This window comes from Neopelma chrysocephalum, unplaced genomic scaffold (assembly GCF_003984885.1).
Source record: "Neopelma chrysocephalum unplaced genomic scaffold, ASM398488v2 Primary Assembly neopelma1_79, whole genome shotgun sequence".
Classification (NCBI taxonomy): Eukaryota; Metazoa; Chordata; class Aves; order Passeriformes; family Pipridae; genus Neopelma; species Neopelma chrysocephalum.
In genome coordinates this window covers 4,959,506-5,031,594 of record NW_020897740.1, presented here as the reverse complement: position 1 = coordinate 5,031,594, position 72,089 = coordinate 4,959,506, and the positions used below count along the sequence as shown (strand labels likewise).

General features: G+C 40.1%; 1 protein-coding gene across 1 annotated transcript; it reads right to left on the bottom strand.

Annotated features, from left to right (window-relative positions):
• Nucleotides 1–23,969: 23,969 nt before the first annotated feature.
• Nucleotides 23,970–64,779, bottom strand: ANKRD50 (ankyrin repeat domain 50). Its single transcript, XM_027689997.1, has 5 exons — nt 64,705–64,779; nt 62,705–63,959; nt 41,205–41,434; nt 29,261–32,808; nt 23,970–26,952 (listed from the first exon to the last, which is right to left on the bottom strand). Exons 2-4 carry the CDS (start codon nt 63,181–63,183, stop codon nt 29,264–29,266), a joined length of 4,254 nt encoding a protein of 1,417 aa, XP_027545798.1. The 5' UTR covers nt 63,184–63,959; nt 64,705–64,779; the 3' UTR covers nt 23,970–26,952; nt 29,261–29,263.
• Between the last annotated feature and the right edge of the window lie 7,310 nt (nt 64,780–72,089).

The window sequence follows — 72,089 nt, the reverse complement described above, 5'->3', positions numbered from 1 at the left end:
TGGTTGAGTTGTTTGTATTTTATTGGCCCTGAGCCGCCCTTACCTGTCTCTTGAGTGAGATGCTGCCCTGGAGGTTAAGTGAAGGATTTGTAATGGCAGTGAGTGAGGCCCTGTGACTGCCCATGGATGGTGCAACCTCCCTGCCACTCACCATCCTAGCTTCTCCATCTGAAAATATGTGGATAGTCTTTGACTTCTTTCTCAGGCACATTTCAATCCACTGCCAAGAAGTTACCTTTAAGTCCTATGAACTATTGTTTTTTAATGACTCTCAAGATAATCTGGGGCCCTGCCTTCTTTTTGATTTTTTTTTAGAGATTCCCCTTTCCTTGAAGCATGTAACCTTCCAGCTGCCTTAAGCTATTTGGTTTATTTCTGTTCCTTCCTGAATCTGCCAGCACAGCTCCAAAGTACTCTGGTACACCCAGCTCTGAGGCAGCTGCCAAGTGGTATATCATAAAAATTAACATAAATAAAAATCCCCCAACATACCAAAACAAAAAAACCACTTTAGACCTCCTTTAGGATCCAATCGAACCTTGGAAACAGAGTTCAGTATCTCATCCGATTTTCTGCTTTAGGCGAAAAACTGCAGGGACTTCTGTGATGAAGTGATCAGGACTGATGCTAGAGTAAAACTAAGAATTTTCATGTGATAAATTGTATTTAGTTTCTCCTCTGTATATGCATGTAGGAGGTTATTTACAGCTCTCAAGGCACACTGTTGGCTGCATTATATTTTGAGATTGCTCAGTCCAGACACTCTGTTGCTGTTACCCCTGTCCTCTATAACTTCTGATAAAGGCAAAGATGACATAAATTCACACATGCTCAGTGATTAAACCGTCTGCTTATGTTTCTCAGTGTGCATTTTTGCCCTTTAATACAAAAAGAATATGCTAAGGTTTCCAAACCCAGCTATTTAATGATACTTGTTATCAGATGAAAACATTTAATGTGAGCCCATATCCTTTCATAAATAAGAGAGTTTCTCACTTTCTAAAATTTCTCACCTTGTGACCTCAGAAAACACTTGAGTTTCTCTGACAGGAACTCTAAGTCATAACAGCATATTTCCACAGCATAACACAGCTCTTACTACCGGACTCTCTCAATATTTCCTGGCTAGTAGGGATTAAGAAGCAGTGAAACAAAACTGTTTTTACAGGTTTGGTTGTCTGGCACTCTCGCTATTTGCTTAAGCTGGCAATTTATGAGAAAGCAGTCTCTCTCTCTCTTGCACCATCTCAAACAGTGTTTCTCCCACCATCCCACACTCTGAAAAATATGTGCATTTTTAGGGCAAGAGAATAGCACTCATTTAAACCCTAAAGACAAGTTAACATGTACATCATAATGTAACTGCAATAAACCTAAGCCCTTTTTCCTGAGGGACCTCCTTTAAGCCCCTCTGGCTGTTGGAAATACATCAATGATCACGAGGAAGAATGTCACCCTTCCCTAGTTTTCCCATCCTTGAAGGTGCAGAAGCCTTGCTCTACTTCAGGAAGACATCACCGCTTAAGGAAGCAAACACTAACATCTTGTGAGCTCTCACCAAAGCGAGTTGCGGGTGAAAAGCATGAACAGAGGGGCATGAAAGCTCTCAAGGACTTTCCATCCTGCTCTGAGTTCTGAAGGGGCTGGTTGGTTTTATATTTGTTTTGTTTCTGCAGGAACAGACTGCAATATCCATGGAGATGACATTAGAATGCCGGGAAACCCTTACAAAGATGACCGTTGTGTCTTGCTTCGAAAAAAACAGATGTTTATTAAAAAGCCAGACAAATTACTTATGTGTCACTGACTGAGGATAGCACAGCAGTCCTGTAATGTTTAAAAAGTAATAATAATGAAAAATGGTCACTCATCACTATTGAGTGATAACTGGGATCCTTACCAAAACACTCATTTTTATTGCAGTCTAAGCAGCGGGGAGGTGGTTGGCATCTCCATGGCTCAAGACTCCTATTTATTTCCAGTATTTAGATCCGTAGGTCAAATGGGTTATTTGGAAGGGCCTGAAATTGATACAGGCTACTTTATAGTTCTGACATTTCTATTTCTCCAATGGATTGCATTAAAGGTTATTGACCTCTCTAGGGCTGAGTAAGCCCATAGAGAATGTGCTCTGGGAGACTTTGGCATTAAAAGCTGTAGCATTTCTTCACTTTAATAACATTTATCAGACAATTCCAATTGCTGATTGCTTTTGGAGGTTCATACAGAGGGAGAAAGGGATTTACATTTACAACTCAATTCCCAGCATGCTTTACAATATAGGCAATGTCTCTATTATTTATTACGTGCCCTTCATTCTCCTCCTGCACTCTATTAGATTGATGCTATTTGATCAATCACAGATTTGCAGTCCAACTCCATAAATTTCAAGCACTCTGGCTTTGTCCAAATGTCACAGAGGAGCTGAGAGTGCTCTCTGGACCATGAAGAATCAGTTTTTAAGCCATAGTCTGGTGTGATGATGTGTTTAGTAAACAAGACTAAACAGGAACACACCAGAAAACTCAGTCGCATGATTTCATGGGCTGCAAGAACTTGGCTTCATGAATAATTTCTTGTGGATGAAGTGCATGTATATGGTCTGGAGGACAGATGGGAAGAGCATGTACAGAAGTAGCCTTCTCCCTGACAATTAGAGAGTAGAGGGAGTAGGTAGGGAGCCCTCCTGTCACAACATCCTATGGGAGGAGTGTGCCTCATCAGAGATATTATAGCACTTACAAAAGACTTTAACCTTCATAAATTTGAACTGAAGTGAATGGATTCCCAACAGTGTGTTGGCTGTTAATTCCAGATGTCTTCTCTGAATGTCTCCCATGTTTCATATAGATATATTCATGATGATGCTGTTCCACCTGTAAATTATCTGGAATTGGATACTCCCATTGAGTAAGTTAATACTCTGTTTTAACTAAAACAAAGGTATACCAATCTCAAAGTGTTCTTGAGATGTTCCTAAGAAGTGGGTGGACTGCTCCATAAATTCTGCCCTGGACACAGCAATTAGGAAGATCAGTAAACTAAGTGTGGCTTTTCACAGGCAGTGGAGTTTATACTTGTGTACCTTATTCTCATGCCTCAATGATTTGAATTTGGTTAGAAACCCCAATAAACAAGAATGCAACAAATATTGCTTTATACTTGGGAGGAACAAATCAGTGGTTACTGAAAGATAAATACATCCAGATGTGTTTATCAGTTGTTCATTCGAGTATTCAAGCATAAATAACTAACTTGCTTTAAGTTACATTTCTGATTTTTGCCAGGAATCCCCTTGGCAAACTAAGGAAGTTTAACAGTTTTGGAATGGTCACAGGAGATTGCATTTGCTCATGTTGAATGCCCAAATGGATACACAAATATTTTGCTTTGGTATTCTTATCAGTCAGCATCTAAAACCAGGAGAAAACCCTGCTGAACATCTACAAGAGTATGTAGAAAACGAGGTGGGCCTCTGAACAAAGGTACTTTGGCATTCGCTGTATGATGAGTTGAAAGCACAAGGTGGTCCATGCGTCTGCACATGGGATTCAATGGGATTGATTCCAACCCACTCACCCTTTTCTGGTAACAGATTCTTCATTTCCTATAAAGAAATGACTAACAACTGCATTATCAACAGAATTTCACAAAACAAGGTGTTAAAATTTCTGGTTTACTACATTTGTATGGGTTAAAATGACTTTCATGAGATATTCACATCACAACTAATCTCTCTCTTTTACACCTTTTATAGAGCAGAACAGCTCCACCAGGATAAATCAGCAGTGTGGAGTACCAGAATGGGACATATTTCTTGGAAAATGGGCTCATGTGCAACAACCAAGGAGAAATTTTACCAGGACCTGTCACAAGCCTAGTGAGCAACCTGCTGAACAGGCTATACCTCCCTTCTATAATATTGATATGGATGCTGAGAAAAACCATCTTTGTTGCAGTGATTAACTGTGGGAAGGAGTCACAGCTGTAATTTCATTGTGGGGGTTAAATGTACCTCTGTAGCCCAGAATTAGGTTTCCAACTGTCTTTGAAAGGTGGACTGCAGGCAAAAACTTCACTCTTGGCCTTTCTTGATACTGCTTAAGATACTCCTGGTTCACTGCTTAGTCTTGTCTCAGTTTACTTCTTGGGTATTCAAATCTTCCATATGTAGGCCTTACATAGGAACCGACCTACACCAGGAGTGGGGAGCTCTGTGTGTTCCTGCTGCAAGTTGTGTTGCATCCCTGAGCCTGACTTACAGACCATGTGACTTTAATGACTCCTCTTTTGTGTGGGCTGAACCAGTTTCGGTCAAAGTTTCTTGGTAAAACAACTGGTTCCAGTAACACAAATGCTGTGTGAATCTGGGCTCCCAGTGTGGCTGCTCAAAGCTCCTCTGTTTTATTTGAGTCACTAAGCTCCCGATATTCTTCGTGGGCATCAAGGCACTATTCCTGTAACATGTGCTGTTTTCCTTTGGGAAAAACTCAGCATGAGCTCCCTCAGAAATCAATAGAAACTTTTCAAGTAGGATGGACAACACCTACTCAGCTAATCTTCAGTTAATCTCTACTCAGGGAACAGAACTGCTACCCCTCCTTGTCTCTGTTTTCCCTGAATTAAACACATCAGATTCACTCCTAAGCTCCTTCATCAGCTTTAGAATATGGATGAAAACCAAAACATAAATTTTTAAACCTCATTGTAGATTCACATAAATGTGCAAAAGCTTAGCCATAGAAAATCTTGCTGTGATAAAAGTGAATTTCAATCCCCCTTGTTATTTTGTGTGATTTAAAGTGTAGGAAAATATGCTCAAAGAATCTCCTTCTTATAAAGGAAGAGCACTTATTTATCTAAGTCCTCACATATGTCTCATACGTAAAATGAAATTGCGTGAGTCTTAACGGAGAATTACACCTACAAACCCTACATTTAAAAGAGAGTTTAAGGTGTTTAAATTGAAATTTGCTATAAATCTCAGTGGGAGTGATTTTGAACCCAAATCTAAAAAACCTAACCATACTAACATAAATTTATTTAATTTCTAAAATCCATGATTTGGTAAGGAGGTGCATGATAATGTCACTGGAGGAGGGAAATGAAGTTGATTGGGTTCAGCAACCCCTCACTTCAGTGATATGTTCTGATTCCTTTTCAGTTTGTCCTTGACACCAAATATTCAACATCTGCAAATGTTTCTTTGTGTGTGTGTGTAACTACAGCCTAATATTTATATAAATATACAATCTTATGATATTTTTAAAAATAAAATATGCCCTTAAAAATAAAATTTTCAAGTTACGGAAAGCTTCAAACCCATTGACATGCACTTTCCATTTTAGCAATCTTATCTGTGCATTTTAGCTTAATTCAGAACAACTTTTCAATCCCCCAAATGATGCAAAGATGATTTTTCAGACTGTTCCCTGGCCTTTAAGTTTGCTAAATGTTGCACAGTGCTCTTATAACTGCTATGTGCAACACGATGCCAGCGAAAACAATAGCTGTATTTATGAAATACATTAATTGTAGTTTCCAGCTCACAATCCAGAGACTTCATGGCTGGAATCTAAATTATGTGCCAGCATGCACTCAGTTGTTATTAATCCACAGTTGGAAATGTGAGCCAGTTTTTAGTATGATATATTCTTCTTTGTGAACTGGTGAACTACTTTTGTGAATAGAAATTATCCCAATAATTTACCAATTCACTGATTTCCTTTGGCAAATGAGCACTGTTAAATTGTTTAGTCTTAGAGCTTATCAAGGTTACTTCAGGTAAGTTTTTAGCAGAACAAGTGCATACTGGTCTCACAATTACTTTCTATTTTCCCTTCTTTCTCTGATAATTAATCTCTCAGCGATGTGTTGTCTTCCAGAATTTCCTGACACTTACTAGAAAACGATTCTCAGCCTGTCTTGCAGGCGACAACATTTCATTCACTCGCACGCAGATCGCGCTGGTTGTCTTTCTTCAAAGATGATGACTATAAAAGCTATACTGTTCAGTGAGCCATCGCTGCTGCAGTGAATGACAGTTTTCTGGCATGAGCCAGCACTATTCAGAAAGCCACACTTGCTCACTTAAAGTGGTGCTGAGTGAGCTCCACAACACGCATTGGGCAAAGAGATCTTACAGGAATGACAGGATGATTATGGAGCCCCATCTCCAAGCAATCCTTCATCAGCTCAACATCTTGAAGAAATACCATAGAAGAATTTAAAAGTACAAAACTCGAGCCCAGGACCATGATGTAGAAGGCTTTTGAGCTGTTCCAAGACCCCAGACCCTTCCTCTTTGGGAACCATCAAAATTAAGTGGTCCCTTCCAACTCCATAATAATACACAACCTAGTGAATGTGAGCATGATGATTTCTCAGGTCTGCAGAACCGTTTCAGTAGTAGCATCAACATACTTTGGTTCCACCAGAAGACCATCATTATACTCTTCACTGGAAGGAGAACTGTCTAAGAAAAAGCCACTGAATGCTGCCACCTCCCAGATCTCCCACAGCTGTGGTTCACATCAAGAAAACCAAAATCCCTGAGCATTGCTAATGACTGCTTTCTTTTTCCATCTCCTTATCATTATGGTAGAAGTCTCTGTAAGAAAGCCCCAAGCTTGGTGAATGGCAAACTTAATTGGATATGCCTGGCTCAATATTTCTATTTTTGATAGTCTAATTAGAGTGGGCAAAAGACAAACCACTTTTATATTCAGATGGCTTTACAGACTTCAGTGTTTTTCTTTTATTTATCAAAATCATATGTGTCTATTTTAAGCTCTTCATCCTAAAATATTCTGTCCTGGAATCTGACAGAAGCTTCCTGAAGAAAATACAGAAATGGTAATTTGAGAATTTAGGTCATTTATAATCAACAATTCAAAGCAAGACACGGGAGACAGCTGAAACAATAGGAAAAGTACTGAGGAGAAGGGCAGGAAATGGCATTCCTGCTCAGATTTCAGTGGAGCAACACAATGATACTTCTACAATCAAGATGGGTGTTCATAAAAAAGTTGTTGTGCAGGAAATTTAGCACCTCCATTTCCCTGAACCACAATACACATCCAACATTCTCTTCTGCCAGATTTTTCTGTGCATAAAGAGAGAAACAGATAATTCTTGCTGCAACTTTCCCTGATCTGGGGCAGAAAGATGCCACTTCAATATGCTAATGAAATCATCCCATTAAATGCAAACTAACTGCAGACCACAAGCAGATTCTGTATTGCAATTTCTCGAGGATTTTTTCAGCCTATTGTGATTAGTGAATTTACAATGCTCTCTACTCCTTCAGTTTCTGGATATTTGCCATTTTTTGTTGGGCAGGGCAGAAATGCACAGGTAACATATTTTGTTTATTTCTCTCAACTGGGCTATAACTTTAACAGTGAGGGGGTGTATTATGAAAATAGGAATTTGACCCTGAAATTAATTAGTCATGGGACATCATGTGTAAATTTTAAAATTGTTTATCCCAAAAAAGAAAAGTTAAAGAGCCTAAGTGTGTTTTTTTAAGGAGTCATGTCTCCTACAGAGCAACAAAGATGCCGACAGGCCCTGGAGTTTCTCTTTTTACATTGGATAATTACATTTAAAACTCAAATACTTGAAAAAAAAAAAGGCATTCAACTTTTTTACAAGACCATCTGAAGCCATTTGTAGCTCTGACCAGACCCCTGCCAGCTGCTATCAGGGCAGCACTACTACCTTTATGGCACTGGTGACAGATGAGCGGGGAGGGAAGGGGACACAGCCAGCTCATCGAGGGCACACAGCCAGCCCTGGCATCCCCTGCTCAGAAGCTCACACACTTTCCCGAGGCTGGCAGCAAGCAAACACCCAAGTGCCCTGCATGTTTGCCCCCCTTGCCAGTGGCACAGGGCCAGGTTGAGTGGCAGAGAGAAGGTTTGGAGCCACCTGCAGAGGAGTTGTTACAGCCACCTCCATGGGAAGTGCCGCTGAAGGGGAACAGCACGGAGCCTTTCAGCCCCAAGGGCCAGCCCGCTCTGTATTTTGCCTGAAACACCAACAGCAAAGACTGGATGTTTCCTTTTTATCTCATGTACATGTGGTACCTCCAGCTGCTGCAGGAGGAACAAAGGATGAGGCAGGGGGACAGATCTGGGGCTGGGCTTTTGTCTTCCTTTGTTAAACTAATTCATACTTATATACAATTGACACCACTTCAGATCTGATTTTAAGTTATTTGCCTATAGAGTGAGTTAATTTAATAGATAATTAATGTGAGAGATCATAGATTCATTAATTTTTTACTTTGTGAAGCCCTTGGTTTCTGAAAAGCATTTTTGTAATTGACTGTTGATTCTCCAAAAATAAAAATAATAATAAAAGTCTTGGTCGTGTTTAATGAGCCCAAAACTATTTTACACCAACAAAAGCATAAATTTGAGACATTGGTAACAAAAAATACTATCCTTGTCTGCTTCATAATGCTTAGTTTTCCTTTAAGATATCTTGGGTGCAATTCTGTATCATCACACCCAGAGCGAGCCTGGAAAAGGAACAGGAATTTTTAAATGGCTGTAATAAAATATGATAGTATTCCTGGATTGGAAATATTAGACAGATGGAAGGAATCCTACTAATGCCCAACAATGCATCAAGCAATGTAATTACATGCTGTAGCTAGGATCCAGTTACTAATGCTTTGCAAGGCACAAAGGTATATGGAATCAACTATTTTTACAGCTGTCATAAAACTGCATTCCTGGTAATATTCCTCTACCTTTCTTAAGATGCTCATTGTATTACAATAAGAAAAAATTCTAGTTTCTAGCAAAGAAGAAATAGAAATTACAGCAGGACAAAACTGGTTTAAAACCCAAAGTAGAACAGAGAACATTGTATGGTATTTACAGAAATCCCTTGACCTAACCAACTTAGAAACAAGTTCCTTGAAGTTTAGGGTTAATACAGGCCCATCTTAAAAGCTAGAGGAAGGGTTTTTTTCCTAGTAAATCAGCATAATGCCAGCAGAAATCCCACATTTCTCACCATAATGCACAGAGTTGCCAGGCCGGTGCATCCCTGAGTTTGGAGGAGGGTTTGAGTTTTCCACTTCTTTCTCAATTTCTTTTCTTACTGTGTACTGCATAGACCTAAACCCATGGATATATGCACATATCTGAGTGTAAAACTCTGTATCTGTACTGTTTGCACAGATATAATTGGCATTTTCCAAGGAGGCTGTACAGTGCCAAGTGTTGTACTCCACTGGGCCGAGGATGGAGCTTCTGCAATCAAAGACCACAGGGGTCCTGCCAACACATGGCAATCCCAAACCATTCAGACAGACAATATTTGTCAGGAATAATACTTGATGCACACAGCCAGGAAAACTGGAACCAGATTCAGGGCTCATGTGCTGGAAAAAATAACTGTGATTGTGGAAAAAATACTCTTATAGCCAACATCGTTGACTCCAGATTACAGATATGGATTTGCTGTGCACAAAACCCCAGTGCTGGGATTGCTCATTTATGGAAGTGAGCTGTGTAGCTGGCATTTTAACTAGTTTTACCTCCATAATCTTACTACAGCTGCACTTGCTTTGCAAAGTGTATTGAATTATAATTGCTCCAGTTTTTCCATCTTTTTATGTATCACATATATCTAAATAACTTATAAAGAATATTTTCTCCTCCAGTTCTCTTTTGCTTATCATTTAATTTCAGTAATTCACTTAACAAAAGATCTGCTTCAGATACGAGGAAGCCAGGGAAGAGATTAGAAGCTAAAGGCACCGTACTCTTTATTGCACATGATAGCATTACTTTCTGGAAGATTTCACATTCTTACTTTAATAGTTTTTCCATTAAGCTCAATCTTGCTACAGCTAAGTTATAAACAGATACTTGCCAGAGTCACAGTTACTGCATATCTGAGGTATATAATGATTCCTTATATAAATTTAACAAATCATTATATACCATATATATTATTAGCTTTTCAAAATTATTACAGCCTTCCCACAATGCTCTTCTAATTCCATTCATAGGGATATAAACAATGCTGTCTAATGACTATAGCTAAAGAGGTCATGGAATTTGCTCAGGTAGTTTTTCCTGGCCATGCTAAAGGAAAACTCAAGTTCAGAGGTGAACAAGAGTCATTCCTACCTTTATTATTTTAAATGTATTCACATTGGCTTTGTCTGCCATCTTATCTACACAACAGTTTTCCCGATTCATGTTTGGCCTACCTGGCTTGCTAAAGCTCTTGCTTTGAGCAAGTTAGAAGATAAAATGGATGTGATTGTCTTAGTACTGAGAAGAATAGTCTGAATCCTACAGGTTCCTCCTGGCACTGAACCCCAGCAATATTCTATTTAATCATTTTCTAATCAAATCTATTCAGCATTTGTTCCCTTTTAAGAGAAGGGAAGATATCAGCTAATTGTATGTTTCAAACCAGGATGGGAGTGATTAGATAATTGCATATTTTCAACAGCAGAATCTTCTAGAGGACTTTTTTCTGTGGGGGTACTTTATCTGTTGTCCCTTTCTTTTCAGAGATTTTGCTTACAAGAAATATATCCTTGGGCTTTTTTTTTTACCAGGATGACTGAATATTGCCATTGGAAAGTTGTATTCTACAGATCTCAAGGAGAAATTAAATATAAACAGAAACACTAGGAAAATATTATAGCAGGAGATCCCATATGATGATAAAGCAGTAGCACTTTTGCATATACAGTACAAAGCACACCCTGCACTAATGCAAACACCAAACACAGCAATTTCTATGATCCTTCAGGCATATTCATCACAGAGATTTTTGGCCCTAGAATTAGCTTGGAGAGTAACAAAAATCAGAGGTTTTAAGTCAATTTCATTTGCTGAGATTAAAGCAAAAAGATGAAATGAACAGCAAACATTGCCAAAATTGAAGTTTGGATATCAACATTGTCATTCTTGCAAACTTTTCCAGCGCTATAAATCTTCCATATTATGCTCAAGGATTTTTTTTTCAGCGGCTTGATGAAAGGTTAGTAGCACTTTACAGATCTTATAAGTTGTGCAAAATGATTGCCAGCCTTGGGAATTCTCCTGTCTTTAAATGACATTTAAAACCTATGAAATTTAATTAAAAATACATATATCATAATTGCTGTGCCTAATTTTCTTCGGCACTTTGCTACCCAATCTAAACCACCCCATTTTCTCTTTTTCCCGCACAATGGCTCTCAGCTGCCTGGCACAAACTATTATGCCTATGTCAAAAGAAGTTGGTGCAATGTTAAAGCTTTTTTCCTCTGCTAAACCAAGTCACAGGCAATTTAGCACAATACACGTGGGAGTTCATAATCCCTGACACAGTGCTCTGTAACCATTAAGCCACTGACCAAAAGTCTCTTCAGGGATATTCAGCTTGTATAATCCTGAAGATAGTTGAAGCTTTAAGGCTTTAAACTTGTTTCCTAGCAGGCCAGAAAACCCTCTTGAAGCGTATTCATGAATGTTTTATTTTTTCATCTGGTACTTATAACGATGTAGATCACATTCCCTGCCCATGGCACAGGGGTTGGAACTAGAGGATCTTTAAGGTCCCTTCAAACCCAAACCATTCTATGATTCTATTTTAGAACCCTCCAAATAAAAATATTTTCAGAAAAAAACATGTGTTTTTGCATGAGTATGTATCTCCATTACACGGATGAGCTTGTTTTGGAGAAAACATGGTATATTATCTCTCCATTCAAGGGATACTGTATGCACAGTAGCAGCAATAGAGATTGTAATGTTGTTGAGCAGCATAGATAAAATAAAACTGAAAATCTTGCCTGGATATCAGTTTCCACACCATAAATCTCACATCTTTCCTTTTTCTCCACCCAGAAACCATCCTAATAACAACAACTGTAACCTCTTTTATTAGATTGCTGTGAAATCTCTTGCTCTGTGTCAGAATAACTGATAATCCTCACTGATGCAACAAACCAATGAATGCAAAGTAGATGGAGATATCAAGCTGATATCCTTTCCTTTGCATAGACTCAGAACTTGGCCATCGGTTCTTACCTTGGCAACTGGACAGGAAGCTTTCAGTGGCAGCCCCTCCTCTAACTTTCCTCTCTGTAAAACAAGAGGCACTGACCTCAGCTGTGGTTTATGTGGAAATCCACTGATGCAATTACTGCTGCTCCCAGAATCTCTTGAAAGCTGAAAGTACTTTGTAATTTAGCTCATTTTTAAAGTAATACTTTTCAAATAAGAGAATATTTCCTTTCTGTTTTTAAACAGCTCATTTAAATCAATATTTTATCAATATTATTTTCCTTTAGCTTAAATTGTCAGAAGTATTGTCCGTCTTTCCTAGCAAATCTTGAAGTGGTAAAGACATTGGTTAAGTATTACAAACTAACTAATTAGACCTTCAATTATCATTAAAATTGTTTTTTAAACAGCTATCTACTGAGATGAGAATGCTTTGATCCTGCAGAAGAGCTTGAAGTATCACACTGTTCAAAACACAATATCAGGTTACTCTTACATTAAATGTCTCTATTTATATATAAACTATTTCTATCTAAACATTACAAGGGAGCTTGTAATATCACATGCAATTATTTAAGAAATAATCAAAAGACTTTTTCTCTTTCAAACTGAAATTTGAGCCCAGCTATAATCAAAACACTTCCCAACTTTGTTTTTGTTACATCATCAAAACTTGAGAAGAGATAATCTATAGAATACCTGGAAATATTTAATATATTTGAAAGGAACAGTATTTTCTCAAGGAAAAAAGCTCCACATGTCCTCTAGACAACTTAAGAAGGAGGAGGTCCCCTGGTCTTTAAAAAGATTCCACTGATGGTTGATTGCTTTTTTAAAAAAATACCAAAACCCAACTGGCTGCCTTAATTACAAGCTGCAGCAGCGTCTCCTCAAATTAAAGGTTATTGTCAAACACTCTCTGTAAGACAATGCTAAACCAAAAAGAAAGATATAAAAATACATCCTGGGGTTTATGCAGTAGAGAGCTGGAGGCAATAGGCCTTGGTTTATGCTGAATTAGAAAAAAAAGGGCATAATTCTTATTAACACTCATTGTGTCTGAATGGAGCCAGTAATTGCCCAGGGGTCTTTATAATTAGCTTTAACACTTTCTTTAATAAAAAAAGGATGCAGAAGGATGTGAACTATCATTTTCTGTAGGTCTTAAGCACTCAAGGAGCCTCTGAATACCTTATGCTAGGAAGAAACACACTTTTGTGTCCTTAACTAAAATGGCAATAATAATTATAGTAGTAGTAATAATAATAATAAATAATAATAACAAGAATAATATCATTACCAACCAGGTTTGCTTTGGTAGTAAAATTTGTGCCTCTCTGTCAGAAAGCTGGTGGTGAGGTATGAAGAAGCACCAAGCAGGGAGGTAGAGACATGCCTTGTCACTGCTGGGGAAAACAGGAGGACAGCCTCTCCACCACAGAGAGAACATGCAGAGGACAGGAGGACAAAGGTAAAACGGGATTAAAGAGATAGAAGAGAGGGGGAGCATTCCCTATACCCTTCTTCCTTCTTATTGCAGTTGTGCTGTGTGCCAAAAATAACTTTTCATCCGTCTTGAGAGACCCCCACGAAGTAGCACAACCATCCAGCTGAGACTCAGATGCCTTTGCCTGCAGCACTAGATGTATTTTTAAGGACTCCCATCACACCCAGATCTGGTGTGACTCTGCTTAACTTGTGAAATCTGATCACAGCATTAGGTGATATGACTTAAGGCAGAATTGTGGCTCCAAGTAAGAGACAAAAACGATTGTAGTGCTGTAAATAAGTTCTTTTGTGCAACATGACTTCCAGTCAGATTAAAGCTACCTTGGATTCCAAACTTGTATGATCTTCTACCAGTTATGTTAACTGTTTGGAAGCTGGTTTTGGTGGAGTCTTTAGGACAAAAGAATGTAACTTCTGAATCATGGAGAGTGAGATCACACTCTTGTTACTTGATCTTCTGCAGTCAGCTCCAAACAGATTACTGTGACTAAAATAAACATAATTATCCATTCTTATGGAGGAACAAAGGCATTATTTCTATCATGGTAAGTCAGCAGAGTTCACGATAACATTTTCCTAGAAACAGAGATTACCTTTCTTTTCCTCACCTCTGATTTTAAATGGTGGTTCTAACTGAATCAATCTAAAGTTAACTTCAATGAAGCTACTCCAGGTGTATGGTGCTGTAAAGGAAATTTGTTATACTTGAGGATTATAATACGCATGGGTTTTCTGGGCAATCTGAGATGAGGCGTTCACAGAATGCTTTGGGTTGGAAGGGATGAAACCCCTGGCAATGAGCAGGGACATCTTCAATTAGATCAGGTTGCTCAGGGCCCCACCTAGCCTGGCCTCGCGTGTTTCCAGGGAGGAGGCATCCACCACCTCTCTAGGCAACCTGTGCCAGTTTCATCATTCTCATCTTAAAAAACTTCTTCCTTACATATATATAACCTCCCCACGTTCCTTTGTCCCTGGACAAAGCATGAATCATTATACTCTCTGCCTCTTGGACACTCCAGGGTCCAAGCTTATGCATTTTTATGACCATGAACCTGACTCCCCTCAGTTTGACCAAGTAGGATAGGAAAGGCTCAAAAAACATGAACTAATATATTCTGGGAAAGTAAACATGCTTCAGTTTGCTTATTCTGAGCAGAAGCTCTGAAACTTTACACCTGAGCAGATAAGATGCCCGTGCTTGGACTTTAGATCTATAGGGTGCTTGGAAGGATTAAATCAAGGGAAAAATATGCAGGAGGAGGAAATGAGTTTCCTCCCCCACACTCTTTGGTGCCGTCTCACTTGCTTCTGAAGCCTCACCACTGCTCCCCACAAAGCCAAGTCGTGCCTGTGCCTCTTTCCATCTCCGTAATGGACGGCAGCCAGAGGAAATCCAGAGAGCAGAGCAACGAGAGACTGGAATATGCCTGTTCATACTTCCGAGTGATTTGATCAAATAAAACAAGCTAAAGGAGGCAAAATCCCACACTGTGGAAAACCTGGCACATGGCAGATTTAAGAAGTCTGGATGGCAAAAAGACAGGAAAATTAAAGTCAGGTAAAGGCTAAACTTTTGATGTTTGAAGACTTTGGACTCAACATCTGAAAGCTACCCTGACCCAGAAAGCTAAAGGGGAGGAAACTGCATCAAATCAGCTAAAAAATGCTGACTGCTCATCTTAAGCCCTATATTTTTATGCCTGCCTTTTAGTTCTGTAAGTTTTACTTTAAAAAATGGAAGTAACAAAATTACAAAAGAAAATGCTTCGATGATTTCAAACTTTGCAGAAAATTAAAACTGGAGCTGTCTCTGAATCTTCTTTCCATTTAACAGCTTCAATTTAGATGAATTGCCACTATTTTCTTATATATATAGTAATATACATTATAATATATATATATTATATCTTGGCTTGTCCCAAATGGCTCATCAGAGCAGTAAAAAAGAAGTGTTTCCTAGTGTGGAGGTAAAGATAGAGGGAAGAAAACATCACAGAGGTTTGCAGTGAGCTTGGTCCTGCATTTGGCAGTCAGGTCTGCAAAAGGGAGGATGGATGTGTCCTGCAGAGCGTGCCAGTGACTGCACTAGATGCTCACAGAGCTAATGGGGAACATGTTCAGAAACCAGCTTGTACCACAACAAAGAAATGAATCACAATTTGTTGGCACAAGCCTGAAGACAATTTCTCTGGGTCTGTAATGACTGCAGTTATATCAGGCTCTGAGTCTCATCAGCATCTATAGTGACAAAAATACTGTACTAGAAACATCATTTCACGGGGCCAAACTTCAATTAGATATAAGATCCATGCAAAGAGAGAATATAAGTAGATATATTAGTATATGTTAAAGCAGCAGTAATTTGCCAGCCATGTGATTAAGAAAGTTGCAAAGCCAGTGGAAGCAAAACAACCTTAAAATGGGATGGGAAGAAGACTGTTATCATGCCTTGGGAATGGGATATAGCACAAATTCAGCACAGTGCCACAGCTAGGGACTAGCTCGTGATAACAGAGCATATTTAATCTCTTAAACATAAGCATCTTTTATTCTCCTTAAACCCAGCTTGAGCACCGGATGGGTCCAAGAGCAGGAAAGGATAGTGGCAAGAGAGCCTGCAGTCAGTTTTTCATTTGTCCCTTAGGATGAAAGAGGAATATGTGAGTCATTTTCTGGTACAATGGAAAAGCCCAAATCCCACTGCATCTGGTTAATGCCAAGGACTGACCAAAGAGTATTCCATTGTGATTTGTCACAGATTAAATCTGATCTTGAAGTATTTTTTCATAGGTTTTGAACTCAGCAATAAAATACTATTCTTTCACTGGAATTTCAGTTACAGAACTCCTATATTAATGCCTAGTAATAAAGCAGTTCCATCAATAAGTGATAAATGAATGACATTCATTCTGCACCTCTACACTGAACAATGTAATACTGAAGGACAGTGACAGAGTCATTCGTATAGGCTTAACTTTATTGTTTTCTGTGTCTTTTCAGGCTCATATTTTGAGTCTTTTTACAGTAATCTTTCATAAGCTGCAATTGCAGCAATAAAAACAGATAGGGAAAACATTTGGGAGTTATGCCTGCATTTTTCCACATCATATTGCATTGTTCTTTCTGAGATGCTGCAGTCTGGTGGGAGGAAAGGGGCTCAGGGTTTGCTTCTTTTGTTTTATTTATTTAATTTTTAAAAGCAATATGGACATTCTTTCTATGTGAAGTAATTTTCCTTTTTAGTCAGCCTGCTCCACGTTTATAAAGATCTGTCACCCACTGCCAGCCAAGGCAGTAACAGTTTGTGAAGCAGTATTCCATCATGCTCTGTTTGGATTACCTTAAGGTAAACTAATTCTCACTTCGTCCAAAAAGGTATTTGGGGATTAAAGTGGTTGTGGACAATGAGCAGATATGTTTTTTTCTAGTTTCTCCTAAACAACCTAATGCTAGAGGGGAAGTTCTGCCAAGAAGCTACCTCAGATAGAAAGTGGAGACAGGCACTGTGCTAATCATAGCACACACCTCCTGGTGGAAACTCATTTTGCTTCTGAGCCACAAAAACGTGGGTGACACTGAGAAAAAAAAAAAAGACACACTGCAAAGCCTACAGGAGATGGAGGTAGCAGGTCTTCATGTCAGGTCACCAGGGTCTGAGAGGGGCTCACCAGTGATGGGGCCACTGCAGGCCCCCTGTCCTGCTCCACCACCCCCAGATCAACACAGCCAGGACTGCCAGCTCCCACTTGGTCACATAAACCGGGCTGGCAGGAGCAGAGCTGGCACAAATGGGACAGGGCGTGTTGGCCCAGGCACTGAGCTGCACCAACAGGTCTCCACTGCTTCAAAGGACAGCTTGGGATCATCGCCCAGAGGCACCTCCAACAGCGGGCAGGCTGGGTCTCTGTTTCCAGGAGAGGGAGTGCAAGGCAGTGGAACACAGAGAAACAAGCGGGGCCCTGTGGGCTTGCTAGCCTGGCCCACCCTGCTGCTGCCTTCCTACCTGCCCCACAGCACTTGTGGGAGCTTCTCAGCTGTGGCACAGAGACCTGCAAAAGACAGCACAGAGGCACCCAAACAGCTTTGCACAGCAGCCATGCTGAGCTGGAGTGGAAGGGCCCTGGGGATGGGCCGAGACACCCTGGGTCTTTCCACTTGGTCCTGTCTCTGACAACGCTGTGTGAGCTCAGGAGCAGCCCTGGCCTCAGCTGTCTCCTCCTCCCTGCTCAGTGTCTGCATTAATTCGCCCTGTAGGAGCCAGCACAGGTCAGGAAAAGCCAGGGTTGCCCTGGGGCTAATAAACTTGCTGGCCCGTATGTGGATGTTTGCATATGGCATTCCCACGCACATCCCGCAGTACTAATGTTTGAGGGAGTGTACCTGGAGACTCCCTTATTAATCTTAACTAACAGAGAATGAACTGTGTCATAAGCTGGCTGCATTTCATATTTAGAAAGAGATTCAAGCTCTTTGAATAGCCCTGAAATTATTCCCAGGGAGCCAACCCTGCCTGCAGCCATCAGTCTGGGGGTGGGTTGGGAGTTACCTCCGGGAAGGCTACTTTGCTCCAGCATTGGATGCAGTGACCACACTGCAGTCCCAGCAGTGCTACACAAAACAAGCTATTGCTGGTCTTAATTGCACAACAGACTTAGGCAAACCATCTCCAAAACAGAAGAAATGCACTTAAATCTTAAATAGCCTTATGTAATTTCAGACTAATGAATGCACGGATTAAAGTCCTCCTCTGAAGGGAGTGGTCAAACAGTGCTAGCCTGCTTTCTACCCAAAGGCTATGGCAGCACCCTGATATCCAAACAATGCCCTCAGACCAGCCCTTCCCAAGCAGGGCATAGCCTAGACTATATTAGAAGGAAGATGAACACATCCTGTCACTAACTTAGTCTTCAACTCAGACCTTCCTTTGCGGGACCTCTTGTGCTATATCCATCCCGAGTCAAGGTTCAAGGACAATTTTTCTAGCGTGGCTTTTGCTATGCCACCCTCCTCTGACATGTTAAAAATGAGCCACTCATGTTTTTTTGAAGGCTTTGATTCCCACTCTCATCTCTCACCTGTTATGAAAGGGCAGCTCTCACTCTGGCCAGTCTCACTGCTGCTGCCTGCTGTGGAGCCGGGTGTTCAAACAAGGTATTCCACACTTCTCCCTGGGCAGCAACAAACACACACGTACAGATCAAGCCTTTCTTCCACATCCATCCTCTGTTTGTCCATCTCCATGCTCAGCATCACCTCACCACCTAATTAGGACACTTAAATGAGAACAGAGATTTGAGAGTGGTTTTGCCATGTGAGGCACAGCGCCCACAACTTGGAGGTCCTGCCAGAGTGGGAATGCTGAAGGAGCCAAGGAATACTTTGACCATGGTGTTATCTAAGTTGTGGAAATCTGTTTTATTTCTAAAGGAGTAGATTAAGAGTGTGGGGAATATCAAGTTTAAAGCAGCCTGACACTGTTTGGCAACTTCTAGTCACTGTCCATGTGATCTGCGAAAATCCCAGAGTTAAATGAAAACAGATTGAAAAGACAAACACAGTCATTATTTCTACAGGGTAAATGCTTGATCTTGGGAATACGGCTTGGCAAACTGGGAGCTTAGGAAGTGCAGGAGGGAGCACATCTGCTAGATTAATTTTCCTTTTCACCCAGTTCCTGCCGTATTGAATGGTGGCACTGCCGAGAAGCACAATGGAAATATCCTCTTGCACCTGCGTTCCCCTTTGTGCCCACTTTTAATTTGGAAAACACTCATTTTTGAGAGCATGCATTCCTTATTACCAGCACCTGATGGCTTTGAATACTAACCAGAGAGACAGTGAATCAATATTCAAGTTTGTTCATGTCGTTAATAAGGAAAAAAGAACTCTGATGCTCTTGGGACTGTCTTGTCTCTATGCAAAAAGACCTACCAACTCTCCTACACAGATCTGGGGCAGAGCAATGTTTTTTCTTGTTTGTTGCAAAACAGGTTTTCAGCAGATGTGAGGAAGTTCTTTTGTCTCAAATAATATCTTTACTTTCTGCATTGTATAATGCTAATACCAAGTGCTCCACATTTATTGCAGACCAAATTTTTTTGACATTTGGAGCTCTGGTATAAATCTACTTAGGGCTTAAAACTTATGTTCAGTGGCTGATTGTCCAGTGGTCTTATCCTTCAAGAAAAAATATTAAATACTATTTATAAATTACAGTGTGGTTTTTCCATCTCAGCCATTTGTTCCTGGCTGATTTAGTTAATATTGATGAACATAGAAAATATTGATGATAAAGACACTGTCTCTGGGTTTGGAAATCCCTGAACCACAAACAGTTGGAGAGCATTCAGAGGAAAATTCACTGAATAAATAGGATACTTTTCTATTCACATCTGATATTGGTCATTGCTAATGACAGATTACTGCCTGGATGAATTTCTGATGTGGCTGAAATGGCTGTTCTTAAATCCAACATCCCATCTTGGCAAAGGGGAAAAACTTACCCTTCACAGAAACAGGCTTCATGTAAATGAGCCAGCAGTGTGAGCCAAAAAGCACTTTAATATCAATTTAAGCACAGATTTTGCTACCTTTCCTCAGGTAAAGGGAACCACACTCTTCAAGTACTGCCATGGAAATTGATGTACCTGCTCAAGCAGGGAGTCTCGACCCCATGTAAATAAGAATGTCCCTGAATAATTCTGTTCATTAATTTCACATGTTAAAAGAGCAACTAGAAAAAGCATTTCAAAAACAACTACATCCAGTCGTCTGGTGGGAAATCTCAGCAGAAGACAAGTAGAGTGAATTAACTATGGTGTTACCAGGGCAAACATTGCAACAGAGTCAGAGCAAATGTGCTTCTGCTTCATTCCTGGTCTGCAATGAACATCTCCTGAGGACAAATGAGGACTCTTAATTAGGCACCCTCTAAGCATCTCAAGATTTGTTTCAGCAATAAAGTTTTCAGATGTGGCAAACAGTGAGTTGCATTTTGAAGACTTCTGGGATGACATGAACCTTTCATCCTTGTTTTCTCTCACACAACTAAATCTTGTACGTTGCTGGTTCTGGTGCTTTTTGCTCCTGCCTTCCAGAAAAGTACAATTGGAAGGATAAATACAGAACTTGGTCCTATCCAGCTTCTGAAAAAATTCTCTGCTTTGAACATTGTGCCTGTAAAAGGATCTTGTCTCTCCTTACCACAAATACCATCAAATGACAGCCTTCAGAAACAGGCATCTCCATTAATTTGCCAAAAGGCTGACAGCTAACCAAGGCACAAGGGAGACATTAAATGTTAGCAGAGACAGAAACATTCATGTTGCTTTACCTTCCATTAAATTCAGAGTATTACATTAAGAGAAGACTGGCACCAGGACACAAAGGCTAGATTGGTGCTCAGTATTCTTTCTCACAAAGTTCTCACCTGTCAACCGGGCTCCTGGATAAACCTATTTTTTATTCTACTTTTTTTTCAAGAGGGCTTTTGGAAGCTCTGGCTGCAGCAGCAAAAACGAGCACAACTACACAGGGAGCTTGGCAAGCTGTCCCACATGCCACGCTGCCCAGCAGAGGCCTGATGCAGCGAGGTGATCCTCAGCCCAACCCTGCAGGAATCCACTCGCCAAGGAGCCTCCAAACCGGAGCTGACTCCTCTCTGACACAGCTCAAACAGCCGGCCAAGAGCTGGAGCTGGAGGCACCCAGCTGCATGGACAGCCTCCAGAGAGTTACACTGCAAATGCAGAAAAAGCAACTAAAAAAAGCAACTGAAAAAAAGCAGGAGATGAGTTAATGCCAGACAACAGGTTATTCAAGGCGGCAGAATTGCCTAGGGCTGGGAGAGACCCAGGGACTTTTCCTGATGTTGTTTTTAGCCTGTTAAGTGACTGACAGGGCAAATGTATCCTTATCTCAATATTCCTCTTGTCTTTTCTGTAAAATGTTTTGGGATTTACTGGCGAAAAGTAACACCTTCTATGAGAGCAGTGTGGAAAAACAGCAAGGTAACTATTATGAAACTGGAATGTTTTATTCTTGGGGAAAATACAATGAGAAACTGAAGACCCAGTATAATGGAAGACAACAGAATAAATAATAATAAAGGTCCACTCTGTCACTCTGTCATTTATGAATAAAGCTTTGAATTTTAAACAGTTTCCCTATGAGGTTGCCTAACGTTCACCAAGACATAAAAAGTAGACAAAAGCTGTGCTCACAGCCTTAACTCAAGAGAGAATTTTATTACTTACCTTTTTGTCTTTTCACCCTGAGAATGAGACTGAAAATAAGTTACATCAAAGAAGTTATAGGGGGAAATAAAAAAACTACCAAACCCAACAACCAAACCCCAATAGCTTATTATGTTTTATCTCCCAAACTCTCCTCTCTGGAATCTTGTTGTTTTCAGAGTATCAACTTCACCAAGAAAACTGTAATGCCATCAAGAACCAGGAGGTTCCTTTGCTGGCACGCTCCTTGGAGAAAGGCACCAAACATCTTGCAAAGGATTCTTTAAAAGCTTCCTGCCCTCTCTGGCAGTTCCAAATAAAACACCCAGTGTTGCAGGGTCACCTGCCTGGAGATCCAACACCCTCCTGCCATCCAGCTGTTCATGGTTCAGACATAAAGCCTGAATTAGTGCTTCAATGGAAAAAAACCCCAAAACCTTAAACCAGAGGCAACTGCTTTAAGCCTTCCAGATACAGAGAAGTGGCAATTATTTTTCTGATTAGCTCTATCTAGCACAGCTGTTCCCTGCAGCCTCCTCCCCATCTCCCCTGTTTTCAAGGATACACATGACTAACAGCTGAAAGCTACCACAGTGCTGCCAATCCCCTGTGCAAACACCTGAGCAAGCCCCAAGAGACAACTACAGAACAGGCTGGGGAGTCCAAGAAGAACTAATGAGGCACAGAGAAGGGAAAAACATCCCCAAACCAAACCACAAAATCCTTTACTGTGTTCTTAATCCATTTGAAAAAAATGATAGGACACCAACTTTATTCCTGAAGACACATGATTTTGTCACAGGAGTCCAATAGAAGCTGTTTTTCTCCAGCTTAAACCCCACCTGTAATTGCAGTTCTGTGCTTTCACAGGTCTAATATAAAATTGCAAGAATAGATGTGAGAACAGTAGGTCTTTCTGGGACACCAGCAAATTAGATTTATTCCTAAAGTTCAATCTGTTTATATTACCTACATATACATTTGGAGACTTCTTTAATAAAATGATTTGCCAAGTAGATTTCTCAGGCCCACACCCTATTTCTGTGACTCTTTGTAGCACAAAATGATTAGGATTTAGATCAATGCCAAATTGTCATTGCTGTCTCTCAAAGGGCCTCCAACTGAAAAGCTTTAGTTGACTGAGCCAACCAGTCTCAGCTTTCTTTTGAAAAATATATTTTGGCACTACTTGGTAATACACAAATCAAATTGTAGTAAAGATCTCACAGAAGATGTGAAGTGCTATTCAATGCGATTGTTTATATTCCATAGAATAAGAGATTTGAAATAGGTGTTGGATAATTTTATTTAATTATTAGTACAGTGATTATCTGAAGAAAATGTCTGTCTCTGAAACATAATAGAACTTACTCAAAGATTAATTCAGTGAAAATGATTCTTTGCCTCAATGAAAAATAGCCACTGAATTAATGCTCCTCATACTTTGTTATTTCAGATATAGAAAACTTAACAAAAGAGGGTCAATAATTGCTGTGAGAAACAACAGAAATACACAGAAAACAAGTCAACAATTAATGACAATTTTGTCATTCTCCTAATCTTAGAAATCAGTTGATCCATGCCCACCAACCACTGAAATCTGTGTGAATGAAAATACCTGGAGGTAAACCTGAACCATCATTTGCAGAAGGCACAGCCGAACTCTTCCTTCACACTCAACAACTCTCTGCAGAGAAATCACAGCACCTTTATAATCCAAAGTGGAAGTGAGACAGGATCACAAGGGCAAAGGGGATTATTGCAACGACCAGAAAACTTTTCTCTTCTGCCTTTTCTAATAACAAATTCAAGAAAAACGAGTAGCCACCATCAGTAGGAGAGCTTTTGCTTAAACTGAAAATATTACATTGTAACACTGATCAAGGTGATAATTAACAAAATCCATTTGAAGTGGTAAAGGACTTATAGCAACTGAAATAGTGAATTTATTGGCCCTCCTGGTCTTTACAGTATATAACAGTCATTTTAAACAGAAGGACACACAGCAAATTTTCTCCTGCAAATGCTCAGGCTCATAGGAATTAACATTGAGGTCTGAGGTTCGCTAGCCTGGACTGCTTACTGGACACATACATAATGTTTCATTTAGTATTACACAAATGTTAATCAAGTTTAATAACCTTTTCCTGAAATGTCCCAGGAAATGAGGTAGAAAAATTAAAACAGATGTCTGCTGAAAAGCAAATATATTTATTATGCACTTTAATATACACAGGGATTTTTGCTTAATATAATACAAGGAATAAAATAAAAATTTTACAATGTGAAATTCACTCAATGTACATTAAAGGCTATTTACAACCCACTCCAGGAAAAAAACAGTCTATCTGCAAACCAAGTTAACTGAGGAGTTCAGATGGGGAGTATTAAGCATAACAGACATTTGCATAGCAGAGTAACTGAGGAGGGAAAATACCTTTTTAGTTTTAAAGAAATGGTAATGCTTTCAATACTGATCACAGAGAAGACAAAAATGCATCAATTGTGCCTCTGTATCTCTTAATGCATTTCTCTTCTGACGTGTTTTTCCACATGCACACGGTATCGACATCCATGTCCACAAAACAGTCTTTTTCCCTAGTTCTCCCATCAAGAATTTTAGACGTCTTGTGGAGATGACCTTGGAAGGACCAGCGAAATGGGATGGAGAAAAAGAGGATTCATGTTTTATTCAGGTTTTTCAGGCTGTGAGAATTGTTACATTGGCAAAAGAAACCATTCTGAGTCACAGCTCTGAACCTCCGCTCGCCTCCACTCCATTGTACGGACACGAAAGGGAAGAGCAGAGGGAACAACGCGGGGAAACAGCAACTTTGCTTGGCACACAAAACCCTCACAAACGGTGGTGCTAAAAATCACACGCAACAGCAACATGGAATTACACAGACCTTCTGAAAAAGTGGATGATTTAAAGCAATCCATGCTCTGTTCCAAAGTGATATTCGAAGTGTGGAAGAATTGTCATTCTGGAAACATTTTCAACAGGTCTACTTTCTGCTGATTTGGATGGAGGGTTTCACCAGCGACTGCTTCAAATGTAAATATTATTCACAAAAAACCCACCAGACTATCTATCTATATATTGTGGCCCCTTGTGAAACTGGCCATATTTTTACGTCCTCTGTCCACAAGGTGCAATTAATAACAACACAATAAAATTAAATAAATATAATCCCAATGACAGTCAAGGTCAGTAGAAAAATGTTGGCATTCAGGGATCCCTTTCTACAGAACAAAACATACATCTAATAACTAAGAAAAGTCGTATTCTTGCACAGTATTGCAAATGTACTACACTTGAGGTTCGGAACAAGTTTGCTGAAAACATTTTGGTACTTTCTCTTTACTGAGCCTCTTAAGGCCATTCTGCCAGACTCCTGTTATGTTTATTTTATAATTGTCCCACGGGGACAAGAAATTCAATACACGAAACATTCAGAATAATCAATATTGCCGTGTGTTAACTTCTAACATCTAATTTTACTATATGCTCGATGCCTGACTATAAAAGATTCTTTTTACATTTACTAACAAGCAAATAAGAACGGAGGTGCAAGATTTAAAAAAAAATGTTCTCATGACTGTTGGATCACAATAACCAGACAAGAAGCCCTTTAGTGCCTCAGAATATGCACTACATCTACATCCAGGGGCCATTTATCGAAGTTTAAGGATCTAATTAATCATCTATGAAAAATAACCTCAGCTTTCTATCATCTTGTTTCTGGAATGATCAGAATTAGAGCATGAAAAGATGAAACCTAAGCCTTTAGAAGAAATACTTGCATACAAAAATAGGCTTATTTTCTAAAGAGCAAGGCTGTGTAATGGTGAATAGTAGAATATAGCTTGCATTTGTAGGAGAAAATAACCCACTAGTTTCATTTTATCACTTGCAGAACTGTGCAAGTAAGGTGTGCACATTCAAAGGAAAAATTTCACACTGTTCACTTTCACAGCAATGACCTTGACTTTGCCCTCTTTCATTTAAGTAAAATTCTTCTGCTGTAAGAGCGGGAAACCAGCTTTCCATTATCTGTAGATGGACTATCCAGACTGCTGATTAACCAAGCTCCAGGTACAGAGACACTCACACTGGCTCTACCTGAGCCACCTGAAGCAGCAACCACATTCATACAAGTTTGTGCTTTAAAGAGTTATTGTCTCAGGACAGGGCTAACTCAGTAATCTCTGTACTCCCCAGGCAACGCTGTCACTGACCGTGTGCTTTTCCACTGTACTCCGGCTGTATATTCCCTCAGCCCAATTAACAAAGTGTCTGTATTTTCCACTGACATTCTCAATACAGTCCTTGGAACAAAGAAAGAGCTGTTTCTAATGTATAAAGATATACATGAAAGCAGGATCAGACCTTTAGCACCTCAGACATACCCATATTAGTTATCTCATTACCGTAACAATAACGGAGGTTATTGAAGACCAAGTGTCCAAGAGAAAATTCCCCTATTGCTTTCAGTGGTCCCAGTGTGCCATCCAGATTTGGTGCTGTAGTACCAGTGAGTGGATTTTTGCCTTTTAAAAATCCATAAGACTATGCAGATGGTTGCAGTCCAACTCCCTTGCTACCACTGAACAGCTATTACACAGACAGACAACACAAGTACAGTATTTATAAAATACTGTTACAAGACTTGTAATTCTGGAGAGAACTTTTTGAAGTACACAGGGAACTGACCATACAGGACAACAATGCAAATGTGACAAACTCTTTGCTTATTTTCTTTGCTTATTACAGAAAAATAAATACAAAAAGCACTGCCTTTCCATACACAGTTCACTGTGGCACATGCACCTCTACCAAGCGATCTGGAATAGGAAATCAGAATTCCTGGTTCTTACCATTTTCAGCTGTGGTCAGGGAAATACAGCATATATCTTTCTGCAATTAAAAAAAGTGCTCATTCTGTGTATTAAATACAAAGTACACAAAATAAAATTTCGAAGCACAGAGGGTTATACTGAGAAGGCAGCCTGAAAATGTAGGCACGTTACAGTAATTAAGGTAACTGTACTGTAGTAATCACATTCTTGAATTTCTAGGTGGACTAAACAAGCATTATATGCTTTCATTCCAGCCAGCTGATAAATCTTTCGGAGCAGAAGGGCTTCTGTTCACAGCATCATGGAATTGGCCTGGAAGGACAAAATAAAAACATTAAGTCTTGAAATAGTCCGTAATACAAACAGTATTGTCAGAAAGGGAGCTATATCATCTCTAATTAAAGTTTAAAGCACACAACAACCACCTGATGATGGAAAGTGCTTCCTGCCTAACCCAAATCCCATGATTGATTCCCTGTGCTCTCTGCCATCCAAAGCAGCTACAAGGTCCCAACAGCAGGAGAGCTTCCTGAATAGCGCTCGGAAGCAACAGCCAGGGAAGGAAAACCATTCCTCCGGTGCTCCCGTAGAGTATTTCTGATGGGATTCTCCACAGGTGACTAATTTATTCACCGGTCAGGGAAATTACAGTTTCTGTGCTTGAGACTTGGCAAAAGAGGAGGTAAATTATTGCCTGTGCCAAGCAATTCATAATCCACACAAAATGGTTTTAAACTTCCATCTTTACAATGAAACAATGAAAAACAGTTAAGAGAAAAAGCAAAAGGAACCATTAGGTTATTCTTACTCCTTTGTTTAGCCATTTGCTAAATGCTATTCTTAATCAAGAACTTCACAGAGAAAACCCCTGAATTTTTAGTAATGTACCATTTGTTCCAGATAAAGCAAAGCGCAATTCTAAAATTATGTGTAGATTGTTCAGATTTTTTTTATGTGCTGTTTATATTTTAAAACCAACAAAGTTGGAAAAAATCATCAAAACTAGTTTTTTGATGACAGGTTAGGTAGATCAACACTTCCCAGGTCAGAACCAAACAACAAATTTATAATAAAGTGTAACATGAGAGCAAGCAATGAACGTCAGCTGCAGGTACATAAGAGTTAGGAAATACAATTCTTAATTACATGTTTTGATGTTTTATGGAGGCAGGAAAAAATTACAATTTAAATCCTGTCTGGGCATGATGTACAACTGTGGGAATCTGAAATCTTTATAACTTTTAAGAAGATTTAGGGCCCATTCTCTCTTAGCTGATGATTCCTTTCTATGCCGGTTCCTGCTGTGCTGCCTCGTCCCTTCTTCCTGCCCTACAGCTCATCTGACACTTTGCTAATGTTTGCATTTTACAAATGTGCTGGCTGTAGTACATATGTTTTTGAAACACTTTATTGTTTCAAATATGTTAATTTAACCAAAATGCCAACCCCAACTTAGGGTCCTGCAGAATATTCTGATGCTCTGCAATTCACGAGGGTCCTCAGCTACATTTACACTTCTTCCATTAAAGTGAAATCATTTTCCAGGACATTTTTGGAAAACTCCCATCTGTGTGTTTTTGACAGCTGAAAACTTCCCATTTGTGGATTCTGCACCACCTGCAATTGTCCTAGAAACACGCAATCTGTGATGACCTGCAGCAGAACTGAGTCAGCTGGCAAGAACATTCTTGTTCTATGGAGCAGCAGTTTGAGCTGTCCAAAATGCTGCATTTACACAAAAAAAAAGTTTTCAGAAATAAGCAAATAAGCAATAAGAGAAGGGCATACATTTCATACAGATGCTGCTTCTCTGAAATTCAAATAGAAAATATATTAATTATTAACCATTCCAAATACCCTAAAAAAGATTAAACTCAATAGGAACAGGGAGAAAAATAGAACTATTTTAGCTGACTCACTGACAGTTCAGGTCTAAAAAAGCTACTTATAATTACTTTTTCAGTTTAAAATTCAGTATGGGACAGAAAGTGAGAAATCTAAATTACCTCCATTGATTAAGAACTACAGGATGGTCTGCAAATTGGTACCATATATAATTTCTAATCTTCCTCTGAGAAAAGCTACCTCTTTTATAGGAGGGTTACCTTTACAGTAACAGAAACATGAAATCAAAGCTTTAGAATAGCATGTTTACTTTTTAATTTCTAGATAATTGCGCTACTGTGATTCAGAAGAGTGCTTGCCTGTAACTTATAAGAACCTTCAGAAGCTTACTGAAAAGTATTTTTGTAAATAATGAAATAATGACTATATCTGAAAACATCACATATTAGATTTCCCATCTATCCTTATGTTCGAAAATTCAAAATCAATGCTAGGTGAAACTTGCTCTTTTATTTATTCACATATCAAAGACAGTGGGGGCACAGTTTGAGCACTCTGAAATGAACAGAAAACAGAGCAGTGACCCAATTCCTCTACAGCTGATGCTTTTAAGTGACAGTAAAACAAACAGTTGCCAGTTTAAGATTTTAACATTTGTTGTTTTCATTATGAAAGTAATTATGAAGAGAAATGATAATAAAATGTTATTTTAGCATGTTTTAAATGCACATGATGAAATACAGGCACTTGGTTGCTTTGTGACAGGGTAATTTACCTTTTACAATGGTGTTTCCTTCTTGTAGTTGAAACTTGGGTCGCTACCTTCAATCTGAAGTTTTAAGGCTTGCTTAAGGCTGAGTTCCGTTTCTGCAGAAGGATAACCTTCCAGTACATCCTGATGCCCTCTATCCTGCACTGTTCGTGGGACAGAAACCCTGCCAAGAAAAACCTGATTGCTCTGGAGATGGTAGTTTGGATTCGTCATAATCCCATTCCTCTTCTTCTGCTCTCCACTCTGTTGGTGAATCAGGAACTGCTGCTGAGATCGACCAACTTCTTGCTGAGCTGGTGGGACCAAAATTTTGCACTGTGGCTCTGCCGGCATTGATTTCAGTGGCATGCTTGGGCCAGATTTGGCAATTGGTACTCTCTTATCAAACTGAGTCATTTCATATTCTAACACTTTGGGTTGGGAGGAACTACTCTGCTTTATTTTCTTTCCAGCTGACCCAGACTTGCTGGAGTTGTCCGTTTTCCCTCCCTTGTTACCCTTTGTTGATTTCAAACTAGGTTTTACTTGGCTCCACTCAAACTCACTACTTGGCGAATTATGATTTTGACTTAGGGAATGAGTTGTGGAAGAAGGAGAAACAATGGACTGCCTGCTTCTGCTGCGTGGCAGGGAATGCTGTTGTATTTGCTCCGTGAATGACAGGCTGTGGAAACTATCAATGGGCACTGTCTGAGCAGTCGCCGTTGAGGACGTGGTGCGGAGAGAAGAATTTTTGGAACTTTTTAGGGAATTATTTGATAAAGATGACTTTTGACGGTCAACTGTAGAATCAGGGGACTCAGAAGGAGAACTGAAGGCGTGCGCAGGCCCGTTAGATAATCCCCGCATACTGGGCTGCATATCTCCACCAGTACTCCCTGAACTATTGGACTTCATTGTTAAGGACTGCATTTTAGAAGAGACTGACTGTAAGGGTTTTTGCTCCATTGTGTGTACTGGAGACGGAGTGCAACCATTCAAAGTCGATGCACCATATTTTTCCAGTAATTTAATAATCTGAGAGTGTCCATTTTTAGCTGCAACTCGCATAGCTGTGCGCCCAAATTGGTCGGCATGATTTGGATCAGCACCATGCTCCAGTAATATCTGGACAACATCAATATGCCCTTCTTGGGCTGCAATGCAGAGTCCAGTAGCACCTTGATTACACGTATGGTCAACCAGAGCTCCATGCTCAATGAGAAGCTGCACTACCTTCACATGACCTTGCCATGCAGCAGACTGCAAAGCAGATCTCTTCTCGTTATCTGCAGCGTTCACATCAGCATGGTACGTTATCAGCACCTGTACCATCTCCAAATGGCCCTGCCAGCAGGAAACATGGAGTGCTGTTCTTCCTTCAGCATCACTTGCTTCTACGTTTGCACCGTTTTCTAAAAAATACTCAGCCATTGTAAGCTGGTTTTCTAATGCTAAGATATAAAGTGTTGGCCGGCCATCAGCATCTTTGTAGTTCACATCTGCTCCATGGCTGAGCAGTAGTTCAACTATATCTCTGTGACCTTCTAAGGCAGCAACCCGGAGAGCATTTCTCCCATCATAGCCTCTCTGATCAATGTTGGATTTATTTTCCAGTAACATCTGCACACAATCATAGTGACCCTCTTGTGCAGCTAATATGAAAGGTATACGTCCATCATTATCGATTTCATTTGTTCTAGCACCTTGTTCTATAAGAGCTTCACATATCAACCTGTGACCTTCAAAAGCTGCCATATGCAAAGGTGTCCAGCCTGCATCATCTCTATGATTTTCATCTAGCCCCCTGTCCAGCAGAGTCCGTACTACTTCAACATTGCCCTGTGCAGATGCTATGCTCAGAACTGTTCTACCTTCACTATCAATGCTATCAACAGCTGCACCCCAAAATAAGAGAGTATTTACAACTGAAGCATGGCCCATGGAGGCTGCTGCCAGAAGCGGTGTACGACCGTTGTTGTCCGTGTGATCAACATCCGCTCCTCCTTCTAGAAGCAGATCAACAACGTCCACGTGTCCTTCATAAGCAGCCACCAGCAGTGGGGTCATGCCATCTTTGTCACAGTGGTCAACCTCGGCCCCACGGTCAATGAGCAGGCTGACCACCGAGGCGTGTCCCTTGCTGGCCGGCACACAGAGCGCGGCGACAGACAGCGCCGTTCTTCCATCCACGTCCTCGTGGTTCACCTCTGCACCGTGATCCAGCAGGTGCTCCACGATCTCTTTGTGCCCCATGTAGGCAGCCGCAATCAACGCTGTTCTGCCCTCGTTGTCAGCTTTATTAACTTCAGCACCGTGTTGAAGCAGATTCAGCACGATATCTTCATGTCCCCCCCACGCCGCTGCTCTCAGCGCCGTTCGACTGTCAGCATCCGCGCAGTCCACTTTGACTCCCGCATAAAGGAGTGCAGACACCACCTCTGTGTGCCCTCCCCACGCTGCAGACCGCAGCGCCGTCCAGCCGTCGTGATCCGTGTGATTGACGTTGGCCCCGCATCCGATCAGGCAATTGACAACCTTGGTGTGTCCCTGACGAGAAGCCAAGGTAAGTGCTGTTTGCCCGTGAGTATCTTCTATCTCTAAATCTGCTCCCCTCGAGACCAGCAGGTTGACGACATCGAGGTTGCCGCTGTACGCTGCGTTGGCCAAGAGCGTTCTCCCATTGGAATCGCACTGGTTTACTGATGCTCCGTTGTCTAACAAGGTGCGAATGGAGTCCTCTCTCTCCAGAGCCTGCCGGACGATGCAAGATGTGCGGTCATCTTCACTGTTGACGTGAGCACCAGCTTTTACCAGCAGCTGTAATACTTCTTGTTCTTTAGGAATTAAGGTTGACAGGGAGTCTTTGACAGGTGTGCCATTCCATATCATCCATAAGGCCAGCTCTGAGGTCTCTAATTGTAAATTTGAATTAATCAGATGCAATGCAAACTCTTGAGCTTCTAATGGTGTTAAATCCTTTGCTCGGCAGGTGTAGCTCATTGCCAGCATCCTGTGTCCCTCCGCTGCATTACACAAGTATTTCTGCGTACAGTGCTTTACATCCAGCAACCATTCTGCAAAACTGTAATGGAACAAGATTTTTGTATTTCCAAGGCCATCGATAAGGACTTTTGACAGGACATCCAATTTGCGCTGGAAGTCTTCCATCGTCAGTGTCATGTTTTTGGTCCACACTGCATGATACAACTCCGTGGTGGTTAAGGGTCTACAGGCTGCAAGAATTACATTAAGAATGGGCTGGACCTTCGCAAACTGTTTTCTCACAAAAAGTCTCTGGCAGAGCCAAAGGTAGAGGCCGTTTAATGTCCCTGGAATATCACGGATCTCTCGCAACATAATAAAATTCTCCACAACTCCATCTAGGACACGTTCCAGATACAAAAAGCAACCACTGCTTTTGATGTGAAGCTGATTCAGCATCTCTGCTGTTTCTTTTGTGAGATGTTGTCTCAGGGCTTCTTCCTGGTCTAAACGATGTAGAATATATTGCTGCACATCCTTCACAATATAAGCCTTTCGAAGGTCATCCAGACTTATTTTTCGAAAACCTATAAGGAGGGAAGAAAGTTATAATTACTTCTGATCCAGTTCTGCTTAACTCAGTGTTAAAAAAAGTAAATAAAAGACTGGGTGGGGAATACCCACAATACGATATTCTTCCTGTAAACATTGTGAATGTAAAATAGCAATAACAGCAGAAAACTTTGATAATAGATGCATTTTGATCATCATCTACTATAAGAAGAAATATGTGCTATTAACACAGAAAATACTGAAAATCACTTTGAATTAGGCACCGTGTGTCTACCTTGGACAATACTAAATACCTAAGCAAAACCATCAGAACTACAACCAAAATAAAATTATTAAGTATTATTATATTATTAAAGGAATAATCCCTTCTCCGATGTGGTTAACATTGGAATTCCAAATAATTTTCAGTTATTTATATTAAGACAATTATTATATTAATTTAATTACAGAAGAGGTTATTCACACCTGCTGCGTATGCATGATGAAATGTATATAAAACACTAACCTGACCACCACAGTTTCTTTTAAAAGCTGTTATGATGTAGAAGAGACACTCAAAAATAGTTTTAAATATCTTTAGATCACTGTGCACCAAAAATTACCTACTTTTTTCAAGTGAGGACTGAGTTTTAGATAAACACCCTGGTTCTTTGGTAGATGACTCATTGTATAAGGAAACAGGTTTTCTCATAGTTGTATGATCTCATTGTTTTTCCAACTTGTTTACTCTTCAGAGGAAAAAGGGAAATTATTTCATATGTGCAGACTGTGCCTGTTCCCTCCCCTCTCGAAGCAAAGGACACTATTCTTAGCAGCACGTGCAAAGAATTCCCTACGGCCACCTCAGCAGCCGTAAGACTCTCAGGAATGAGGTGGAATAAAGACATAGTTTTATGGATACACAGCTATCTCTGCCGCTTCAAACATTTGCTTTGGTAGGGCCAAGGAAAGCATTTGATGAAGACCTACCCTACAGGGACACATTACAGTGTTTGAACACTGCTTTTCCCGAAGCCATGGGAAAACCACAGAGGTCACAGACACAGCAGCTTTGACAACTGTGTTTCAGGCCAGAACTGTACCTCACTCCTCCAGGGACAGGCTGCAATCCCATCTTCCAGAGCAGCACACTGCACACATTTCCTTACAGGCAGCTCAGCTAGCCAGGGAAAAAACCCAACTCTGCTTTTCCAACCAAAGCAGTTACTGAACTTCTAAATCATTTAGAAGGAAAAGCAACCATAGATCAATGTACTCAATTCAATTTTGGCCCTATCTCCACGGAACAAATAATTTTAAGTGAGCTTCTGAAGAATGCTGCTTCTAAATCTATGGTTTTATTGTATTTGAACACTCTGTGGATCAAACTGCTCAGTCTGGGAGCTTGTTCTGACAGCAAATTCAAGCTGATAACAGAGCTGTGTTTTTTGTTTCCCAGTGGCTTCAGCAGAAGTTCTGAATGTCCCATTAAGCTCACTTTGTTAATTGTTTTGTCTACATGAGCATTGTACAAACACAACAGATCAGAACTGAGAGGTAAGCTATGGAAGTGTTACTAAAATATTTCTGCTTCCCTTATTAATTAAGGAAGCATTACAAACTGAACAGGGCTAAACCAATAGAATACCTAAAATAAAATCATGCTTCTCTCCACTGGAGAGGATTTGCACAGTCAGTTCAGAGGCTAAGACTACACAAATAAGATTGACTGCTTGAAGATTTTTGAGTAAGAAGGTCAGGTAAAGAAAATAATTATTTTTGAGGGGGATATTTGTTCCAGAGGCTCTTTTTTTTATTTTCCTGGCTCTCAAAAGAACCATCTTTATCCACCATCATCTGCCACAAATTCAAGTAATGTCCTAACCTGACCTGCAGAATGGTATAATTCATCTATTTACTATGTATTTTATTAAAATATTCTGTATGTAACTTTGTAAAGCCCTTAATTCTTGCACATAACCCAAATAAAAAACTTTGCTGAGTAAGAACAGACAGTGCCTTGCAACTCTGCAGATCCCAAGCTTCCACTTGAAGTGAAAGGCTGTTTCTAGGTCAGGATCCTTCAGAAGATACACAAGTGAAAAAATAACATTAAAAACAAGGCATTGCTTGGTGCATGGATTCACAGTCACGTGCAGACACAGAGCTGTAATTAGAGACAAGTGTCCTTTTGCTTGGCTCATGTGCACAAGGGAAAAGCTCTGTTTTGCTCCATTTGGAGCAAATACACAACCCTGTTCACTCACCTTCCTTTGAACTGCTCTGCTTCTCCCAGTACTGATTTGAACCTGTCACTTGGCTAAATGAGGACAGGCAGAGAGCTCTGCAAACTCGTTCTGCATGTGTTTAGCCATAAGTGACCCTGCTCACAAAATCTCACACTAATCCCTTGCCCACATCCTTCCTTCCACTATATACCTGCAATGTAAGTTATTTCTATTTTTACATTACTCAAGTGTTTTTTCAGTAGTTTCATTTCACCACCACGAGAAACCCCCCCGATGGACTCGCACAACAGCAATCCTGGGATTTCAGCTGATGTTCAGTGTTGCCTGACTAATGACTACACTTCACCTCTCCTGACTCCCAGCCTTCCCAGGAAAACTTGCAGAGTGGTAACTGTTTAAGTGCCTCAGTCCCTGTACGTGTGCTTCAAAAGACTCTTTCTTATCTTGTAAGTGTTCTTTGAAAAAGCAATTTTCATTTTGCTTCCCAAAATGAGTGGGAAAATAAAATCATTTTGGATGTGATATAAAAACCCAAGCCCTCCAAATAAAACAAGTAAAAAAGGAAGGGTTTGTGTGTTTGGGTTCTTTTCCCTTTAAATAAGGTTGCATTATTGCCCAGAGATATTGTGGATGCTCCATTCCTGGAAGAGTTTAAGACCAGGTTGGATGAGGCCCTGAGCAACCTAGTCTAGGGCAAGATGTCTCTGACAATGGTGGGGGGCTTGGAACTAGAGGATCTTTAAGGTCTCTTCCAAACCAGTTTATGACCCTCTGATTACTTTGTTCCATATTGGGGCTAAAAATATCACCCTGATCTGTACTTACCTGAGACACACCAAATATCAAAGCACTTCAGACAGGTAAAAAAATTTCAGAAGACTTCAGAACGGTTTTAAAATTGAGTGGCTGTATGTTCATGGAAGCTAAAAATTGGTTTTTTGTTGTTTTTTTTTTTTCTGCAATATTTCCATATATTCCTTGTAAATGAGATCCTATATTTTCTATCTCAAAATAAGTCTGGATTTCAAGAAGCACAGTACACTCACACAGGCCTTCACACATTCCAGGGATGAAATGCTCTTTAAGGGCTGGGATTAACAAACTGCCATTGTAACAGACTTTTGGACAGAAATAGGTTGTTAATTTTGACCACTGCACCATGCCATACTATAATAAGCAAAGAATTCAAAAAAGGCCTCACAGATAGAACGATAGATTTTTGAAGTCTTAAATTCCTGTTGCTAGCTTGAAGAAGGAAGACAAAGCCTTGGTTTTTTTGCCCCAAATATCTGTCTAACTGAGGTCATTTTACATTTCCAAACAAAGATCCTGCAAACTTGCTTTTCAACCCTGCCCCATACAATAAGTCACTTTCATGGAAAAGAAGCACCAAAACATTAAGAGAAAGCTCATTTTGTTTCAGAAGCATTCCCATGAACTACTTAAGCTCAGCAAAACAGGAGTTGCAGTAGACAGAACCTGCAGTCCCACGACCCTGCTTTTTGCGTTGTTAAAATTTTTCATACAACACATCACTTTCAAACCAACAAGAGCTCCAATATGGATTGTCCTGATTTATTACATTTCTGGCAGTTCTGTAAACAAATCAGTTCCAAATGTACTTCTTGGCAAGATCTAGGGTCATTCAAAGCGGGGGAAAAAAAGTATCTTGGCTATAAATACTTTTATAGTATGTCAACTTTCTCAAACTTTAATAATAAAAAATAAGCGATTAACTAGCAAGTTCCAGTAAATGCTTAAAAATATCCTTCTACTTCCATATCTTTAGATGAATTTACATAAGTAAATTACAACAGTTTTAAACACATTTTAATATATTTAACGGAATTGTTAACTTTAGAGTAATCTAAATGATTACAAACATGACAATGATTTGGCATTAATAATTTACACTGCTGATCTGTCACATAATAAATCAGGTATTTTTGTGGCCATTTATGCACACCTGCTCAAAAAGAATAACTTATCCAGCGGAGTAAAATGCACCTGATAACTCACAGCAGCACATTTGGGTTTTAGGGCATTTGCAGTATATCGTGCATTACAAATATCACTGCATCTACTGCAGGTGCTACAAGACTCTGAGGCTGAAATCTGCTGCTCTCACTGGTCTGTGTCATTGCACAGAAGTTTATTTAATTAGATTTACAGGTAACAGTTCATTTAAAACAATTTAGTCTTCCCTCTTTAATTACAAGGTGATTAAGTTCCAAATTCACACACAGCTTTTTACTAGGAAATATGAAATTCCCTAGTACAGTGCTTTCAAAGCAGTAATGACGAGAAAGGAAACAATAATTAAAAGCTCTCTGTTGATTTCCCAAGCTTTTTGAATATTTGCCCTTTCCAAAACCTGAACCAAAACAACAAATAAAGTTTTTCAAAGCTTTACTACTTTAAAAGCAAATTTTACAATTACAGAAATATATAAAATTTATCTTTTATAGTCAAAATCCAACTCCCATAAAGTCTTTAAAGTAACATGAGGTCATCCAAATAAATTCCAAACTACAATGAAAAATTAGAGGACAACTTAGATTCTTCATTCTTGAAGCAATATCTCCTGAAGTGATCTCATGCCATTTATTTTCTGGAATGAGCAGAAAGGCTCAGCTCCAAATCAGGCAACTGCTTTGATTTGGGGATTCAGCAATATGACTTCCTGAGTAGCTTTAATCACCAAACACTGAGGGTTTTTTGGGTGCAGAGTAGCTGGGTTGTGATTTTTTCACCGTATTTCTCTAAAGTATTGCTTATATTTTAGCTTTCGGAAACAGTATAAGAAAATCGACCCTCCACATCTATTCAGACCAGAACCAGCAAATAGCAGAGATATGAGAAAGACATGCTCCCAAGATTTCTAATAATAAATTTGGATAAATATCTTAAAAATATCTGGTTGGAACTCAATGGCAGAAAAAAGAAAGAGCAAAAAATGAATGACATTGTCTGTTTTTGCCTATGGACAAGTAGGTGAATGGAATTTAAGTCACCTGTGAGTGACCAAACCCTTTCACCTCCACTTTTGATTCTTTTTATTGGAGTTTCCAGTATCTTTCTGATATTTAACATTAACTTAAGGAAAACTATGGATCCCTGAGATGTGACATCTGCAGGGGTTGTACCTCACTGGTGCATTCACGCCTCATGCACGAGAAGGAATTCTTTGGAAGAATGTCAGTGTTTAATTGAGGGGTATAATCAAGCCAGATGCCACAGATACTTGATTTATGTGTCTGGCAAAAAAGAAGAAATTAAGTAAATGCCTATTGAAAAAAGCCTCTTTGACCCAATAAATACAGTATTTGTACATATGCCCTTTCGTCTATTTAACTTTGTGCTGTTAATGAGAAATTATCTGCTCTCCACTCACACTTATCTAAATCAAATTGCCTGATTTTAAAATGCCCCAAGTTTTTCAACTACTATCACGGACATTTAAGAAAGGAAATAGGTTTTGTAAGAATGACTCCCATGCCTTCAAGATTTAGTCTCATTTTAGGAGAAGCATTTTAATTAGCTCATTAGCTGAAGCTTAAAAAAAAGTAAATGGATGTTCTGTGCCACTTTTAGGTTGGAAAGACTCTTTTTAATGTAGCTGCTTAACTGTCCATGCTTGTAGCCAAATGATAACAAATGATGATGTGGGAGACACTGTGGATAACTACGGATGCAAGATAAAATTGTTAAATTTGGGGGAAAAATTGTTATGAAAACCAAACAGGCATGATGTGGGAGTGACAGTGCACATACAAGAGAAGGCCATGCATTATCTGTTCCCTTCCTTTTTTTACTCAGTTGGCTGGCTTTTTGCTCTCTGTGGAGGGTGACCACAGACTCATGCAGGCATCATTTTACATTTGGTTCATATTTTTGACTGTCTCTGCAGTCACAAGAGGCAAAACCTTTTTTTTTTCCCCTTTCTTTTTTTTTATTTTTTAAATTAATGAAAGCTGAGAATCTCTGTAAGGGGAAAAAAAAATCTGTAGCACATTGTGCTACTACAGAATCTGGGAATACAGAAGGGCCCAGAGCACAAGCTGCAGCAGATTCAGCACAACTATTCAATTTTCATAAATAAGTCACCAACAGAAGTGAAAGAATAAAGAGGACCAGACCAAACTACCCTCCTCCTTTTCTCATTCTTAGACTGTTAGGGATTATTCACCATTAGGATGAGGGTGAATGAGAAAGGCTTGACTCTCTCTTCCACGTCATTGCTATTTTTGGCTCAGGAGATGCTTGCAGAACTGTATTGGACACCCAAAAAAGAGCATCACAGGACAAGGCCACTGCAGCAATCCTGCTTCCAGTCATTGATAACACTTTGCTAAAATGAGAACTAAACCTATTTGTCAGAGAGATCTGGAGGAAGCTTTCACTGCATGAAAATTTTAAGTGAAAACAGATATAATCTTATTGCAATTAGATTAATATTGGTTAATATATATTTCATATTATACTCCAAAACTTTTTTTATCAGAAAAAGCTACAGATGGGGCACATTTTCCTAAAACAATCCTAAAAGGGTTCCAATCTATCTTACTAAGTTACAGTGAAGCTGATTTTTTGGTTTTTGTTCCAAATACTTAATGTTGATCTTCAATTCTGCCTGCCCATCAACTAAATATAAATAGCTTTAAAAATTGGCTCAGCTAAAAGTAAACATTCAAATACCACAAAGGAGGAGAAGGGTTTGCCCTGGCAGAAACTTTAATGCCAGTGAATCCTTTTCAGGTTAGAACCAGAGAAGAAACCCCCGTTAGCTCCAGCAACATATCTGAAGTTAACAGGAGCTTCAGCAATGCTCCTCATACCCTGACCATACCTTTTGCAAACTTGAGTATTGGCTATTAACAGGAAAATCATCCAACAGTGTATTAAATGGGGAGCCATCACATTGGCTGTAATGGTCCGTTTTTCTTTCACAGTGGCAAAACCACCACTTCCTCCGAATAGACCCTAAAATTCCTTCTCAATTTGTATCCAATTCTTTCTTTGCTACACCTTTTCACAGTGAAGATGGGATTACAGTATCATACATCAACTTCCTTTATGCCATTCATCAACTCATGCTCTCTGGAAATGAGAAATTAACTCACTGAAATCAAATTTATTTTAAAGGCATATCCATTAGTTCTGCTGATTTTTCCTGTCAGGAATTCCATCTGGAAATACACTTAGAAAACAACAGCAATTTTTTAGGACTAGTCTGAAACACTATATGATTCAGTGGAAAGGAAATAAAGCGGCTGTGAAGAAAGTTTTGTCTGTTTTTTTGGCAATGACAACATATCTAATCAGCCAAACTTTGACAAAACTATTCTCATATGAATGTCCAAAGGAGCCCTGTGAAGCTACCCCAAAGTTTCTTTTAGTTCTCACATACTCCCAAATACCAGTCTTCATGTCTGCCACTGATTAATACAGTACTTCATTCCAGAATGCAATTATCCCATTGACCTTTTGCCACTGTCAAATGAGCAAGCCTATGGGTCTAAGTTCTGTAATCACATTTTTGTCCTAATTGTGTCCTTAATACACACAGGCTTTATACACAGGCTTGGAATCCAGTCTAGATACTGCCTTTTATTAAATTTCAGAGAACTTCCAGTAACAATGTCATTACAGTGAAGAAGTGTTCTCATGACACGGTAAAGCCTGGATGAAGAAGCTGTAAAGAATTTTTTTACTGTGCAACCTCTGCCAAAAGCATGCACCAAGAATCCACATCTACATTATTCCTCTCTCCAATTCCACCTTCTTAGTCACTTCCTGCAAATATAGGGAGAGGTTTTAATGAGAGATTAGCAAAAAACCTTTTGAGGTTGTAAGGCATGGGTGTATGCAGCCGACATACTTCTGTACTTACACATCACCTTCGCTGTTTCAAAGCCTTATAAAAAAGAGTAAAGCAAGAGGAAAACTCAAAGCAGTCCTATTCTCGGCAGGTGCACTGCAAACATATAATTTAACTCCAAAATATTTGTGTGATTTAAGCTATCTGTAGTCCTTGGTAAACTGGGATGTGTGTTTTTTAGAATTAGCGTTGTTGTTTTTTGTCATTTTTTTAGAACTAAGCCTGCAACCATCACACCCAGGGTCTGGTAAATACAACGTCCTAGTTATGGTACCAAACACTTCCTATGCTCTGTACTCACCTGTAAACATTTTTGTAACAGCTTTACTCTGCTTGCGGGCAGAGCACAGGAGGAGCAGCCAGGGAGGGAAGAACTCAAAGTGGCTTGCTAAAATCTCTGCAATTGTTCCAGATAAACTCGTGGAAGTCTGTTCACCCTCGGAAACATTACAGCCCTCATCAACCGAATCCACGAGTATGAAGAGGCTCTGCTGAGGGGGCTTCATTCCCAGGAGAGGGAGTAGAATGCACCTGCGAGAAACAGCAAACAAAAACCGGTATTTTAAATACATTTAACAATATAGTTATTCAAGGTGAAGCTATGATCAACTTAAAATGCAAAATTAAATAGTTACCACGGAAAATACTGAAGTAGACTGAACTAACAGAAGTACTTTGAACAGGTAGGGATGTAATTCTTGTTTGGGCAACATTACTTTTTCACAAACTTATAATTTGTAACAATACTTTAAAACTATGTCACGGTGTTCAAGGCTAATCAAAAGACTTGGAAAAATGTTGCTTCACTAAGAAAGAAGCTACTTGACCTAAAGTTTAATAACTTCACTGCTGTTGTCTCTGCCACAGCTGTTGTCATTGCTTAGCACAAACTAATAGTGAACAACAGTCCGTCATGAAACAAAAGTCTACAATACACATAAAATACTAAAGCTCAAAGAGTTCAAGTCTGAATGAATAACACGTTTACAAAGAACAGAATTTCTGCCATACCTTCACAAATAAAATGTAAATTAGTAGCAGACTGAGGCATTTGGTTGTGACTTTGATGTATTAGCTTTTATTGAAGTTGCCAAGCCTCTATTACTGAAAAAGGACTATCTGCATCCTTGGAATGAGAGGAGTTCTACCACCACATCTGATTGTGTGGCTAAAAATTTCAAATTTGCATCTACTGTTGCCCTCCTTAAGAGTGTTTCTTAAACATATACCTAACTCTGCATTTACATGTATCTTTAAATAGCTACTACATAACCATCATGCATCTCTTCAGTATTTCCATGCTACACTACTATTTTCGGGGAAAATTCATAGTGATTTAGGCCTGTAAGTTTCACTGACTAAATTATCTTTAAATATATTTGGCAAGCAAACTTTGACTTTATAGCACAAAGATTTGGAAAATGAAATGAGGTGACAAAAATACATATCTAACAGTTTACTCCCCTGTGTAGATTTGCTACGTGCACATGTCCAGAAGGCACACACATTGTATTTTTTGTTTTACTGAAGTCCATAAGAATCTTTTTTCATTTGTTTTACTGAACAAATTTATCTTCAGAAGACTTTGGTCAACACATTGTCACCTACCAAGCATTCAAATGGGTATACAGGCAAATCTTGCCTGTTAATGGAAAAACACAATCCACTTCAGAAATGATTCCTAAGCCCTGTTAGGGGAAGCTTTGTTATTTTCTCGTTTTCCGACTGAGAAAATTCAAAATGGAAACAGGGGTGCACCTTTCACATCTGACAGTAATAGCAGAGCAGACCAGAGAGAAATTTCCTCAAAGGTATGAAAAGGAAGAACAAAATTCTTGTGTTCTGAAAGCACTCACTATTAGATGGATTTTAAAATCCTATTGCATCCCCTCCTCCCCTTTTTTTTCAGAAGCAGAAGACGACTGAGAATTCTTTGGTATTTCCCCAGGTAGGTATTCTTTCAGAAGATGCCAGAAGTACAACTAAAATCACTGTTCACTAAGCTGGGAAGTTAAGCAGCTACCGATTTACAGAACAGGAAATTAAAGTAGCCATAAGGTTAAAATTACTTTCCTAAGTGATGCCAATCCCACAATGAAAGGAGGCGGTTGGAAATGACCACATTTTCCACCCCTTCCCCCACCACAGTTCTGCCTTGCCCTCTCAGCTATTTATGTCAAGCCATTTTCCCTGCAACATTTCTTTTTCTATCAAAATTAATTTTCTTCTCACATAGTTCCCTATATAAAATTACTTTTCCAGAATGAACGTTACTATGAGATATGAAGAAATGGTATCTTAAAATCTCACTTAAAATCTGTGTGATCCTCATGAAATGCCTATAAAGTATCTTAGAAGCATCTGAAAATATTCCTGTGTCAGTATTTACCTGTTGGGAACACCACTGAGAAAATGTAACTGATGTTTGGGAAGGAGTCTCAAATCACCCTGCTGAATTCCTGCACTCCATAGCAGTGGGATGTCAAGAGTCAAATCAAAAGGCTCACCCTGCCTCTAAACAAGGTTGGAAGCAGATTTCCAAGGAACAATGTAAGCACTGGGCAAGCACTAAACCACATTTTCCCAGCACTCTCAGCAATCAGTGCTTCCAGGGACTTTCTGAGCCAGAGATTCAGTTTTTGCATTTAACATCCCTTAACTGATCACACTTCCACAGGTTTGTCCAAGTTTTCTATGAACTGATTTAAGACTCCAGCACCCACAACATCCTGCAGCTTAGCTACATACTGCATGAAGTAACACTCCCTTTTGCAATTTAAAGCCCAAAAAGTCCTTGTTTCATTTGATATCCTTCAGCTTCTGTACTAAAAGGGGCAGTGATCAGTAATGTCATATTCCCCCTCTCTATGACATTTGTACCACAGCTTCTTTGAGCCATTTCTTTCCAGGCAGAAGAGTCTTAGGATATGGATGGTGCTCCATAAAATGCTGTTGCACTGACCCTTGTCTTCCTGTGCTCTGCTTTTTTTCATTTCGCAATATATTTCTGAATCTTAATATAATTTAAATTCCACTAGGAAAAATATATGCATGTATTTTTTTTTCATGTAAGAAATGAGGCACAATGACTTCTCCCAGCTTATAGCAATATTAATAAACGTGTGGCATTGACGAGACATTGATTGGGCTTTTTCTTTAAGTGCCCTTTGAAACTGTTGGATAAACTTCTGTTCTTCCTAGACACTTTATATCACGAGTTCAGATTGGATGCCAAGTAATATAATAAGTGAAACTTTTTGGTAAGTGCTGTGCTAATTGGCCAGAAGTCCCATTATGTGACAGCCAGGAGATCAGGCCTGACAGCCCAAGGTTATGAAAAGCAGGTCCTGCTTGACCAACCTGATATCCTTCTGTGACAGGGTGACCCACTCAGAGGATGAGGGAAAGTCTGTGGATGTTGTTTACCCACACTTCAGTAAAGCCTCTGCCACTGTTTCCCACATCATTCTCCTGGAGCAACCGGCTGGATGATCCAGTCCAAAGAGATGTGGTGAATGGAGTTAAATCCAGCTGGTGGGTAGGTATAAATGGTGTTCCCCCAGGCTCAGGACTGGGGCCAGTCCTGTTTAGCATCTTCACTGATGATCTGGATGAGAGCACCCTCTCCCAAGACATGGTTTAGTGATGGACTTGGCAGTGCTGAGCTAACAGCTGGACTCTATGATCTCAAAGGTCTTTTCCAACCCTAAACAATTCTATAATTCTTTGTTTACCCCTGTAACCTGACTTAGTAATTTCACTCCCCTACTATTTCTGGCTTACATAGGAAAATAATATAAATCAACACGGAATTAACAATGTCTTAAAGTACTTCCCTCAAGGGTGATTCATCTACAGATTGTTGTAACAGATTGCTTAATGTGCAGAGTGCCTCTCAAAGGATTAGAAGTTGATTTTCTTTACCTTCTGAAAGGGTAACAGCTTTATCTTTATAACTTTTATATTCAATACAGATATAAAAGTGGTTATCGTTAAAAACAACAAAATTAACTAGTCAGTAAAAATATAAAACCTCCAGAGAAAACAGCACAATTAGGTATTTTAAATGATGGAATTCATTTTAGTGGCAATATAATGACTTACTTATGCAGAGCAAAGATGTTTTACATGCTCTGCAGCAAATAAGAATTCCTCAGAACAATGAGCCATCCCACAGAATTCTTTAGGATTGCTACTGAGTTGACTGAACCCATGCAAACATGATTTTCCACACATGGAAGGAATATACACAGGCTATGCTGCAGTTCTGCTTATGATTGTCCTTGAGATTTTCAGATTGGATCCACACAAACACGAAGACACAACAGAGCAAAGTAGAAAGATAGCAGTGTTGTCCACAAAGGCTGAAAAGAGTCACAGTGGAATGCACATACTTGCTTTAAAAAGAAAAAAAAAAAGAAAGAAAAAAGCAAACACATACACATCAAATAGCAATTAATGAGTAGCTCTAGGAGCAAAAGAAATTATAAATCCTAGTTTCTCATGAATGTGTTCCTCATATTTGGCTGCCTCTGGTGTATAGGAAATTTCATTATGTCCCCACTTGAACTGTCTGATGGCTGATAGAGGGTGAACGTAGCTTATCCCTACAAGGGCTTCCTTTTCTCTACCCAGCTGCCGGCATTTACTGCTGACAAACACACAGAACAAATGCACAAACTTATCTCCTAAGCAGGCAACAAGCAGCAAGGGAAAAAAATTAAAGAAAAACATAATCAATCCCCAATTTGTCAAACTCCAAGTGCTGCTACTTTTAGCAAAACATGAAATACTTCAAATTTCATGATGGAAATTACTTATTTGTAAATCTGCTTTGCTGCTACTCCTGAGCTCTTATGTTTCTTTTTCTAATCAGCGTAACAATGCTTCAACAAACTGCCTTTTGAGTCACCTTCTCGCCACTAGGTTATAGTTCAGCACTTGTATTCCACTTACAGCTGCCAATGGCAAGAACCACCATTCTAGAGGTCTGCATCGGGAATTTACAAATGCTGCTCTTTCCAAAGAAAGTTTGTAAAGAAGCAGACAACATCATTATTCCACACACAGTCTCCTGCTTTTCCACAAATGCTTCTACACCGGATTCCTTAAGGAAATTCACCAGCTATTTGTCATGTTTGTAATAACCTCTTTCCCCTCTTCCTTCTGTAATTAGTAAAGAGTTAACTTTTCCTCCTCATTTTAAACTATGAGTTGCCTCCAAACATTTTTCTTTGGAGGAAATAATCTCTGTAAAGTACAGCTAGGGAAGCAGCTTCAGGATTAATTCTGGAAGTGGGCACACCCCCTGCATTCCCTCCAAAGGTGGAATGTGACATTGATTTTGCATCTCTCACTGGAAATGCTGCATGTTAAAAGATACCACTACAGGACATGAGCACAGGAAAAGCAAGTTAAACATCCCAAACTGATTTTTAAAAATGGTGCTAAACACTCCAATTGGTTTTACTGCTGTCAGGTAACATCGTCCTTAAGCTCGACTTCAGCTCATCTGCTTCTTTCTGTTTTGGGGAGTTCTAAAATGTTAAAAATTGGCATTCTCCTGTTTGAGTTCACCAGCAACTCCCTGCCAAGATGCCCCCAGAACATCATCTTACCCAAAGACTATTTGCATTTCAAAAAGGAAAGCAATATTCAGGTGAGACAGTTCACATGTAATATTTACAACTAAGTTAATATTAACCCCACTATTCTGAGTCACAAGAAACAGTAGCAGGTGATCACACGGAATAACAGAAAACAGCTGCAAACTCCATGAGGACTCTAATTCCTTGAAACTGAAGCAATTCCTTTAGGACTGTAAACATATGCTGAAAAAAAATGTATTTGTAATACCTACATTTGGTGACTACCAGCAACATGATGGAGCTGACCCACTGCTATCAGCAATCAAAGTTACAATGGGTTTTACCCGATTATTATATTTGCAAAAATTTGCCAAAAATCCCTCATAAAACGTTTACCCTATGTGATGCAGACAACAAAGTGCTGTCCTCCATATAAGATGTAGATACCTCGTAGAGTTTACAAGGAAACTGCTCATTTGCACATTTGATCTAAAAAATTATTGAAGATTAAATGGAGAAGTATACCTATATATATCGGATGGATATATTTGTGTGCATATATATTTATTCATAAAGAGTTTAACTACCTCTAGTGTATAAAAAAAATGGACAATTCTTCAGACACTTGTCTCAATCTTCAGAAAAGCAAACAAGCATCTTCCTTCTTATAAGTGCTTTACAACATGATATATTACAGCCCTTTAGCATGCAATTTTTAAGACACTTATTTCCCTTTAAATTGTATCGGAAAATAGAGAAAACGAAGTACATGGTGAGACTGTAAATAAGCCAACTATATTTACATAATGTTGTAGTAATTTTTGCCAGCAACATAACACGCAGAGGGATTTTTGCCTAAAAATCACACACTGAGACCTAACAAAGATCCTAACCACTAAGAGGAAACCTGATGCTGCCTCTTCCAGCTCTAAATCAGGTGTAGCAGAAGCTTCCCCAGCCCACTGCTGGGGGACAGGCAGGGAAGCAGAAGGCTCTCTAGGGCAGTGAAGAGCTGGAGGTGCTGCATGACAGGGAAAGGGAAAGGAATTGTTAAACAGGCTCTGAGGGGAGCTCAGGCCATTACAGGATACTTTAGGACAGAGATGCCCAAGGGCACAAATCTATACACAACAGGGTTTTCACTACTTCCACTGCTTATGGAATAAACTTAAAAACTTTAAAATGCCTAAGAATAGAAAACAAAAATGCAAAACTCCAGATTTTTTAAAATTATCTGTACTTGAAAAACTCTAACAAGCGAGAGCAAATACCCCACCTTCCTCTTCATGAGTTTACAGACACATATTCATTTGTATATTGTAACAATCCACGGGCTGGTTAGCAGGGAGTATAATCCATTAAAGCTGTCTGTCCGCACCACCCCCAGTTCCCAATTTGCATTTAAAAGCATGGAGCCAGTGAAGATAAAGCTGTTAAAGACTGTAGAAGCTTCAGGAAAGACAGACTTAGACTAATAGCTGCATTTTTCTCTTTTGTTTTCCAAACTGCATACGGGGCACAGGTCGCAATAAAAGATGAAAAGGTAAATTTAACTTCTAATAAAATTGACAATTCCTGCTATTCAGCTATGAAATATTACCCTCTTTCAGCAGCTGTATTCACACAGAAAGAAAAACCAGAGCATCTTTACAAATTGCTCATAGCACTGTTTGTAGAGGAGTGAGTTTTATTTTGTCCTATGACAAGGCATTTACGTCTAATGGATGACTTACAGTAAACAGTTTGTTTACCTGCCTTATAACGCATTCTGGCTAATGATTAAAAGGGAAACTAATTATCAAGTCCAGTAGCTGCTTTCTGTACAGTACCACCCCTATTCTCGGCACTATATACATATGTAACACAGGCCTTTGCTTCTTACTAATCGCTCAGCTGCTCAGACTGGTAATAACATCCTGAAAAACACACACACAAGACCCTTAACTAACTGGGAATATTTAAGAAATACAAGGGCTGTGAAGCACAGAACCATTTTACACTTAGAAAAGCTGCAAAATAGAACATAAGGCAAAAGTGAAGTGACCCAGTTTGATGTGTGTACACTTGTGTACACACCAACAGATCTGATCAGGTTATTGAGGGGCCTGTTCTGTTATTTTTCAACATGATAAAGTGTATTGCAACTGATTATGATTTTCTGACAAAGTGCAATATAGGAATTAAGACACACTCATGGGCTACAGAGTAATGTAGATTATTGTTTTTTTGTAAATTATTTATTTGCAGGTTGCACAGGACAACAAACTGGCTTTAACAATTCTACCCAACCACGCTTAATCTTATGAAGGATGAGGCAGAAAGCAGAAAGAAAAGAAAAGCCCACCCCGAGAATCACCGATTGGGAAAGCTCGAGGTGAAGTACACAGATGTAAATCAAGGGCCTGGCCTTTTCAGAAGCGGTGAATTAGAAACAGCAGGCAAGTCTTGTGCAACTCAATACCTGATTTTGCAATGTCTTGTAGCAACCTGGATTTTATCTGCAATTGTAAGGCAGACTTGTAGCCCCACCAGGAGAGCACAAAAGCCACCTCCAGGGCATCAGGCCAGACAAAAGCAGAGTTTATCGTCGAACCAGAGCCACTGGTCACACAGAAACAGGCCATACTGGACCCTGTGTATTGATTAGAGACCTCCTACAGTCTCATACAAATACGTCGGTGATTTCTGGCTATAAAGCACTGCCCGCAGATCTACTGGTGGGATTTGCTTGAAACCTCAGAAAACAATAGCCTTAAGAGCAAATATTTTGGTGTAATAGTTTACTGTGCCCAGAACAGTTTGCAAATAACTTGGCTATTATAAAGGACAGACAACTGTGGCTGAAAACCACTCACAACTGCTACCATGAGCAGATCGACTGACTGCCTTTTAAACAGAACATACTTGCCATCTATGCTAACATATACAATATGTTCTAAACGACTCCAAGTCTACCATACAAAATTCTGCGTTCCCAAAGGCGAAGAGGAGGAGATCACAGGAGAAACAATACAAACATTTTTGCCAAACACATAATATGAAAAAGCAATGTATTCTACAAAACTTCTCACAGGTCTGTTTTATAGTGATGGAGAGGTCACCTAGTCCACTTCCCCGCCTACACCTGGATCGGCTCTACATCTGTCATCCCTGAGAGATACAAGTCCAGCCATTCCTAAAGACTTCCACTGATCATTATTGTCTCCCTAAGCAATCCATTCCAGCGCTTCAATATTCTTGTAACCGGGAAGTTTCCCAATTTTACGTGTTTTCCTGCAATTCAAACTTGTATTTCTTGCCCTATAACTTGCCCCACGGGTAACACAAGGGTCATTACAAGGAAGCCAGTAGTATCCAAAATTTATAACCATTTCCCTCCACTCAGTGAGCTGATGGCATTAAGGAACAGGCTGAGAAAAGACAGATCTCTGTGAAACCACCAGTTTGCTGTGTCAGTTTGAAAGTGAGCTAGGATAATTAAGTTCAGTTACTCATCTCTTAATAGCCAAATATAGTTCTACCTTGCACACAGCCTGTTAGCATGAGTCTCATGTCAGCAAAGCCTTCTTGGAGTCAAGATGACATTTATGGTTATCCCTTATCTGCAAGTACTGTGACTCTTACAAACAAGTTAGATTAAATTTATCAAAACCAAGCCATGTCATACCCTGGTAGTTGTTTTTCAACTCTTTGTTATCTCCCAGATGCTTGCAAATAGTTTGGCTGATTATTTGTCCCGGCATTTTTCATTTCAATTGACAGGCTTCTAGTTCCCCAGTCTTTTTTGTCCCTTTCTAAAGCAAGGCACTAAATATGCAACTTCTTCTTTCAAGTCTGAATTTTCAGCCATCCTGATAAAGATAACCTGTCCTTTGAAGACAATCAGTAACAGTTTGAAAACATCGCACCTATTCTATTGGGTTTCTCTTTGTTTGTTTTGGAGTTTTTGACTGGGCTATGTTTTTCTTTAATCTTCTGTCTTTCTTGCTAGTTTTAACTATGTTAGCTGACTGCAAAATGACTGTTTTTTAAGAAAGGGTAATGTACACAAGTAGTGAACACTTTAGCTTTCCCACCGCTACCAGTTTTTCCCTCCCCAATGAATAGCAGACCAGCACTTGGTGGACATTGTCTTCTTTCTGCTAAAGCATGGTATGAAACTATTTCTTATTACCAAACAAAACACATCTCACGGGAAACATGATTATTGCACCCTGAACTTTCAGTCTTGCCCTTATTTTTACATGAGACTTTCACTTTCACATTTAGTAGCTGCTCTATTTGCTTTCTCCAGTCTTCCTGCTCGCGTTTCACACATAAACGAAGAGAAGCTCAGTTTCACTGAACTGGACATTTAATACACTGCTTTGAGACCCCAGTGTTCATTTCAGTTAATTCCTTTCATTATACTTGTCTTCATGAGATCTTACTCACAAATTATCTGAGGTCACCAGTATCTCCAGGCCCACCGATTTTAGTTTGTCCTTCTTTCTCCTCCCTTTCTAAAAAAAGAATCACAGAATCATTTAGGTTGGAAAAAACCTTTAAGATTGAGTCCAACCATTAACCCAACACATTTAAGATCATTTCATAGTCATTGTCTCCAAAAGACTTCTTTCATTTTCTCAGCCGACTTTTTCCAATCTGACTGAAGCAAATTTATGTCCTCCCACTAGCTATTTTCTCCTCTTTGACATCAGTGGTATGGTCACTGGCAGACTCCTGCTTATATCTTGCTTTCCCAGCTGATGTTTATCTCCTGTTTGTTTTGTTATTCAAATTTTTCAACGAGGTAGACATTATCATCCAAATTCTACGCCTTGGATAATTTCATTTGATAGCTTAAAGCAGCTTAGTTTACTTGAGCTTGCAGATTTGGTGAAGTAAAACACTTGTATTTTGGGAAAGACATGGTTTAGCGGTGTGGGAATTTCTCTTAGTTGCCAACTACTACACTTGGACAAAGTAGGCAAACTTTTAGGTATGCAAGACGGTCTGATAGGTAGTTGGTGGATAGTTTTATTTACAGTCCATGAAAGATAACACTTAACAACAAACTAAGTAGAAATCCCACGTTAAACTATCCCCACGTATGGTATATATGTTTTATATATTTTTATACATATATTTTTAATCACTGATTTTTCAGCGGCTTTAATTTCTTTAGCTTATTCTAGAATACAAGTAAGCACATTACGTACAAAACAAACTACTTTTTTTTTAAACATACCAGTTATACAAGATATCCTGACAGATCTTTTAGAGCATTTAACTCAATCTTCAGCGCATACTAATATTTCCAGTTCTGCTTGTTCACCCCTTACCTTTTTTCCATTAGTATGAAAACACCTAAGGCATTTGATTACTCACTCACTTATCTTCTTCTTTGTCCATCCCATGACCTATATGACTAACCCTATTTTCCCTCCTCCTCCACCCCCAGTTTCTGAGCTGTTTGTTTAAGCTGCTGTTATTTATATTTACACCTCAAATTTGCCATTCACCAGGTGTTGTTTCAGAGCTCTTTTAACACGGTCAAAATCAATCCTTTTCTTTCTATTAAGCATCAATTAAGTTTTCACTATTGGTTTCCACAAATCCACTTCTTTCCTTAAAAGAAAAAAAAGGTGTCAGAGAAAGTACATATTACATCAAATACATGAGATGAAAGCATCACTGAAAACTATTATTAGTAGAAATGAATTGCCTATACTGTATCTTATTTTCCATCTTGTAAAGTTCAGATAATAACTTCGTAATATTCAAAAATATGTGATTGAAATGCAACATGTACCACAATAAGAAAACTACCAAGTTTATATATGCAAAGAATGTATTACAAAGAACCAAAGGTACAGCCATGTGAAATATATATACATAGTCTTTTCAGCTTTCCTTATTAACTACCTGATTCCTTATAAAAATAATATAAAAAATAATATTTTTTTGTTAAACAAAAATGTAGCTGCTTCTATGAGCAGTGTTATCTGAACACATCAGTACACAACTGAATTGAAATTCTTGTAGCTTTACGGGCATTTGAATTTGTAGGTATTATCCAATGTTTTGGAGATAGACAAAAATCCATTTCTTTTCTCTGTCTCGATTTGTAGAGCACATAAACACAACAAGGAACAGATATTGCTTTCCAGGTATATGACTGTATTTGCTGGCATGAGAGAAATGCTAACTAGAAAAGGAAACAAAAAAAACCCACCCGGATGAGACAGGTAGAAAACTGCACTGAATACACTCAATTGTGTGGCTTTTGTCAGGCTATATGGTAGTTTACTGTCTGACCAACCCTATGTTCACTTACTCCATGACCATATAACAGAACACAGTAGATTAATGCACACGATGCAAAAATCACCATTATTACTGCAGTTCAGTCTGACAATCCTCAAATTAATTAGATTTTTCCTACGCATCTGATTCCAAAGGGAATAAGCCCCAACATTACTGATTGGGAAGGAGGAAGAAGAGGTGCTGCAGTAGCTGTTCCCTCAGAATAGGGGGTTCCTGAATTGCCTGCCTGGAGGAACCACGCTAAGCAACAGTAGGTATTTTGAAATCTTGATCAATGCCTAATCAAATTGCTCTATACTTGCCTATCTCATTTCCTGCATATCATCATAAAGCACCCCACACTTCAACTCTTGAACTGATTGCAGGATTATGCTGTCCAACCTCATCTTGAGAAAATCCTCCGCACAAATACCAGATGAAAAGCTGTTAAGATATTACCTTCCTAGTCAAGCAATCGAGACAGCTTCCCTATGTTTGTGTTACCATGTATCTTTTTCCACCTTATTTTGTCAAGTAAAATGGACTATCCTAACCTTTAACTGCACTGTCTTAGTTGAAGAGGCAACAGATGGAGCAGCTCTCCTGTGTCCCACTCAAAATTATTCTCCCATACTCCCCAAAGCAGAATCCACAGCATATGTTCCTCATGCATCAATCTGGGGCCATATTAGTCATCTTGTGGTTTGGTTTTTTTGCCCCCCAGCCCCAAGCTGATATAATTTCTCTGTTTTGACTGTAAATCTCCAACTGATCCCTTCTGCATCTTCTCCATAATTTACTTTCAAAAAAGACTGTTAGGTTAGCAACATGTGAACCTGATTCCATTACCCTGTACTACCCTGTACCATTTAGCTCTGGAACTGATTGCATAGCTTCATGTTTAGTAAGATCTGTTTTTAGCCTTAACTACACTAGAACAAGTGACAAACTACATCTTCCTCTCCCCTCCCCCCACAATTTATACAGAAAATGTTTACTGTGGATGACAACTTTATCGTACTTTAAAATAGACGAAAGCACTAAAGAAAAAAGTATGGACACACAGAATGATTTATGGTGTTGTGCTGTTGACTGATGAAGTTTCCATCTGTTACGACTGGGCAGAGTTGGTACTCCTTTGCTAATTTACAGTAATCCAAAATCAGACAGGGCACAATTTCTCTCACCACGGATCAGATGCACTTTACCTATTACCAGAGCTTTTTTCCAGTGTCCTGCTGAATGCTACTCCAGGAAAGTGTAGAAAAGGGATAGACAGCTTAGTGATTGTATCATGTTCACTATTGCTGCAGAAGAGCCAATGTAGTTAAAACCGAGACTTGTTAATCAACTGCTCTAAGATGGAAATCATGCTGTAATCCCATTCTTAACAATTTTTCCTCATGAGTTTCATTCCTACCTTCCTGTTAATGTCATCTCTATACTGCTGGTATTTTCCTTAACCAACCTAGAACTTCTGAAGTTTTCTGTTTCCTAGAGGACGACTCCATGACACTGCAAAAAACCTTAAATATGATGCCACCATGCCCCCTTTCCTTCTCTTGGGTACTAAGATATCATGGATCTTTAGCACACCGTCTTGCATCTGTGCAGCCAGATGCCCATCTCCCCTTCTTCACACAATCACCAGTATTACTGACTCTTCTTAGTACATGACAAAGAAAAAACCCCAAGGAAAAGACACTGTTTATGGTCCGTATAATCCACTCACATATGATCCTTTATTCCCATTCTTTCTCAATTTAAACAACAGCATCCACACCTGAGCCAGGAAGCCTGAAGGCCTATCTACAAGACTTTTTGGTCCTCTCTTGTGTGAAGGTATCTGCAAACATGCAGCATAGAGGGCTTTGACTGCAATTGGTTTGCCCCTTTCACTTTATCAGTTATGTAAATGTCCCCAGTTGCTGCCTTCTCATTATCTCATTTTCAGTTCTTCTTTCATGCTCTCATCACACTTTGACGTCGTCAGCATGCCAGGAACCAACCCACCTCCATTCTTTGCAGCACCTCCTCTGCAATACCTTTGAACACCTACATACAACTCAGCCCTTGAGTCAACATAATTATTTTCTTGCCTTTTTTGCCCGATTATTTGTTTTTGAGCAGTAATTCTTCAATCATGAAGCATCTTTGCATTAACTATTCAAAACATTCCTGCTCCTAAACAAAGACAGATTTCTCACCATTCCCAGTGTATTGTAGACATCATCACACAGAAGAAACTGAAACCTCTTCAAGTCATTGCTTCACTAACACTTTTGGGAAGCAGTATTTCAATACTACTATCTTCTCCCAGTATATGAGACACACTAAGTCCTTTCTACTTCACAATCTGCCAAATCCTTTTCATTTTTTCATTGAAAAAGAAGAAAGGAAAAGAAACTTAAACCCTTGCATAAGCTATGAACATGTGCATAGAAAACTGAAGGGAAGGGAAATAATTAACAAGTAAGAATTGCTACGAAGGTCCATCTAACTAAACAGCTTACAGGAAAACCTGTAAGGTTTAAGCCTGAGCCTCATTGATTAAAGGCAAAATGTTAATGCCTATAGAAGTAGAAGACAAAAAGGTCTATGTAAGTTGTCATTATTAAAATGCCTTAGGGAAACTTTCTTATGGTAATTTAATCTGAAAAGGTTAAAACCTTAAATGGTATTATGTTCAGTCTGTAGGCTGTGCTTCCATACAATGAAAGAGGAACATACAACTTGCTCTTGCAGAAACACTAACTGCTGCTATGTGACCCGTTAACTTCACAGATTTAAGGGAAAAGCCTAAAGAGAAACATGCCACAAAGTACTTAAGCTTCAGGCAATGCTCAACTTTCCAATAGTCTGGAGAACGCCAGAACACAGAGTTTTCTATGAAACGCAGCATCAGTTAAAAGTCGAAAGCTCCAGTTACACATTACGTGTAAATACTCAGAATCAGAAGCTCCAGGAGAGTCAAGATGCTCTCACAAGACTGAATTTACCTTCTGCAACTCCAGTTTCATTGAGCTGGAAATATAGGCTGAGTTGGCAGATTCTTTTTAATCCCTTTTGTATACTCTTACAGAAATAGTTTTTCATCTCGCCCATGAATTGGTATAATTTTCAGTTGGTGTCCTGCCTCTACCATTTTTGAGTATAAAATAAATCATAAACAAATAAAACAACTTGCTTTTAACTGAAATGAGATGGTTTTTAACTGAAAATGGTTATGACTCCTACTAAAATGAGAATTCAATCTTGTACCAGATCAAGCTCCTCTGAGCTAGGATCCAAATAGCTTCAGGATTCTAGTCAAGCATAAGTGAAAGATGTAGGAATAGAAAAGATTCGGGGAAAGTACAGAAGTAGAATGTTGCCTATTTACACATCTAAAACACTGGTTTCCTTTAAATATGGAAAACATTTTCTTAGCTAAGGGATTTTTTTACGTCACATTCTTAGGTGTGACCTCTGAGGAAAGTAACAAGTTGGAATTATTTAATTTCAAGATGAGATGAAAGAGAATAAAGCCATATTCAAACATGTAAAAAGCTGTCCCAAAAAGGAAAGAAAGACTCTATTCTCCATGTCTCTGCAGAGCACCGTAAGTACTAACAAGTTTAGATTATAGCAGGAAAAAACAACTCAGGTTAGACACATGGACTTTTTTTTCCCATAAGAATTGCGAAGCATAAGAGCAGAGGTTTTGAGCATCTCTCAAAACCAGACTCAGTTTCTCCTGCCTGGGGAAAGAGATGCTGGACTTGATTTTTCTGAGGTCCCCTTCCAACCTTCTCAAGGTTCAAATCAGTCACTTGCACATTTGAACTTTACATGTGGTAAATGAATAAACACACTGGAGGTTTAACAACTTTCTTCTTTAGAGGGTCTTGTAAATTAATTTATTTTGCATTCCGATCTTTCTTTGCATGACATGGGATACAGTTAGTCTTTGGCTTTGTTTCCACCATTTGGAGCTCTACAACATTAGGGAGACTCTGACAAGATCTACATTCACACCTTCCCTGTAACCACTGCAAAGCTACAGCTACCAAGACTGCACTGGAGCTGTGGAAGCAGAGGGAAAAGCTTTGTAGCAGCCCTTTCCAGAAGAAAGGAGATTAGAGAAAAGATGTAGATCACTTCCAGACATCTGAGATCTGGGGGAGAAAAACTGAGACATTTACTACCTATAAAAGATTAATACTGAATTACTGTCTTATAGAGTAAATTGAGAGAAATCCCAACAGCTTTGAAGTTTCCAGTAGCTCAAGCTCAGGCATCTCTATGTCCAACATGCTGCCTCTCTCTGTTATCTTTTCAGTGGTCTCAGAACCTGGATGCTGCAAACAGCAGCAGAAACACGTATGGTGGTTAATTCACTAGCAAAGAAAACTCAAAGTTTGTAGGGTAAAATATCAAAACCCCATTAAAGTCAGGATACTCTAAGTCATCTCAAATTTACTCCAAAACACACTGAAGGTTTTGCAATTAAGAATAAGCTACTCCAAAACAGCAAAAAGCTCACTAGTTAATTGTTCAATAAAGCCCACACAATCCATTATTATTTTAATGGATAGGAGTTCTAAAAAAGAACAGCTTCTTCACACTTCATCTGTTACCGTATACAACTCAACGTCTAAACCTGTTCCTTCATCTACACCTAATAAACAGCAAGAAAAATGGCATTTCAATACTGCAGATTGAAAGTTCCAGGATAAGTCACGTAACATTTGGTGGACAAACCTGTGTTTTTCTACATTGTCACACAAACAATCCAGACCTTGAATTAAAACTTGTTTCCCTATATCACTTAGAGAAGAGTAAAAGCTCTATCACCTACAATTTGCAACTTTCTGGCGATACACAACTCTTGGGGGAAACAAGGAAAGAAAAAAGTAACTCAGTAGCATGGAAAGGCAATACAGGTGAAGGGCTGGGAGGAATGAAATGCTTTTTAGCACTGGCTGACACTCACAGGTTTTTACTCTGAATTCTGCTGTTCATGAGGTTCCAATCATATTGCCAAAGACAAAACACCAAACAGGCAGAAGTAACTTTACATAAGATAACAGCTATTGGCACAAGAGTTGTTGCACTTTAACGCTATCCAAATGAGTGACTCATACAAGGCTTTCAAATTTAATCAACATAAACCCCTGCTTCAAACTTGCAGTCAGCAGAAAACCTTACGTGACCTCTCACACTTTTTACAATCAAGTCTACAGATACTTGCATGTTCTAGAGAACTATAAAACTGTTTTGCTTTCTGTATCACTTAATGTTGTTGGTCATATTCCACTTACAAGGCAAATCTGCTGTCCATGCAAACATAGGAGCTACACCACAGATACATAGTTCAGCTTCACAGGGCACTGAAGTGCGAAGAAACTGCAACATCAAAAAATCCTTTACTGCCATTAATTTAAACTTTTGGTGTGAATGCCTCCTGTCACCTTGCCCAGCTTGGTTACCTCTCTGGGGTTTCCCTTTCCAAATACAAGTAGAAGAGACTGGGAGTTAGAAATAGAAGAAAAGCTTTACACTGAATTTTGCATTAGCACGCACAAAACCTGGTGTCCTTTCTGAAAGAAAAAAAAAAAGGGCATAGCTTCTCTATACTCATTTTTGGTAAAGAGGATGAACCATCCTCTTTGCCAAAGTTGAGAAAACTTCTATGAAGTTCTTATGTAATCACAGATTTGTTCCGCAGCTCTTTCTGTTTGTTTTGTGGTTTTATCTCTTCTAAATTTTTCTTTTCTTGGGTCTCTACTGATCAGGGACATCTACTTGCATGGGAATGCAAATAAGTGGAAATCTGAATTCACAGCTTCATTTTTCCTTCAATAAAAATCACTTTGATCAGATCCTCTTCCATAAAAGTAATTGTATCAGAAGTACTTTAGTAACAAAATTTTAGGATACTTCATAAGCAAAAAAAACACTTGAAAATCACTGAACCAAATTCAGTATCTGAGAGGTATGTGAAAAGTCTTACAAGATTTGAAGTTTCCTGAAACGACATGCAGAAGATGGAAAGAACCTTCATCTGTGAGTGAGAGCAAAGCTGCTCCATCTGCACCAACCTGGCTAGGAGATGTGGAAATTCACCTTTTTTTGGTGATTTATTAATTTCAGCAATACACCCAGGCAAAATTCAAATCTTGCTTTAAGTTTGCAGTACAGCAACACACACTAAAGGTGAGTTTAGTGTAAGTTTAAAACATGTTATTTAACAGACATATTCCATCTCTAAATTCTCTAAACTGACCCAGGAGTTCTTGTCATGGATCTTTCAAACTCAAGAGCAATGCCTGCAAAACAAACCAGCTCTGCAGGGTAAACTATGCCCACACTTTCAGTAAAAGCCACTTTCTGGGCTGGGAATCAACCAAGCTCTGCCTTCCATCAATAATCAGAACTGCAGCACAACACATGGGAATTATGCCTTTCCCTACTGTCTGAAGATGTTTAATGTCACCTCCTCTGTCTGAAAAACATAAACCAGGAACATAAGGGAAATGCCTTTCTACAGCCTAGTTTACACAAATTTCAGTATTATCCATGGTTTATATCAGAATTCCTCAGGTCCTCATGGCCTTGGATAACTGGTATCTGCCTGTATTCCCACCAATCGCTGGAAATATAAACTTGCTGCAGCAAAATCAAACCCTAGAGATAGTATTGCAAAATTTGGATTATTAATTTTTCTATATGAATAGGGAAAAAGAGTCTAATGGACCTTTTGAATTAAATTCTCTCCATTTAACACATCATTTCTTCTTAACTTCAGGAGTTTGTAACAGTCTTTGGCTTTCCTTCTGCTTCACTTTCACCTCAAATTTGAATGTGAGGCTTCAGCATCCTCCCTTAAATTTAGGATTCCTTTCTGCTCCAGTACTGTGTGACTGAGAAAAGAAGTGCCTCAGAAGCAGCACCATAAGTAGCTGTTCTTTCTCTCAGCTGTCAGGGCACCAACAAATACTTCTTAAATAGATTTGTAAAGTTCAGCCCTTCCAGCTCTTCAAATCTGCAACATCTGCCCCCGAAAGAATTTTTAGGGCACATTAAGTTTATAAATGCATAAGACGTTTTTAAGATAAGACATTTACACAGGAGGAGAACATCTTAACTCTCCAGGTCGTGGCTTGCACATGCATCACTATGACCATCAGGATTGCTAAAAAACTCTTTAAAAACATTATTCAGGAAAAGATTTCATTATTTTAGCTAACAAACTTTATATTGTTTAGAAACTCGCATGTCACAAGACATTAAGAAGCTTTTCTTTCTCACTATTTCCAGGACAATTAGCACAAAAATAGAGTGGTGTAATCTTGTTTAGCACTTATGAAGAGAAGTCTTTCCATTTTAGGCCATGAATACATGGCTGAGTCTGGAGCAGCCGTGAAAAGCAGAGCAAAAATCTGACAATGCCTTTAAAGAAAAATCTTTCCCCTCTTATACTGAATAAACCAAAATAAGGTAAAATCGATGGAGCATTGAGACAAGAACTTTATGCCGTTTCAGTGCCTTTACACAAAGCAAGAGGCAATCAACTGACTGTCAAGTCTTTCTAGAACTCATTTCATGTTACAACAACTTTCACTCAACATAAACTATATATAAACACATCAGAGCAGAAGACTAAAGTGCTCAGTGGCAAGTCTTAGAAACCATGAAACATCCTAACTTATATTTTTGTTCAATATTTCTTGCATGCTTTATATATTAACAAAAGTTCAGTTAACAAATGAAGGAGGCATTTGGTGGTGGGAAGGGGGTTGCCAAGTTCCTCTTGTTTGTGGACAAGAGATTGTATCATCCAGCAGAACAAGCTCGCAGTACTGCTGTCAACAGCCACCTCCTGGTCCCCTGCCACAGTGCTGAAAACTTATATTCCCAGCACAGCACCTTGTCTCTAACACCTCATCTCCCTTAAATCTGAAATATGAGAATGGAAACCATCTACCACAGCTGCTTTTGAGAGCAGGAGATCAGGGTAAGTGGGCAGCAAGGGAATATGTGAAGGGCCAAAGAAAAAAACCAATCCCCTCAACTGAAGTTGTTGTACTACACCAAAAGTATTTTTACTGTTTACTGTTCACAATCACTGCTGCAAAATTTTAGTAGGAAAAAACTATTACCGGATGTTGTGTCACATTTGATTGTTCCAGCACAAAACCAAGAACCCTGTATATTGACCTAAATATTCAAAGAGCCCATCGTTAAACCCTGTGTTCATAAAAATCGCTCTAAAAAGCTGACTCTGACTCACAAGTATCTTCTGGATTTTCTATTTCTAGGTTGCATTTTTGTCTAAAGACATTTACCTAGCTCCTCTTCTGTGGAGTAAGGCAATCATGTTTAGAACAGAGGAAGGATTCCAGCTGAGAGAACTTGCCTGTGCCAAATTAGTAAGATTTCCTTGTAATAGACTTTTAAACATAAACAGGCTTTTACTCACCAGATTAATTCACTTTCATGATTTTAAAAGACTGCCTAAAGCTAGATGGCCAGTCTGCTATTCCATTTATAGACACTTAATTGCACCCAGTTTTTACTCATTAGAAATTAAGAGGGTTTAATACTTCTGAAATTAGGGCCTTAATAGCTGTTAGAAGTTGCATATTCACTTAGCAAAAAACCAAAAAAATCCAGAAGTAGTCTTGGTTTAGACTATTTAAGACACTACACTGAGAACAATGTAGACATGCATCCTGTTTATTCAGCAGGCAAAGGCATAACAGCCATCAGAACTAAAAGGCTCTTTTACACCACCAGGACAATAAGAGCAAGCACTACAGTTCAACCTCAGTACTTGTTTTCCCCAGTCTTAAGGGTCAGGAAAGCAAAAAAATGAGGAGAGGATTTTTTTTTATACTGCAAACATCAGCCAATAAACCCTCAAGTACCACAAAAAGTTACATCACTACACAACACTAAAAAATTTCTGTTTAACTAATATTCCAGAAAAGTTCTATACTGGCAACTAAATCTTTGTTGATGAAGACAAGCCTTATCCTTTCCGAATTTTCCTTCATTGTTAGCCCAAGGGATAAAGACTGAGAGACACACGTGAACAGGCTGTGCTCAAGACTGTACTTTGTTCTGTGCACATACACTGTTATATACACATAATAGATCTTTATACACATCCTTATGCTTACAGAAACAAAATTATCAGTGACACATTCAGGAGACTTTGGTTTGTTAGGGAACACTAATTAAGAAATATATATTTTTCCATTCAGCTTAGACAGCTGACAAACCCTCTAAGGGGCAGGGTGAGCCTTCTTGTTCAATCTCTGATCTGCTCAACACTTTGAAGTACTTATAAAATAAGTGGCAATAAAGATTTGACATAATCTGTGCATACTGTGAAAAGTAACATAAGGAGTTAATTGGCATTTTCCTACCACATATTTTTAGACCAATATAAAACCGATGTGTTGGATCAGACCCAGAGATCCATTAGCCCAGTTTCCTCTTAGACAGAGCATGTTATTGGAAGCTTTTCCAAGGGTCCTGTAAAGTCTGTTTCAGGTCTGTGAAGGACAACTGCCCTGCCTTTATGGCACATGAAGGCCACAGACTAGGTATTTTCCACTCTGAAGTCAACTACTTTAAAGTCCTTCCAAAACACTAGTTACAATTGAGGGTATTAATATACAAATGTAAATAAATTCACTATTAATACTAAACTTTGTTTTAAAAGTAAATATTTATTTATGTCAGCTATAACTACAAAGTTAGATTTTTCCATGGTAGGTCTGCAAGCTCTGAACAGAGATAACAAGCCATGAAACAAACATGTTTTAAACTATCTGCATCTTAGACTCATTGGAAGGAAGAACTAAACAACAGATATTTTTTGTTTTCTTTGTGTTTTATTTGTGATAGGGTTTTTTTTATAATTTGTTTTTACCTTTTAAATGCTTCAGCAGGGTTCCTCTCACATTCCCCGGGTTGCAAGAGACTTTGAATAGCAGGATCTCTTAGTTTGTCCTCATATCCCTGGATCAGTCCACTGCGGCAGATTTGTGTGACTAAACCTCTAATAAAGCCTCCAACACAGAGTGTGTCAGAGTCTTGGGCCCTGCAGAAGTGGAAGGCTAGAGCCTGGCGATGTAAGCCTCTCTGGAGGTTTGCAGGTGAGCTTGGCCACAGTAACTCAGTACAGAGGGCTGTCTTCCCACTACCGGGCCCTCCTACCAACAATACACCCCAGGCAGCTCCTTTCCCAGAGACACTACCGGTATTATTCCCAGAATTCGCTACAAGAGATGGTTTGTTGGCAGCGCTACCACCGCAGTTAGCTTTCTCCTGGAGGCAGTGCTGAAGCTTGTGGAAAACCCACTCCCTACAGTAGAACTGCTTTCCCTGCAGCAAGCTGGTTTGAGCCATTTTACAAAGCTTCTTCTCTTGGATGTGTCATAAGCAGCAGCACATCTTCAACATCCCGGAGCAGGGAGACACACGCTCATCTCGCACAGAACTTGACAGAGGTTACGGAGATCAGTTAACCTTCCTCGTAAAACTTAACAGCCTCTTGGCAGGAAGGGTGTCACTCCATTTGTGTGCTTTGTTGTGATCAGCATGGCACAATCACAGCTCAGCTGACATCGTGAAGCCGTGTCTGGTACCAGCGCTCTGCAACACCTCTCGTGTGGCTCACAAGTTCACACAGCTCCATGGCTGCATCTGTAGCTTACGCGGCTGTGCGTGTTCCCAGTGTACAGGGGAGATAATACATCTGGAAAAACTGAGGGAAAGCCAACTTTGCAGTGTATACTAAATGCCTTTCAACTCTAGGCATTAATCTCCCTGGATATACATCCAGAAAAAGCTGTCCATAACAAAATGTTCCTTCTGGGAATTTTATAAAGAAAGTGATTTTTCTTCAGAGTACTGTATACACACCACAAATGTGGTAAGTACCACTGACTAAAACAGCCAGTTTGGACAGCGAGCTTTGCAGACTTCATACATCTGGGAGAGTGTCCGAGAAGTGCTTCAGATTACGGTTTCTTATGCAGTATAGACGGCGGGGGAAAAAATGTTTACAGCTTCTTATTTCAATACATTCGTGTCTTCTTCAGGAACTTGGGATTGTTACTGAACCTGTTCTCAGGTATCTCAATCGCAAGATGTCAGAAGAGACAACATCTTCCCCTAGAGCTCTGAAATAAAGGAGACAGCACTTTTAACCCTACATGCAAGTCATAATTCAGTCAGCGGCAAATACAGACAACAAAGAGTAAAGTCAAGAGCTCTTATTCCTTATTTTTGCTAATACTGTTAAATTAAACCTAAAAAGCTGTTTTAAAGAAAATTCGTTGTTACGAGGTGCGATTAGCCACATGCAAGAAAAATAACAATAAACAATGAACAGATATGACAGTGGCCTTAAACCCACATTCTCTCCCGAGGAGAACTGAATATATCCTTTCATCTTAGAAACACTCCTCCTGACGAGGCTCCATCACCGATTCCTCTCCTCACCCCGTTTCCCAATCGCCGGCTGCGGGCGTTTCTCGGGAGTTTCGAGCGGCAGGGCATTGCTGCTCCCCGCACACTTCTTTGTTCGCGGCAGCCGAGCGCCGGCAGCCCCGGGGTCACGGCGTGACACCCGCTGCCACCGCCCCGCCCGCGCCAGCCCCTCCATCCCGGGCCGGGCTGAGCCCCGCGCCCCGAGCCCTCACACGAGCGGCTCAGCAGCCGCTTGGCAGCGCGACCACCTCCCTTTGGGAAAACCCCCGAGCAGCTGGGAAGCCTCCCCAGCCCTTCCCCTGCTGCTCGCCCCCCCGGCGCGGCGCCACACGCCCTGTGCCCGCTGCTGCCCCCGCTCACACCCCCGGGCACCCCCCGAGCCCCGGGATCGGTGCCAGCCCCGCCCGGGCAGGGGCCTCGCCGCAGCCCGCTCACCTCCGCCGCCGCCTCGGCTCCTCCAGACGGCTCCGCTGCCCTCTCCCCGCTGCCCGCGCCCCTCCTCTTCCTCCTCCCGGCCCCTGGGCTCCCGCCCCCCGGGCGCCGCCGTGCCAGGGCCGCGGCCACCCCGCTCCGCGGCTGCCTCAGCCCGCCCGGTGCTCTCCCTGCTCGGCGCCTCCCTCGCTGCCCGCTCCGCCCGCCCCGGCCCGCCCCTCTCCCCTCGGGCGGCGGGGACATGTGGGGCGGGGCGGGGCGGAGAGAGACGGGCGGCTCCCCGTGGCCGCCGCCCCGGGCTTTGTGCCGGCCCCGCGGGCCGCCCGCCCGCTCCCCCCGCGCCCTCCCGGCGCGGCCCTGCAGGGGGCGGCAGCGCCCCCCGCGCCGGGCGGGGCCGCGCCCTCAGGCGCCTTCCTGGCCTCGCTCCACAGCGGTAAACTTGAGGGGAAAAGGTTCTGCCTGAAGGCGAAAACGCGGTTACCCCAGCCCAGGGGCACGGGCCCTCACGTTAAAACCCTATTTTCTTCCTCTTTTTTTTTTTTTTTTTTTTTTTCAAGAAGCACAGACCTCATAGGGACAGAGGACACACAGCCTCCCCAAATAGTTGCACCAATTCTGACCTTCCCCCTCAACCCCCGCCCCTTCCTTCAGGGTATGCACGGACCCAAAAATTGTGTTTCCAAGACTGTGAGAGCTCCGAGGGCTCCACTGGAGTATCCCACACCCTTCTCTTCCAGCACGTTAAAGCAACCCCAGAGCTTTTGGGTTTTGGGTCCCTACAACCCCTTGGAAACATGGACCTTAATACGGAAGGAAACAGGGTGGAACTTGCTCCAGGACAACTTTAAGGTGGAAGAAAGCAGGGTGGAACTTGCTCCAGGATGCCTTTAAGAGGCCTTTGTGAAGCCCCCTCCACCCAGGACAACAAAGTGACAACTCTCACCCTTTATTTTGTCTTGTGACACAGCAAGGGAAGGATTTTCATTAAAATTTGCTCCCCTCGTAGCCGGCTGCATTATTTATGATAATGTGCTTTTCCATTAGCTGTTGCATCAAGGTCTTCACGATTGCTAAATAGTGCCTTCATTTTAGCACAAACTCATATACTAGGTAATTAAAGTATTGTGGAGTACATACTGAATATATCCATAGAATACAACAGAGTGATTTAGGACCTTTCAAGGAGCGTCCCAGGATTTTTGTAGAAGCAAAATGATAAATTAAATAAATTTCGTTGGTGTGCTGTCATCATGTCATCATGGCTAGGCTTCGCGAACGAAGATTTGGGAAGGGCTCTACCCATTTTTCATGCAAGCGCGTTGGTGGCTAAAAAGGCCAATACGAGACAGACACGTCCGGTTGCAAAAGACACAGCAGAAAGACTCCTTAGATGGTATACTCTGCAAGGCTCGATTCTTTCTGCGTTGTCTTTTCTCCTCAAGAGTGATCCTGCGTGCCTTCTCAAAAGCATCAGCAGCGTTATAAATGGTCTGTCTCCAGGCCTCCCGATTGGAGGCCAGAGTAGACCAGTTATGGTGATCAATATGCCCGAGGCTGAGTTGTTGCTTCAGGGAGTCCTTGTATCTTTTCTTCGGAGCTCCTCTCTTGCGGCAGCCGGAGGCAAGTTCACCATAGAGCAGGATCTTAGGGAGGCGGTGGTCCTTCATCCTGGAGACGTGCCCTGCCCATCGCAGCTGTGTTCTCAGTAACATGGCCTCAATACTTGTGATTGCTGCTTGTTCTAGAACAGATGTATTGGTCACATAATCTGACCAGTGGATGTTCAGGATTGTGCGGAGGCAGCGTTGATGGAAGCGTTCTAGGAGACGCAGGTGGTGGCGGTAGATGACCCATGATTCGGAACCATATAAAAGAGTAGACAGCACTATGGCTCTGTAAACACTGATCTTGGTACTTTTCTTCAAGTGTTTATTACGCCATACTCTTTTATGGAGTCTTCCAAAGGCACTATATGCCTTCGCTAACCTATTATCTATCTCCCCGTCGATCTTACCATCTGAGGAGATGAGGCTGCCTAAGTAATTAAACTGTTGGACTGATTTGAGTTCTGACTGGCCGATGGTGATGTGGGGATGATGGGGGACTTCCTGAGGTGCAGGTTGATGGAGAACTTCTGTCTTCTTTAAGCTGACTTCCAGCCCAAAGAGCTCAGCAGCATCTGCAAAGCAGGATGTTAAATGCTGCAGAGCTGCTTCTGTGTGGGCAACAAGGGCGGCGTCATCAGCGTAAAGCAGCTCCCGGACAAGATGGTTTAGGGTCTTGGTGTGGGCCTTCAGTCGCCTTAGGTTGAATAGGCTTCCATCAGTACGATATCGAATGTAGATACCGTCCTGATCATCGAGATCTGCCGAGGCCCTTTGGAGCATCATGCTGAAAAAGATTGTGAATAGGGTAGGAGCGAGAACGCAGCCTTGTTTCACACCATTCTTTATTAGAAAGGGCTCAGAAAGTGTGTTGCCATATCTGACTTGGCCATGCTGATCCTCATGAAGTGAGATGATCATTTTAAGGAACTTGGGGGGACAACCTAAACGTTCCAAAATCTGCCAAAGACCTTTTCTGCTCACAGTATCGAAAGCCTTGGTGAGGTCGACAAAGGTTACATAGAGACCTTTGTTCTGTTCCCTACACTTCTCTTGCAGTTGTCTGAGAACAAATATCATGTCTGTGGTGCTCCTGTTGGCTCTGAAGCCACACTGACTTTCAGGTAGAATTTCTTCTGCTATAGCGGGTATTAGTCTGTTCAGGAGTATTCTTGCCAAGATTTTGCCAGCAATGGAGAGCAGAGTAATACCACGGTAATTTGAGCAGTCTGATTTAGTACCTTTCTTCTTATACAAGGTGATGATGACTGCATCACGAAGGTCTGAAGGTAGTTCGCCTAGTTCCCAACAGCGCACCACAAGCTCATGAAATTTAGCATGGAGTGCAAGGCCCCCATGTTTCCAGACTTCGGGTGGAATTCCATCAACCCCAGCTGATGGTTGGTGTGCTGAAGAGCTTAGAAAAACAAGTCTGTCTGCTTCTGAAAACCAGTAGAACAAGTTTGAAGAACCTTTGGAAGTAGTGAATTACAAATTCGCAAAGCTCTTGGGAGTGGGGGAGAAACAGAAATAAGATTAGTAGAAAGAAAACGTTCTGTGGTTGTTTTGGTTTGTTTTTTTTTAACCTTTTTTAGTTGGTTGTATTTTTTTTTAACTGTACACTTTACGCACATAATCTTCTCTAGGTTTGTTTTTTTTTTTCCAGCTGCACCACCCTTCCATTTCGAAATGTTGTAGAAACTCAAGACTTCCAAAACTAATGCTAATACAAGTTCAAGAGACTTTGAACTGTAAAATATTTTCTTTTTTCCTTCCTTTTTTTTTTTAACAATAAAGGAATAGGGATAGATAATGTCTGGATTGCAGCTCTGGACTGGGGAGCAGGCTGGAGACAAAACAGAGGTTGACAGAAAAAAAAGATAAAAACCCCATAAGAAACAATTTCAGATTCAACACTTTAAGAAACAGATCTTAGGCACAAACATTAGAATGGTAGGTGATCCAGGAAAAAAAAAAGATGAGGAAAATGAAGATACTGGGAGTAAAGTGAAACTTCTGCCTTTCTGATGACCAAGGCACAAACAAAAACCCAAGTTAGATGAAAAGGCACCGTCAGGTTTCACAACATCCCATATGAATATACTGAAGCAGGTGGAGTAACAGCATGGTTTGCTAAAATCAGATATTTAAACATAATCACGATGGAGTTATGGATAATAACTGTGAAAATACTTACCTTTCCATGCTAATACATAATTCCTACAAGCAAACAGATGACAATAATTTGATTTCAGCATGGTACAGAGGATACAAAATCACTAACCCCCCAAAATTAACCTGTGGGCACTGCATCTGAGCAAAGCTTCCCTTTAGGATATCTCTTCTACAGCTTACATGAGGAGTATGAAGTACTTTTGGGAATGTAAAAGGGAAGAAGGAGGGGGAAAAGAACAGCAGTAGGAAAAAAGTGTGGCTGGCCTACAGTATAATTAGGTAAAATATTGCAGAGTATGACCTTTCAAAAAAGTTCTTTGTACAACCTAAAGGTGAAGATTGGGAGTGGCCTTGCACCGACCCCCCCAAATTACTACTAGGAAGCAAAAGCATATAGACACTTTCAATGATAAATCCTTTTTTAAAAAAAAATAATAAATCCTAAAAACAAGTTCAAAGGGTCAAAAACCCGAGATTGTCGTAAAGAGGCACAGCCGCTTAGGCTGGGGTCTTTCATCTGTACACAAAAAACTAAGACCCTGTAGTCAACCTTCAAAAGCAAGTGAGGCATTTTGTTATCAAGTTTATTTGCATAGTACCTCCTATACCTAATGTGACAGCTTAGATGACATCATCTTAGTGAAATATTATAGCTAAGGGTCAGATATTTCTGATACAATTGTGCAGTGTTGTAGTTAATGAGACAGTATCAGGATAAGAACCAAACCTTATTTTGTGGTTTTGTAAAACTTAGTTTGACACAGATAGCAAACAAGCCATGATCTAATAGGCTGCAACCTTGCAGGCTGCAAGACTGACAGATAAGGCCTGAAAGAGGCACAAAGAAGATGAAACGGAGCAAAATTTCCTATCTGAAAAAAAATCCCCCTCTCTCAACGTTTAGTTCAGTGGTCTGAAGCTGATGGGAGGTTTGTGTCATGCATGATTTTACATATGGATTTATACTTATTTAAATATTAGCTAAGGCTAAGAAAAGAAGGAACTTTTAGTAAAAAGACTGCACAAAAAGTTGTAGCATTGTGAGGTCTGTACTAACACTGAAGAACCTGACGGGGTGGGTTAAACAAAGACCTTTTATGCTTTCCAAATGATTTGTCACATCTTTTCGAGAGTATTAGGAAAGAGTACTGTGTGTTTTTCAATTATTTTAACAGTTTCAATATGATGTTATTTGGATATGAAAGTGGGCAATCCGGATGGACAAGGGAACACAATAGATTACAATGGGAAGGGCAGCATGAGACATACTTAAAGTCATCCAAATCTGAGACATCATATGCATACATAAGCTTTTGTTTGCTTTGTGTGTAGTTTGTAGCACTATTACCATTTTGCCTCTTTTTTGTTCCGTGACTCAGACCCGGTGTGGATCTCGTGGTTGGGGTGCACGTACATCCCAGCCCGTTCGGAGCCAGCTCTGCACGGAAAGGGAGTGGAGCCGCAAATCCTTGCAAGCTTGTAACGTCTTTGGTAAAGCTTTTGGTAGGGCAGTGATTCACATCCAAAAATAAATGTTTTGCAAGGGTGGGCCTGAGGCATGATTATCTACTTAAACACATAGTAGTTGTTTTAACTGCTTTTGTAACTTTTAAGTCACTGATTTTCATGCATAATTATGTATTAATTCAGATACTTTCATTCTCTGACTGGTAAAATCAGTGAGTTGATGGTAAATAAAGATAAGGCAGACTTGGGATAACATAAGAACATTAACCTAAAAAATTTTATAATTTCCCAAGCAAATAGTGGACGTCTTATCACATGAAGTATTTAGGCAAAGGCATTTCACTGATACTGATGTTTCAGGTCTTAGTCCGAAAATCTGTCTGGGGTGAGATGCACTTTCGTCTTGGGCCTGTAAGTATATGGTGCCTCCACAAAATCACCTGGAAGTTCTGTACATGGGCAACCTGTCTTCAACCTGGCATCCACTGCCATGTTTGTGGGTCCCTTTCGGCAGAGCTGGTTGATCTCAGCCTGGGGAGATGCCTGGGGTTGCTCTGTCTGACACACAGAGCTCTGCACCTCTCCTTGTAGAGCTTTACAAGGTTGCTGCCAGTCCAGTTCTGAAATTCAGCAAGCTCCCTCTGGACTGAGTGTGCTGTTTGCCGTGTCAGAGACATCTCCTGCGTAGCACGGTACCCTCGAGTTGCACTCTGTGTCACCATCCAGGCTAGCAATGAATATGCTGGAAAACATCAGCTCCTGGTGTGAATCTTGGAGCCCCCCACCAGCCACTGGCTGCCACACGGATATTGTGCACCAGTTGTTCTCTGAACCAAGCTGTGCAGCCAGTCTCAAATCCTCCTGGTCATCCATTGCTCCAGGCCATAATCCCTCAACTCCTAAATGATGATGCTATGGGGGATGGCAAAGGCCTCACTGTGGTCTGGTTACTTCATATTCACCATTTGCTGGTCCTCCAGAGAGTGAGTTATTTATGCTGGTCACTTTGTCACGTACCTGAGAATGGACTCCAAGAGGATGAAGTCCTCAGGAACTGAGGTGAGGCTGACCACCTCATCCCTGCATCCTCCTTCTTGCCTTTTTAAAAGAGGAACATAATGCTGGTTGGTTTAGGGTTTTTTTTCTTACTTATCAGGGTCTTCCCTTATCCTTGTGATTTTCAGTAAATGAAGGCAATAGTGTTCTTTTACATAAGAATATAGCTAGGAAGTATAATGGTTCCTTTCAGCTCATTCCTCACCCTTTCTCATTACCCAGTAATTTGGGTAGGAGTATTATCTATCCCATCTATTGAAACTGGATCTCTGCGAACAAAAGACGCAAGAATGATTGAGCTGAAGCAAAATTAAACAAAAGATCTGGGATAGGATCATGTGGTGGCTGGAACACTTGGCCACAAGAGGAAAGAGCTGTATTCTCATTCTCCCTGAAAAGAAAATAGTTCCCACTTCCAGGCTGACAGCATTCATTTCTAGGTCATTACAGAACTGCCACCACAACATATTCTAGTTGCATTTTAGTAGAAAAATGGCTACTATGCTTTGGGTTAGAAAAGGCAATTATCTATTTCTTGATAAACAAGTCACAGAGCCTGTCCTGTAGCCAGAGAAAAGGGAAGGGAGGAGGTTTGCAACCACATATCTTCATCCTTTTTACAAATACACTCATGCATTGAATACCCAGCAATGGTGGATGTTCATTTTGTAGTTTTAAAACAGATTGAAGACAAACTCAAAAGTTCGCCCTTGCCTGGAAAAGACCATTTGTATCAAATGTAATTATAACTGTGATTATATCTACTACTATGTGGTACTGTCATCCTATTAGTACAATTGCTCATCACTGCTGTCAAAGAAAACACTTCTCCCCATCTCTATTCAAAATAGGAGACCAGTTTAAATGCTCTGAATTGCTCCTGGAGCAGCTTTTTTCTTGCTCTGCCTTGATGTGAGAGCACCATCTTTCCAATGTAAGCAGTGGGATTGCACACTAAATTTAGTCAATAGGCTTAGGGACACTTTTATGTCTCTTGAGCAAAACCCCAGGGATTGGCTTTCAAGATTTGCTGCAGTATCTTTTTTATTTTTAATATCTATATATCTATACAAAGACACAAATATG

Coding starts and splice junctions, on each gene's coding strand:
- ANKRD50 (XM_027689997.1), bottom strand. CDS start 63,183: ATGGCTCAAACCAGCTTGCTGCAGGGAAAGCAGTTCTACTGTAGGGAG. Junction 41,435..62,704: donor CCTGCTGAAGCATTTAAAAG/GTAAAAACAAAT, acceptor TGTTTCTCGCAG/GTGCATTCTACTCCCTCTCC. Junction 32,809..41,204: donor TGTTACAAAAATGTTTACAG/GTGAGTACAGAG, acceptor CCCTCCTTATAG/GTTTTCGAAAAATAAGTCTG.